The sequence below is a fragment of the Miscanthus floridulus genome, chromosome 14 (genome assembly GCF_019320115.1).
Source record: "Miscanthus floridulus cultivar M001 chromosome 14, ASM1932011v1, whole genome shotgun sequence".
Taxonomy (NCBI): domain Eukaryota; kingdom Viridiplantae; phylum Streptophyta; class Magnoliopsida; order Poales; family Poaceae; genus Miscanthus; species Miscanthus floridulus.
This window is the reverse complement of record NC_089593.1, coordinates 54,375,584-54,447,672: the sequence shown is the minus strand read 5'-3', so window position 1 is coordinate 54,447,672 and position 72,089 is coordinate 54,375,584. Positions and strand designations below refer to the sequence as shown.

General features: G+C 44.5%; 2 protein-coding genes and 1 long non-coding RNA gene across 3 annotated transcripts; 2 read left to right on the top strand and 1 right to left on the bottom strand.

Annotated features, from left to right (window-relative positions):
• Positions 1-17,736: 17,736 nt before the first annotated feature.
• Positions 17,737-27,617, top strand: LOC136503468 (uncharacterized). The gene is made up of 6 exons (XM_066498539.1): positions 17,737-18,045; positions 18,762-18,844; positions 20,530-22,017; positions 22,100-22,177; positions 25,481-25,634; positions 27,528-27,617. The coding sequence occupies exons 1-6, from the start codon at positions 17,737-17,739 to the stop codon at positions 27,615-27,617; spliced, it is 2,202 nt and encodes a 733-aa protein (XP_066354636.1).
• Positions 27,618-29,977: 2,360 nt separating this feature from the next.
• On the top strand, positions 29,978-31,780 carry LOC136505965 (uncharacterized). Its single transcript, XR_010771365.1, has 4 exons — positions 29,978-30,254; positions 30,332-30,419; positions 31,339-31,422; positions 31,577-31,780. It is a non-coding gene; the product is annotated as an uncharacterized lncRNA (long non-coding RNA).
• Positions 31,781-54,833: 23,053 nt separating this feature from the next.
• On the bottom strand, positions 54,834-58,368 carry LOC136503467 (uncharacterized protein YKL023W-like). Its single transcript, XM_066498538.1, has 3 exons — positions 58,341-58,368; positions 55,534-55,789; positions 54,834-55,191 (listed from the first exon to the last, which is right to left on the bottom strand). The coding sequence occupies exons 1-3, from the start codon at positions 58,366-58,368 to the stop codon at positions 54,834-54,836; spliced, it is 642 nt and encodes a 213-aa protein (XP_066354635.1).
• Positions 58,369-72,089: the final 13,721 nt, after the last annotated feature.

Genomic DNA, 72,089 nt, shown 5'->3' with positions numbered 1-72,089 from the left:
TCAACATGACCGAAGCGTCCGGTCACCCCGTAGAGGCACATAACGGTTCGTTTTTCAGTCGGTGTTATAAATACCACCTCCATTCATGTGTGGGGTACTTTTGCTCATTCCAACAGCTGAGAAACACCTTTGAGAGTGCCAAGAAGAGCAAGGTCCTAGTGAGGTGATTGAGATTTGAGAATCCCAAAGAGAGCCCTCATTAGTGAGATCAAGAGTAGCAAAGTGTGCATCCACCCTTCTCATTAGGCTTGTCGTGGTCAAGTGAGAGTTCGTGCTTGTTACTCTTGGTGATCGCCATCACCAAGATGGCTTGGTGGTGATTGGGAGCTTGGTGATTATCCGAAGAGCTTGTGGATGACCCAACTCAAGTTGTGAGCGGTTGTGGGTGATTCACTGCGATGGAGTATCGAAGAATCAACCCGTAGAGAGCACTTGATCCTTGCGCGGATCAAGGGGGAGGTACAACCTTGCGCGGGTGCTCCAACGAGGACTAGTGGGGAGTGGCGACTCTCCGATACCTTGGCAAAACATCGCCGCGTTCCTCCTTCTCTCTTTACTTTGAGCATTTACTTTGAACAATTCAATTCTTATCATTTATATTCCTAGAATTACCATGGTAGAGTAGGATTGGAACTTAGGGTGCTAAACTTTTGTGCGTTAGATCATTAGAAACACTTTCTAGGTACAAGAGGTTAATTGGGCTAACCGTAGAGTTTAATTATTGCAAAGAAATTTAGAATTAGCCCAATTCACCCCCCCCTCTTAGGCATCTTGATCCTTTCAATAACAAATCAAACCTTTAAAGTACACAGATCTATTCACGTTCAACAGAATCATGTAGGCACATTGTAGGCATTAAAGCAAAGGCAATCGGCTATTTAGCCGATGCAGGCATAGCAAACAATTAAGGTCGTGCCTGATTGAGAACAAATCTACCAACTAGCATACTCCAATCTAAAGTGCTATCAGTGGGGATCGATCGAATCGTTACAGCCATAATAGTGAACCATAGACCAGATTTAACTAGCCAGCAAACATCTTCAAGATCATACGTGCCTTAACCACATACTATGCACGATCAAGATCGAAGTAGAGCAGCCGATAAAACATAACCCGTCACTCAAAGTAAAAAACATCGTGTTGTAACAAAGCAAACGACGGACTAAAAGGATATGAGGCCGATCAAAATCGATCTCGACTAGGCAGATTGATGTTGCTGCAAACTAATAACAATAAGAACATCAGGAAGATCGGTAACTTAATGAATCTACCCAAAGGACATCACCCTTAGGTAGAGCCGATAACTTGACCTTAATCTAATTCGTGCAATGGAGGTCGACCAGATCGATGCAGCCGTACTTGAACTAGACAAGAGTCGATAACTAAATTATACTAGAGTTCACAGTGGAGGTCAAACTTAACCGATGCAGCCATGAAAAACAGAAGTATAAGCCATGACGGTACTTACAGACAAGTCGAAGGTCGGCCGGACCGATACAGCCCTACTTGTTGAAGAACTGGCCGAGATCTACACTACTCCTACTCCTAAGGGTTGGCACGGAGCCAAAAAAAAGTAAATTGTATTTGATTGATTGGATGTCCTTTTACAATAGCCGGGGTTCAATAATTATACCCGGAACCTAAACATGAATCCTACTTAAGCACAACTCATTACAATCTTTGGCATAAGAGAAAATATTTCTAATTTAAGATAACTTGGACCCTAATATTTTTCTTTTTGTAGATTTCGACATGTTTTTCCCGATGCCAACTGTAGCTTTTTGTTGTTATCTGCTGGCGTCATCTGAAGAGAGCCGATTCCAGTGCTGCATTTGAATCAGCTGATACCAACCTTTATGCAATCGATTTCTTGATGACACGATCTTGGGAGCTTCGAGTTCACGCATTCTTCTTCCCAAATTTTGGTGTAAACAGTTATTTTTCTAGGATCTTTTATAAGGTGCTTGTGAACATATATATAGAGGAGTGTAGTCAAGATAGACTGACTAGTTCCATTCCGCATTTATTTTGGTTAGCTGACATGATTAAGTTTTAGAAACAACTTTTCAAAACCCCCCCCCCCCCCTCTAGTCGACTTCCTATGACTTGATCAACTTGTGGGGGCAGCGACACTATCAAACTACAACGCCTCTACACGAGAATGTACTCATTGTAGTAAAGTGGTTGTATAATACCTACAAAACTAGTCAATTTATTATTGTTCTCCGAGCCTGCTTGGAAGAGGCCCGAACCACACATGGTGCATCGCTAACTTTGAAAGCAAGATATCGACAAGATAGCCTTTAGAACCAAGTTAATGACGCTGATCCCATAGGATCCAAAAGAATCTCCTTATAACAAACTAGAAAAAAGTAGATTGATATCATTTGGTATTCTATTCGCAACCCTATCCCTCATTGTGTATATAAGGGGAGGTAGGGGCATCTCATTCATAATTTTGTCATTCGTAGCTAGGAACACTAGACAAACTCATCAGCGTCCCTAAAAACTAATGAGCATATGATACAAGAAATCTAGTCTCCACTGGACGTATGGTAACCCGTACCTGAACCATTATGTATCTGTATCTAGTGTGCTACCCCTTTGATTTCTTGTGTACTCCTTCCGTTTCAAATTATAATTCGTTTGACTTTTTTGACCCCAAGTTTGACCGCTCGTCTTATTCAAAAAATTTGTGCAAACATAGTCAAATTTAAATTATTCTTGAAGAACTTTTGTTAATAAAGCAAGCCATAACAAAAGAAGTGATATTTGGCACCAATTTTTGAATAAGACGAGTGGTCAAACTTGGCGTCCAAAAAGTTAAACGAATTATAATTTGGAACGAATTTAGCATAAAATGTTGATCTACTAGTGGGACAATAAATTCTAAGACATGGCGATATATCATATTGGTTTGAGGTTTATAGCTAGCTAGGTTTATTGATCTGATGCCATGAATAGGCATACCTGTAGAGAAGACGATGCACGTATATCGTCCGTGCAAAGACTACAAAAAATGTGGTTCGATATGCTAACACGGAACAAATCAGTTCTCATTTAGATTACTGAGGTGTCATGAAAAATTACATAAAGTTACACTAAAAACGGTTCCGCATCTTAAACAATTAGCAACGACAACACTATAGTTGCCGGACCAAATATGGAGGGGCCGCGAGTAATTAGGGCCAGCGGGGGTGTCGTCCAAATAGTAAAGAGAAGGACGTACGTACGGATGGTTTACATCAACCACGAAGGGGTTAATAATCATCCGACATCGGTGCAGACCCTAGTGTCCAAGCTTGTCAACTTCTTACCGCGATTCCATACAACTAGTTAACAATCATGCATGCTACACGTATGATGTGCATGATTATATATACGTTATAGATGGTTTATGGGTGCACAGAGCGCGCTTTCGCATGGAAATGTCACAAAGATAGCTAGGGCCTCGTTTAGTTCGTGGCAAAGTTGGCGTTTGTACAGTGTTCGATGTGACGGCGAACACTGTAGCACTTTTGTTTGTATTTGTGAATTATTGTCCAAACATTGACTAATTAGGCTCAAAAGATTCGTCTCGTAAAGTTCAACCAAACTATACAATTAGTTTTTGATTTCATCTACATTTAGTACTCCATGCATATACCACAAGTTTGATGTGACGAGAAATCTTTTTTTTTTACATAATGTCAAAGTTGAGAGTTTTGGAGTAACTAAACATGGCTTAGACTAGTAGTGCAGTGTCACGTCACCACCATGAATACACGACGTCGATGCAAGCTGGCGCTTACTCCACCCATTCTCTGCATGCAGCCGGCCATGATGATACGATCCACTGTACTAGCAGTAGCAAGCACCAAGTTGGGGAGAGGGGAGACCCGGCCCGGAAGCCGAGTTGTACATTGGTCGGTTGTCGTCGCCTCGGACGTCAATCTAAGGAAGCAGCCAAGCTAGTTGGACCCAGTCGTCGTCATCGTCGTCTCCGTCTCGTCCCCTCGTCCGTTGTTAGTTTACAAGTAGGCTGATGTTAGTTTACAAGTAGGCTGACAAAGCTGCTGTCGTGGTAGTACAGTGCAGTGCGTGCTATCTGGTCGTGGCACATGGGATTGCTGGGAGGCTAGCTGTCAATAGTACAGCTCGCTGGCAACGTCCACACACCTCTTGCTCTTTTCTATTGTCGTACAGCCTCCCATAGTCCCATCCCTCAGGCGGTTGTAAACTCAGGCGGCCATCTAGTGCCATTTCGAAATAACTTGGTCTGATTCCACTTTTCCAAGGACGAACCTGAATTTTCTTTTCATTATCACTACTAAAAAAACGTTGTAGCAACGTGACAAATTTTTTTTTTTGCAGGGGTGACCAGTGATGGAGCCGCCCCTACAAATGAATTAGTAGAGACGGCTGGTGATACGAGTCAGCCCTACAAATGGGTCGATTTGTAGGGGCGGCTCACTCACCAGCCACTCCCGGTGTTGCTATTTGTAGGGACGGCTGGTGCCCCACGTATAAATACCTGCGATTTGTAGGGACGGCTCACTCACCAGCCGCCTCTACAAATGACACGTATAAAAACCTGCAGCCCCTTCTTCCTCCTCGGGTTATTCACTCCAACCCGTGAAAAAAAAGGTGGGGAGGCCTTGGGCACCTCTCATAAATTGCTCTACTAAGGGAGAAGGTTTGGTCTCAAATCCTTTGGTGGAGAGGTTGTAGAAGGTAAGAAAATGTTATTCCATATTTTTTTGAAGTTTTAATGGTTGGTTAGTTAGTAATTAGAGTTTTGCTTTTTCTCTCTCTTCCATGGTGCTCAAGCCAAACCGTACATTCTTTGGGTCATCGGTAAATTCTTTGTGCTTCTCATCGATCCTTTGCCACTGACTACAATTAGTCAGGTGTGCAATCTTATTATCATCCACCTTGCGCTCATCATCCCACCATGTCATGAGTGTGGCTTCTTTAGGGTTTAGGAAGATACGTCTCAAGCGATCGGTCACTGGCAGGTACCACATTATCAAGGCAGGAATTCTTCTCTGCTTTGCATCGTTGCCTAATGGAGTGTCCTCTGGGGGCTGAGATTCTTGTACCACCTTTTTTGTACCCTTCTTATTCCTCTTTTTCTCCGTGGAGGCTTCGTCCCCACCGTAAAAGTCATTGTTCTTGTACACACTGACCCCACATCGGGGACATTTATCCAGTGACTTGAATGTTTCACCATGAAAAGGATACAGCGGTTGGGGCATGCATGGATTTTTTTTCAACCCCTATTGTCAATGGACTTATGACCTTCTTCGCTTGGTATGTATTGGCGGGAACTGAGTTTGGTTGTGGCAGCACCCATGACAAGAGACGCAATAGATCATTGAAATTACAGTCTGACCAGCCGTACTTAGCCTTTAGGAAGAGTAGCTCAAGCACAAAACGTAGCAATGTCCAATGTGTCGGACAGCCCTTTTCAACACCATACACAGTCTCCTTCGATGCTTTTGTCACCCTTTCTAAATTTTCTATACCTTTTGGACTCTTTAGTAAAATCTCTGGTCCAAGGGCTCGAATCATGTCTTCCAAATCATCTTTATCCTCGATACGTGCTCCACCATCATTATTGGCACCACCTTCATTGTTACCATCCCAACCACCAGCATCACCACCTTGTTCATTGTCAAACTTGGGATCCATTCGTGCATCAAGCTCTGCTGAATATTGGGACAGGGATTCTAGGGTTTCGTCGTCGTATTCCTTCTCATCCTCGTCGTTAACAATAACCGTTTCACCATGATGAATCCACACTGTGTAGTTCTCAACAAATCTTTGCATAATCAAATATGATCTGATGATAGTCATATCTGTCCATGCCATACGATTCTTGCAATCTTTACAGGGACAAATAATTATATCCTTATTCTCTGTCAATGTCATTGCATGCTTCTCTGCGGCTTCAATAAATTTATCCACCTCTTCATGGAAACCTGCCTTGAACCTTAACGAACCATATATCCAAGAGTTCCTGTACTCCATCTTTTACAACAACAACAAAACAAACATTAAAGGATTACTTATATATATATATATATAAATCAAACTAGTAATTACTTGAGAATAATTATATATACTTCAGATATATATGAATATAAATCAAATATAATTACATGAAGCATACAAACACACCATGGTAGAGGGAAATTAATTAAAGGCCCATTTATCCATAAATAATTAAAATGCATATTTGTTGATTACAATAAACAATTTCAAAGACAACAATTAGCAATAATTATATTTTATCCAATATCTTTCATGCAAACCCTAGTCCAATTTCATCAAACATAAATTTACAAAAATAAAATTAATAAAAAAAACAAACCCTAGATCTAGATCTACATGCACATAAAACATCCATAAAACTAACTAATTGTTCACTAAAATCAAGAAACATGGATCAAATAAAGGGTATGATCTTGTTCCCCTACCTAATTTACCCTAGTGCATTCAAAACTTGGGTCTAATTTGCTTCATAAGTAGCTCGAGCACCATAGAAGAGAGAGAAAAGCAAAACTCTAATTACCCACTAACCAACCATTAAAACTTTAAAAAAGTGTGGAATAGTATTTTCTTACCTTCTACAACCTCTCCACCAAAGGATTTGAGACCAAAACATTTCCCCCTTAGTAGAGAAATTTTTGGGAGGTGGCCAAGGCCTCCCCACCTTTTTTTCACGGGTTGGAGTGAGTGATCCGAGGAGAAAGAAGGGGCTGCAGGTTTTTATACCTGGGTCATTTGTATGGGCGACTGGTGATTGAGCCGCCCCTACAAATCGCAGGTATTTATACGTGGGGCATTTGTAGAGGCGGCTCAATCATCAATCGTCCCTACAAATAGCAACACCGGGGGCGGCTGGTGAGTGAGCCGCCCCTACAAATCGACCCATTTGTAGGGGCGGCTCATATCATCAGCCGCCCCTGCTGTTCCATTTGTAGGGGCGGCTAGTCTCGTGGATTCTGAGCACGCCCACTGATGGCTCCATCACCAGCCGCTCCTACAAACAAAATTTATTCCGTTGCTATAAACATTTTTTTTGTAGTGTAGGTAGCACTCGTACTTGTAGCAGTACACCGCCTTCTGGAAAAGGACCTTATTCATGAACGATGAGGTGACCGTCACAAGGACATTGAACGTGCCGTTGGCGACCTCCTGTCGGAACATCTCGGTGGCAGCCAGGCCAAGGCGCACGTCCGTGCCCTGGAGAAGGGCTTGGATGACACGGGTCTCCTTGGGGTGCTGGATGAAGACGAGTAGAACATCGGAGCTGGCGCCGAGCCGTCACTACTACAGGAATCAATTTGCGCAGCGTGGCCAAAATACGCTCCGTGGCGGGCACCTCTTTTGCCCGCCACGGTTAACCGGTGGCCGGCCAGCGAGGCCGGCCACCGGGGCGCCCGCTGCGGGAAATTGGTTTACCGCGGCGGGCAACCTTACCTGCCCACCGCAGGAAATAGTTATTTACCACGGCAGGCGGTATGAATCGCCCGCCGCGGTTAATACGGTTTACCATGGCGGGCTCTTTAAACTGCCCGCCGTGGTAAAGAGTTGATTTACCGAGGCGGGCGTTTTATGTTGCCCGCCGCGGTAAAGCCTGTACAAATACAGAGCACAGACCCTCCATCTTCTCCACGGGTCTTCCTCTCTCAAAACTCATGGGGAGAGGCTTTGCCCTAAAATTTGAGGAAACTTTTGATTTGAGTTGAAGGGCTTGGATTTGAGGGAGGAGGACATCATAAGAGGTTCATAAAGGCTCTCCCTCTCTCCTTCCATCCTCTCTCTATTTCCATCACCTAGAGTTCTCTTTAGATCTAGATCAATTTTAATGGAAAAAATGATGTCATGTATTTCTTTAACTTTAGATTCATCATAGATACATGCTTCATCTTTCACATTGTCATTTCCTCTCTTTTTCATGATTTTGGACGTAAAAATATCAATTTCTCCTAATTCTTCTTTATTTAATGTTGATTGTGATGGATAATGTTCGCAGATATGATGGATAGATCGGAATGGATGTACCGGATCGATAGAGTGAATGATCCGCGGTACCTCTTTGAATTAAGGAAGTTTATTGTGGTTGGTAAAGCTCACTGTGAGAGACTGAAGCGAATGACAACCATATGTCCATGTTCTTGTTGCAAGAACCTGAAAGCCTACCGAGACAGCGAGGTGCAAACTCATTTGATCATGTATGGTTTCGTCGAGGGCTACACAGTCTAGACATTTCACGGCGAAAGAGTTGGTGCGAGTGGCGGTGCATCTGGAGTGAGCTCTTCGACGCCGACGACGACAGCACCACCGGTGAATAAAGATCCTTCCGTAGCAGCTGCGCCAGCCGACAGTGACAACAGTTGTCGTGATTACATCACGGTGGATGATCTAATGCAAGACATGGTCGACGAAGCCGGCGACGGTGGTGATGGTCAAGATACTATGAGCCAACCCAAGGATGTGCAGCTTGTTGAAGATCTAGTCAAACACTTCGATGAAGACGACGTTGTGTTGGGTTGCCCAAAGTGGTTGGAGAATTTCAGAGAGTTGAAACAGGCGGCAGTTGATCCTCTCTATAAGGACGGCGGCGATTGTCCAAAGGAGTGCACGGCGCTCTGTTTTAACCTCCATATGTTGATGTTGAAGGCTCATCATGGTTGGTCTGACACTAGCTTCAATGAGTTGTTAAGCTACCTTGCCACCACGTACCCAACGGCTAACAAGGTGCCCGCCAATACTTATCGGGCCAAGAAGCTGATCCGGCCAGTGACGATGAAGCTTAGAAAGTTTGATGCATGCCCTAACCACTGCATCCTATATCGGGGCAATGAGTATGAGAATTTGATGAGTTGTCCGCACTGCGGCTTTAGTCGGTACAAGAAAAATGCTGGTTGTCGCATGGATGCAGAAGACGAGGGAGGCTTGTGGGGTGGTCGGAAGAAGAACAAGAAGGGGGCAAAGAAGAGCAGTGTGGCCAAACAGATCTTGGCTTAGCAGGACGATGAAGAAGAGGGTTACACGCATAGGAAAAGTCCAGCACTGTCGGTGTGGTACCTGCCCGTGACCGATCGCCTGCGTGCAATATTCGGGAACCCGGACGATGCCAAGCTCATGTCCTGGCATGCATCAGCTGACCGCCTGAACGATGATGGCAAGCTACAACACCCATCCGATGGCAAGCAGTGGAAGGATTTCGATGAGGCCTACCCGGAGTTTGGCAGGGAGCCCAGGCATGTTAGGTTCGCGCTAAGTACCGACGGGATGAACCCGTTCGGTGAGCTTAGCAGCTCGCACAGCACTTTGCCCGTCGTGCTCACCATGTACAACCTACCTCCCCATCTATGTCAGAAGCGTAGGTACCTTATGCTGACCATGCTTATCTTCGGACCGAAGCAGCCCGGCAACGATATAGATGTGTTCCTGGAGCCGTTCATGGAGGAAATGAAGATACTATTTGATGTTGGGGTCCAGATGGTGGATGCATCCCGCAAGGAGAAGTTCACACTAAAGCAATCATCTTTGTCACCATCACCGATTACCCCGGTCTCTTCTCACTGTCGGGGCAGATCAAAGGGAAGACCGGCTGCGTAATTTGCATCGACGGGACCTGCTACACTTACCTTAAGGGATCCAATAAGATGGTGTACACGAGGCACAGACGGTTCCTCGCAAAAAATCATAGGTATAGAAGAAGTATTATGAACAAATACTTTGACAATCAGGACGAGCCGCAGCGTGATCAACCGACGCAGACTAGTTGGGGGACAAAGGTGTATGAGATTGTCAAGGACATGGATCAGGTGGAGTTTGGAAAGAAGAAGAAGAAGCCTGAAGAGGGGAGCAAGCAGACAAGGAAGCGAAAGCGGGACCAGACGGAGGAAGTCCCCGCCGCCGTTCCTTTCAAGAAGAAGTCAATTTTCTTCAAGTACCTGTCGTATTGGAAAACACTGAATACACCCCATGCCATCGACTGCATGCACCTGGAGAAAAATGTCTTCGAAAGCACGATCGGTGTCCTGCTGGACATCAAGGTCAAGACAAAGGATGGTATCAAGTCACGGACGGATCTTGTCAATCTGGGCATCAGGCCGGACCTTCACCTGGGACCGCCTCAGAACGATAAAGTCGATATCCTAGGTGTGGCCTGCAACCTAACGCAAGACGAGAGGACGGCTTTTCTTAAGTTGCTTAGGGGTATCAAGGTGCCGACTGGTTTCTCTTCCAACATCAAGAGCATGGTCTCCATGAAAGACCTCATAATGACCAGCTACAACTCACACGACTGCCACGTCATGCTGACGGTGTTCCTACCAATTGCGATTAGGGCTATCCGTCCAGAGTACATGAAGATGGTCATCACACGGATGTCATACTTCTTTAATCGCATCACCCAGAAGGTCATTGATAAGGCTGAGCTGCCTGCCCTGAAGGAGTTCATCGCGGAGACCCTTTGCCAGCTCGAGATGTGCTTTCCACCATCTTACTTTGATATTATGCCACACCTAATGATGCATATGGTCGATCAGATCCATCAACTAGGCCTCGTGTACCTACACTAGATGTGGACGTACGAGCGGTTCATGTCCACCCTCAACAGATACGTCCATAACCGCGCTTACCCGGAGGGCTCTATGATCGAGGCATACACAACGGAGGAGGCCATGAACTGGTGTATGAGGTACATAAGAGATGGGAGGGTGATTGGGCTGCCTGTCCATCACCACGAAGGCAAAACCTCAGGGATGGGGACACTCAGATCAACCGAAAGGTCGTAGCTGAGCAGCGCTATCAGGTCGAGGTAGTGGACACTAAGGTGCCCGTTCGGGTTGCGGACACTCAGATCAACCGAAAGGTCATAGCTGAGCAGCGTGGCGGCGGCGGCGGCCGTCTCGTTGCTGGTGTTTCTGCTGGTGGTGACACTGAGCTGGGTGAGCATGGCGGTGGCGACTTGCGGCAACACACGGTTGGGGCGGAGGAGGAGCCAGATGACGAGGAAGCTGACGCTGATCGGCAAGAAAAACTCGACGATGGGGTAGAAGAAGCCGACGACCGTCATAAGCGAACCAAACCTTGCCATGCAGCCGTCTTCCCGGATCGACTGGTGGCAGCGCCTGCAAAACATTTGCAATCTCACAGCGAGGGATTGGCTGCCGGCGCTACTACAACGACTGCCACAGGGCGCGTCGATTCTCGGGAGCTGCCAGATGCACAGGGTCAGCGGCGGATCCAGGAAATATTTCAGGGGTTGAACAACACTGCTGCTCGATCTTAAGTCTCAGCCCCCCTACACTATAGAACTTTGCCTAAGAATTCATGGGGGCTCCACAGGAGGTTCCACTGCTCCAGTATGGGTAGGGGGCTCGAGCCCCCCGCCCCACCGCCACTACTCACATAAAAAAGGAACCATAGCACAAAAAAATCATAGATAAGTGACGTGGCGGGGCTATGCCGCCGGCCGGCCGGCCTCCGTTCTTTATTTTTTAGTTTCTTTTTTCACACATATCGTTTAGTACAACTCGGTTTTAATAGTGGAGCAGTTTTTTTCTGTTTGCTTCGGCTCCACAAACAACTCCAAGAGCTGAAGCTATTTTGACAAAAATAAATTGGCTGAACAGCTTAACCGAGAATTCTAGTAGAAAGGATCTGATAGAAGCTAGTATTTTCGGCTCATCCAGCTCCAACGTGTCTCTCTTAGCGGGTTTTGTGGAACTTCTTTTCTGAAAGTGTTTGGGATTTAGGTTTTTGGCAACTGCAGCTCGTAAAGCTGTTGGCAGAACCTATGGGAAAGCTGCACCAAATAGGCCCACTGTTGCTCGAGTTTTGTCGGCGGCGGCCTCGGTGGCGGCGTCGCTACATTGTGGCCGGCGGCCGTTTCTACGCCTGGGTGGACGGATCTGCGTACTTGACGATCAGATCGAGCAGGGGTGGGCAGATCTGGTATTGGTTGGCTAGGGCTCCGGCGAGCTGCGGTGGTGGTCGTCCATGGCGCTTCCTCTTCCATCTGGGACGATTCCGCGTGGGGTCGTCCTGACGTGGTTGGCTGTTGCTGCCCCAGTCTGCGGCCTAGAGCGGGGACTTGGGCCGTGCCATTTGAGGGCAGGTCATGGCACGCCACGACATGAAATGCTTTGGGCCGTGCCGGCACGACACGCACACGAGGGCCGTGCCGTGCCTAGGATCTCAGCATGGTGGGCTACATGGCCCGGCCCGCATTTTAGGCCGTGCTTGGGCTGGCACGGTACAAAAATGGCACGTAGACACTTCTACAATTATACAATGCAATTTTCTAGTATTTACTATAATATCCCTCGTCTAATTCTTTAATAGATTATGAAAATAATTAAAACTATCATTAAAATAGTTAGGGATGAAAACGGTACGGATATTTTCCGACCGTATTCGAAACCGAATCCGTTTAGAGGGGTTGAGATCTGTCCGTATCCGAGTCCGGATATCCAACATCCGATACCGTATCCGTATCCGAATACTCAAATCGCATATTTATGATATCGATATCCAATCGTATCCTATCCGACATAGTTGACACTATCCGTATTCGAATCCGAATCCGAACAGAAATATGAAAACAAATGTAATATCGGTGATATCCGTCCGTATCCGATCCGTTTTCATCCCTAAAAATAGTACATACAAAATATATATATTTTATATCACGAGGGGAAAAAACTAGCAGATATATTTTGAGGGCTGTGCTTGAGCAGGCACGACCCGAAGACGTATCCGGGTGCCACGGGCCATGTTTGGCCGAAGAAAAGATTTACCATAGTACGGCCCGGCGTGCCTCCCGTGCTTGTGCTTAGAGGGCACTACCCGAAGCGGCACGAAGCACGTGAGGGCTGTGCCATGCCAGCCCATACCGGCCCAAGTCCCACCTCTGCTGCGGCCTTCGCGCTCGTTGTGGCATGCGGGCCTTCGCTGGTGAGGCGAATGGGCCTTGAAGGGCCGAAACTTGTATGTCAGCGTGACCCAGAACTTCACCAACATCTGGAACCGCCCCTGCGAGAATTCATCGCGGTAGCCGGTAGGCATCGATGACACCGACGCTGGCATTCCGCAGCCTTCCCACGACCACCTGGTCCAGTACGGTCCAATCGAGTGCCTCCTGTTTGAATGTCGGGAGCGTGTCATGGGACGGGCCGAGCTTTTCCCCCGCGTAGAACACCGCCATGGCAGGGTGGTTGTAGCGGATGCTATAGACGCGTGAGTGTTCTTGAAGAGCATGTGCGCGGTGAGGTTGAAGCGGAGCTGCGGGGCGAACGAGGCCCCTAATATGGTACCTGGCGGCTGCTCCTGCAGCTCGAACTCGTTGATGACGGAGGCGCCAAGCGTGGGACTGACGTCGAACGGCTGGAAGAAGACGAGCCACGCGATGAAGCACAGCAAGGCCGACGTCCAAAAGTTGGAGAGTTGCTTCACGAAGAAGGTGAAGACCTTCTGGGTGGTGTTCTCCGGTTCCAAGTCTTCGGGCGTTTGGATCAGATATTCAAAGCAACGGCAGCAGCAGATGTGGAGCAGCACCGTGTCCACGGCATGACAAAAGAAGTAGACGCCGGAGAAGAGGCAATTGATGTAGGTTTCCACTTGATGGAGGACGTGCACGCATTCTTCGAGATTCACCAGGACAGGGTTGCAGCGACAGTAGGATATGACACTACGCTGATCTGCATCAAGCTGGAACACTTCTCGTTGATGCGCGCGTTGGAGCTATGGTAATGTGGCTGTCGTCTGAAGCGGACATCTTGAGGATAACTCTTTACGGGATAATGGTTCTCTCGCTCCCGACTTTAAGATATGGTATGCTTAGCGCGAGCGTTGCTAATGGCCAGTGAGTCAGTGACGCGGGAGGGCAGCAAAGAACCGGCGAAGCACGTAACCGGCAAGGACTCGGTTCTTCCCCTGCTCAGTTTCCATCTAACTCCACCATCTAGCCTAACGGCCTAATGTTACATGGGATGTAGGAGTATTAAATCTTATCTTACTATTATTAATTAGAGGCTCCAACGGAACCTCCACATTTATCATCACCAGACGCACTAGAAAAAAAAAACTATAAATTCACGCGTTAATCAGAAACATCTAGCCAACAAATCTAAAGACTCTAACCATTCATAACTATTGGATCTATTTTTTCTAGAAAATTACCCACCATTATCATTATATAGATAAAATCTTATTATTCACGAGAAAAGAAAAGGTCGTGCCTACCAACGTTCGCAGTTGGTTAATAGAATATCTAAAATATCACATGAAGCCTACCAATCGTCAGCATCCATCACGTTAACAATTAGTTAATCTATATTAATAAAAAAATGAGATACAGCTACCGATGTCCACAGTTGTTGAATAAAAGTCTATAACTTTTGCTTAGCATTTAGGCTGTGCTTGTTTCCTCCTCTAAGCTTTAGTCCCTATCACATCAGATGTTTAGACACATATATAAAGTATTAAATATAGACTAATTACGAAACTAAATACATAGATTGAGATTAATTTGCGAGATAAATTTTTTAAACCTAATTAGTCCATGATTTGACAATATGTTGCTACAGTAACAAATTATCTATGATTTTTTAAGCCTAATTAGTCCATGATTTTTAACAACTCATATACTAATGATACTAACAAAATGTTTAAAACAATACTAGTAACTATGGCATATAATTTAATATAGGTTGTTACTTTATATTATAACTAAAATGTTTGACATGTCTATATTGATAGTATAACTATAACTATATGTATAATTCCTCGATAGAAAAGTTCAATCACATTGAGAAGTGTGGGAGATCACTGGTGGCTATATCTTTATGGCCCTTTAAGATTATTTTAGAGTAAAAAAATCGATCATTATAAGACAAGTATTAAAATTCTACTGAGGTTAGCACTGCTACGACCCCTATCCAAGATCTTCCGTCAAGCCCTATCTCCTATCTTAAGCGACATGGTGCATGTTTCAAATGATTGCTTATGATATTGTAGTATTTAAGATGATACTCTAAGACTTAAAATCCTTATTCTACAATTTTAAAAAAGAGAGTTAATAAAAGATACAATGAGCACATGAGTTTTAACTTAACTCGAGAACAAAAGTAATTTGCAGCACTCAATAAGAATAAAATTTGAATCAAAATTGACTAACCACTTCGCAGGATATATGATGCAACAAGAGCCATCATAGTTAGTGGTAAGATTTCAAACTAATTGCATATTTAAAGTATACAAAGGTGCTATACAAAACAAAAATAGGAATATTGTTAAAAAATGTATAGATTAGTCTCTTAAAAAATACTAATAAGTTTATGATAACAGGATATAGAATAAGAGTATCTATTTTGTCCATTATGCTAAAAAAATAAAAAAGAGAAAAATATATAATTTAATATAAGTAATTTTTTATTAATCATATGTATTAAGCAATAACTAATATTTATATCTTTTAAAGTTTTAGCCAGTGCAAGAACACAAGTTGATGGACTAGTATAGACTAATTACAAAACTAAATGCATAAGCAGTGAATAATTTGCTAGATGAATCTATTAAGCTTAAGTAATCCATGATTAACAAATGTGATGCTAAACATATGATAACCATGGATTAATTAGGCTTAATAAATTCATCTCACGAATTAGTAACGGCTTATGTAATTAGTTTTATAATTATCTTATATTTAGTTTTCCTAATTAACATCAAACATTCGATATGACATGGACTAATTTTTAGTCCCTGAATCCAAACAGCCGCTTAATCAGATAACCAGATATGGAGCCGCTAGCATCGTCATTGGCTCTTGTCGTGCACCGTGATCAAGACTCGCTGAGAGTATACGTCACAAATCAACTTGGTCCTATTTACTCACTCCGTCCCTTTTTAATTATCATTCTCGTTTTTCAAGAAATAACTTTGACTCTCTCTCTCTCTCTCTCTCTCTCTCTCTCTCTCTCTCTCTCTCTCTCTCTCTCTCTCTCTATATATATATATATATATATATATATATATATATATATATATATATATATATATATATATATATATATATATATATATATATATAATTAATATCATTGGATATGAATCTATTTTTATATAAATTTTCTTAACATAGCCAGGCTGAAAAGTATTGTTCGCTGATTTGTTGTAAGCGAAAAACATTGTATCATGGCTAATAAGTTCAAACAAACCAGGCCACAATTGTTACTAATATTTTCTATAATTCTAGGCAAACTACTAGCACGCAAATCAATAATGATAAATATTTAGGGACGACGAGTATATATTATAATCAATCATTGAACCCTTGGGTTAGGGGGAGAGTTGTCTGCTGCCAGTCTTGGAGGAAAGTAGCACAAGGTATTGAAAAGACCAACTGGCGACATAAAGTTGCGACTATCATGGAGTACTGTATTCTTCTTCTATCTACTTGGAATCTAGGATATAAAATCTACAACTGGACATACTCACTGGATGAGCTTGCTGAATGAGGATTAACTCAGCTTTTCCGATTGTGCATCCCTCGGAGATCACTAGAGACACTACCGGAATCGTTGTCGTTGCCGACGGCCAAATTCTTTGCCGACGACCAAGGAATAAGCCATCGGCAAAGAACATCTTTACCGACGGCCAGGGCCCGCCGTCGGCAAAGAATCCTTTGCCGAGTGCCGGGCCGTCGGCAAAGGCTCGCACTTGGCAAAGGTCTGCTTTGCCGACAGCCTGGCTCTCGGCAAAGAAAGGCCCTCGGCAAAGTGGGCCCAGGCCAAACGGTAGCCGACGCCGTCCCCTTTGCCGAGAGCCACGCCGTCAGGCCCTCGACAAAGGTGTAACATTTGCCGACGGCCCTGGCTGTCGACAAAGGCCTGCCACGTGGCGGCCTCACAGCCGGCCAGGGCCACCAGATTTGTCGACGGCCACGTGGTCTGGCCGTCGGCAAAGGTTCTTTACCGAGGGCCATCTGAGACCCTCGTTAAAGAAAGATTTTTTTGTTTTTTTCTTCCCAGTTTTTTTCTGGTGCCTTCCTACACCAAATACAACCCAATTTCAAAAGTTGGGACAATTTTGAGTTTTTTTTCTATATTTCGTTAATTATTTTTGTTTTTTTGAATTTTTCCGGTAACTCCAAATTTGAACTGCAGGTACATGAAATAATGGAACTTCATCAATTTCGGACTTCGTTTGGATTTTATATAATTTTAAAACACTTTTCGCGCACGTAACTCGCCATGTTACGACACCAACATGGTCGTAATTTCATGCGAGGTCCTGGATACGGCCTCAACGTACTCCAAACATTATGAATACCATTTTTTGAATAAAAAAATTCTATTATTTCATGTACCTGCAGTTCAAATTTGGAGTTGCCGGAAAAATTCAAAGAAACAAAAATAATTAACGAAATATAGCAAAAAAACTCAAAATTGTCCCAACTTTTGAAATTGGGTTGTATTTGGTGTAGGAAGGCACCAGAAAAAAACTGGGAAGAAAAAAACAAAAAAAAATTATACTTTGCTGAGGGCCTCAGATGGCCCTCGGTAAAGAGCATTTGCTGACGGCCAGATCATGTGGCCGTCGGCAAAGGGTTTTTAAAAAAAAATAAAAAAATTTCTTTGCCGAGGGCCGTGAATCTGGGCCCTCGGCAAAGCCCACTAACCTAAAAGGCCGAAACGGCCCAGCTAGCCCGCGCCCTGCCTTATCTCGCCCATGCGCCCCTCCCTTCCCAAGCTCGTCGCCGCCGCCAGGAGCCCTGCCCGCGCCTGCCGCCGCCTGCCGCCGCGCGCCACCTTCCTCGCCCAGAGCCGCGCTCACCCCTGCTCCCTACGCCGCACCGCGCTCGCCCCCGCTCCCTGCGTCGCGCCGCGCCGACCACCACCGCCGCCACCTGCCGTAGTGTGCTGCGCGGCGGCTGCCACCACTTCGGCCGCCGCCAGTGCCCAATGGCGACGATGGGCGATTGCGATCTGTGAGCCGCCGCCCTCGCGAATTCGGCCGTGGCGACTACCGACTCATCTGGTACACTCTCTCCCTCCCGCTCTATCTCCCCCCGCGCTAGGTTTCACCGTTTCACGCAGCGGCTGGCGATTTGCGCCGATGCCCCCAGCAAGGGTTTGTCCCTGTGGAAAGAACCACGGCTTCCGTGTTAACAAGAAGTCGTTCTAGTACGACCTTGATGTTCAGTATACTGCATTACAGCTGACTGACTTTGCTATGTTCCGTTCGTTTTGGATCTTATTAACCTACACCTGTTGTTGTTTTTTTAATAACAAAATGCCCTTTGTCTGTAAGCCTTTTTAGTAAAAAACGAAAGCCCCCAATCTATCAAAGTTCCTTTTGCAGCTTCGATTAGCAATGTGATGAAGTGGAATAAGCCTTAGCCTCGGTTAAGTTTTAGTAGTTATTTTGTATAGGATCTGTTATACTGTCAGAACTCAGAAGTCTGCATCTTCGAAAACCAGTTTTAAATACAAGTTTGTTATTATACCGAGAAAAAATGTTAGATGTTAAGTGCTAATATGTGTTGGTCCTTAGTTGTCTGTGCATCTAATACTTGTCCATCTGTTTTCTCGGTTTGAAATAAATAGAAGTTGGTGCATGCACTACTGTAAACAACTTGATGTCACATTATGTGTTGGTTCATCTTTAAAGTAGCCATTAGCAATTCAACTGTTTATGCAGTGGGTGGAAGAAAAGAAAGGTAGCATTCAAAAGAAAAGATGCCCACCTGATACAATCTTCGTGCCGCTGTGGTTATCGGCCTTCGCGCCGTTGTGGTTATCGGCCTTCGCGTTGTTGTTTTTTGTAGGTTTTGGAAACCTCCCCGTGCAGGGGAGGTGCTGCCGAAATTTTGAGTGGATACTAACCTTTTTTGCCCTTTTTGTAGGAGGAGGACCTGTGGGAGGTACTCGGTGACCCCGATCGTCTTCGTGGGCGCTGCGGGTCTTCCTGCACTGCGTCGACTCTCCACCGGCCCGCTACCCGCATCTGCGCCGCCATCCTAGGTATAAATCACCTCTATTCCTTATAGTTGTTGTAAGCACATCGCGTAACCGAGTTAGGCGTCTCCCGTCCGAAAGGGATACGCGGTCGTTGGTATGCGGATCAGTGCATATCTGTGACGGTATCTCTTTTGGATTGTCCACGTTTTTTGGACAGCCCGAGGATGCGTAGATGGGTTAGCTTCCATGTTCCACCCCCGTCCGAGTCGGAGTTTCGGCAGCACCTCCCCGTTGTTCTTCGGATACACACTCTCCCCGCCAGGACGTGTATCGGGAGAACAGCGGGGAGGTGCTGCCGAAATTCCGTCTCGGACGGGAGCGAAGCATGGAAGCTAACCTCATCTACGCATCCTCGGGTGGGATTAGGACCTATCCTTCACCTATTAGATGGTAGGAACGCCTTGTAGATGCAGATGGTGGTTTTATTACTCGCTTACATTGGCGCATGACAGAGGATGGCTGACCGTGAGTGGATGTACACGGGCTTCGCAAGTAAGAGCTTTGAATGGGTTAGGGGGACCAATGAGTTCCTGAAGGAAGCATTTGGCCGAGCCGCTAAAGGGTCAATTCGGATGTTGTGTCCCTGCAGCAAGTGTAAGAACCAGAAAAAGAAAGACTATAGTCACATGTACAGAGATATTTTCATGAACGGATACGTTCCAAACTATACCCGCTGGATCCACCATGGTGAACGCCATCGTATTAGGGAGGAGGTGGTGAGACCCCTCCTCGAGGAGTTTGATGCAGATGCTGGGATGGCAGACTTGATGGCAGACTATCACGAAGCACGGTTCGTTCAAGGAATGGAGGTGGAGGAAGAAGATCCAGAGGAAACCGCAAAGGTGTACTACACCATGATGGAGGCGGCAAAGAAGCCCCTTCACGAGAACACTATGGTTTCACAACTAGATGCCATTTCACGCCTAACAGCGTTGAAGTCGTCACTGGGCATTAGTCGAGAAGGTTTTGATCTCGTGTTGGTAGTTGTTGGCCAACTGCTTCTGGAGGTTCACTTCCTACCGAAGAACATGTAGGAGTCACAGAGGCTCCTTCGTGCACTCAAGATGCCGTATGACGTGATCCAAGCTTGTAAGAATGGGTGCATCCTGTTTAGGGGAGACCATGAGACAGCAACACACCGTCCAAAGTGCAAAGCCTCTAGGTTTGTGGAGGTAGAAGGCAGTGATGGCAGTAAGAAACAGTCTAAGATCCCCAAGATGGTCATACGGCACCTTCCTGTCCTACAGAGGCCCCAACGGCTGTACATGACAGAGGAGTCCGTGAAACAAATGACGTGGCACAAGAATGGCAAACGATACAGTGACAAGATGTAGCACCCAGCAGATGGTGATGCATGGAGGCACTTCGATGACATGAATCCTGACAAGGCTGCGGAGGCTCGGAATGTACGCGTAGCGCTGGCAACAGATGGGTTCAACTCATTTGGAATGATGGCGGCCCCATACACTTGTTGGCCCATGTTTGTGATCCCCCTCAATCTTCCCCCCGGCGTCATGTTTGAACCCAGGAACATGTTCTTGACGCTGATAATACCTGGACACCTAGGCAACAATATGGGTGTGTTCATGCAGCTAGTGTGGGATGAATTGCAACGTGCTTGGGAAGAGGGGGTACTGACGTACGACCGAGCTACAAAGAGGAACTTCACAATGCATGTGTGGTACCAGTACTCAATGCATGACTTCCTGGCATATGGCTTATTTAGCGTGTGGTGTGTTCACGGGAAGTTCCCTTACCCAACATGCAAGGCAGATGTGATGTTCACCTGGCTAGCCAAGGGTGGCAAGTATTCTTCTTTTGACAAACATCATCAATTCCTGCCTGAGGACCATGAACTGAGACGAGATGAAAAGCACTTCACGAAAGGTGTTCAAGTCACCGGCCCCATCCCTCAGGATAAGAGCCCTACCGACGTCCTTGCCCAGATAGAGGCTCTCCAAATTGATGAAGAGAAGGGTGGTTTTAAAGGATATGGTACCGACCACATGTGGACTCATATATCGGGCTTGACTAGGCTCCCCTACTACAAGGACCTTCTTCTTCCACACAACATCGATGTAATGCACATAGAAAAGAATGTCGCCGAGGCACTCTGGGCAACACTCATGGACATTGGCAAGAAGTCAAAGGACAACGTTAAGGCTAGACTGGATGTTGAAATGATTTGCGATAGACCAAATCTAGTGATGAAGACCCTCGCGCCAGGCAAGAGATGGAAAAAGGGCCTGGCCGATTACATCCTGAAAAGGGCAGATAGGAAGGAAGTACTACAGTGGATCAAGACGTTAAAGTTCCCTGATGGGTATGCGGCAAATTTGAGTAGGGGAGTGAACTTGCAGACTATGAAAGTCTTAGGGATGAAGAGTCATGACTTCCACATATGGATTGAGCGGATCCTTCCTGCGATGACCCGAGGATACCTCCCTGAGCCAGTGTGGCACGTCCTGGCAGAGTTGAGCTTTTTCTTCCACCAACTTTGTGCCAAGGAGTTATCTCGGGATGTTTGTCTTGACCTAGAGAAGGCTGCACCTCTGTTGCTCTGCAAGTTGGAGATGATATTTCCACCCGGCTTCTTCCTGTCTATGCAGCATCTGATTTTGCACCTACCGCGCGAGGCACGGTTGGGGGGGCCCGTGCAGCACCATTGGTGCTATCCAATCGAGAGGTGTCTAAAGCTTCTTCGGAAAAAGTGTAGAAATAAAGCCAAAATTGAGGCTTCCATGGCAGAGGCATTCATTCTGGAGGAGTTCTCGACATTCACACAGGCGTACTATACTGAGAAACTTCACAGACCGCAAAATCCAACCCCTCGTTACAACATCGACAAGAATTCATCGAACCTCAGCCTTTTCAAAGGGGATCTCGGAAGAGGAGGCGCAGGGAACAACAAGAACTTGCAGCATGATGAGTGGCACACTATCATGATCTACTTGTTGTTGAACCTTGAGGAATGCATTCCTTATCAGAAGTAAGTTCTCGATGAGCTTGTTACATACGCCGCCACTATCCTCCACCTATCGATCCGACCCCCTTGTCTCTTGTTGTTCCAGGGAATATATTAATGAACACTGGACATGCAATAGGGATCCTACTGAGCAAGAAGAAGACCATCTTCTCAGACATGGTGTGCCTAGTTTCGTCAACTGGTTCTGTACAAAGGTACCATCCAACTAACCTCGTTCCGACTTTGAGATTCCACTTTGCTCCTAGGAGCGAGTAATGTAACGATCTACCTGTCCTAACCTTGCAGGCCCTTTATGATGCAGAAATGAGTGATGAATTGAGATAGGTGGGCAGTGGCTTTGACCGAAGGGTCAAGTCATTCAGTGTTTATGATGTGAATGGCTATTGCTTTCGCACGAGAAGCTACGAAGAGAATCGAGGCAACCTAAAAACCACGTGCAGCGGAGTTCGTACGCCCGGCACAGATGGGAAGGACTATTACGGCATAGTTGAAGAGATACTCGAGCTCAACTTTGGCAAAGACCTAGGTTGTAAGGTAGTGGTATTCAAATGCCATTGGTTCGATCCTAATGTCACGAAAAAGGACCTTAAGATTGGGCAAGTCAAAATTCAACAGGATTCCAACTATGAAGGAGATGATGTCTATATTGTGGCTAACTGAGACGCCACACAAGTTTATTACCTCCCATGGGTGTGCCAAAAAGACAAGAATCTTGCGGGTTGGAGCCTTGTGTAGTTGGTATCGCCGCGCGGTAAAGCGGCTGTCCCAAATGATGATGATTACAACTTTGACCCAAGGACAGATGAGTTCTATCAACCTGAGGGGCTAGAAGGTAGTTTGGAGATAGACATTCTTTCGCTGATGGGTATGGAAGTAAACAATGACATCGATGAGGATGAGGGTGATGAGGTGCACGATGCTGAGGACTTACGAATCCTTGATGAATGGCAGATGCAGCGTGATAGAGTTGTTGAGGACGATGTAGAGCCTGATGACGATGGAGATGATGATGATGATGGAGATGATGTTGACGGTGCAGATGAAGCCTGACACTTAAGAGAGCTCGACAATATTGATAGTGATGACGCCAGTAGTGATGACGAGTACACGCCAGCCATATTGCCGTTCGTGGAGATAATTTCTAATTCATGTAATACTATATTGTTATTATTATTACCTTGCAATTATGTTTCTTTACAAGTACTTGTCCTTTATTTATGCTAATTGTTTTAATCTTTGTCATTACAGGCACTCAACAAAATGCCAGGCGGAAGGCGGCAGCGGCCACAGCGAGAGGTCCGCTCGCGGTACATGGTCCCCAACGCCAACGTGGAGCACGCGGCTACCGCCGCCGAGGACGAGGCGGGCTTCGACGAGGAGCTTGATGTGGAGCCATTGACCACTAGTGGTGGGAGGCCCCCTAGTGGACGTTGCACGTCGTCGAGGAGGCTGTTCTAGGAGGCCCAGCAGGGGGGGACGACGACGACGATGACCAGTGACGGTGACGGTGGCGGCGACGGCGACGGCGACAATGACCTCGGCGGCGATGACAGGGGCGAGCAGACACCAGACACCTCGACTTCCTCAGCTTCGAGCAAGCCCTACCAACGTGGGCCCTCGTCGCTCCCTAACCCACCGCTCCCATGCCACCGCCCGGTGATTCGACCCGTGGGCAAGTAAGTAACCATTGTTGATTTCACTACTTGTTCATATGACATGTTGAAATTCGAACTGCAGACTAACAATTGTTGTTAATGACTCGTGTAGGGGCTAGGCAAAGGTGACCGACAGGAATAGTGCATGCCATGTCAATGGCATCCAGGGCCTGCTAATTAGAAAGCACTACCCTGGCTTGGTCACCATCGGGGGTAAGGAGATCGTGCCCGACAAATGGGAACACTTCTACTAGGTCAAGGACATACACGACGAAATCCTTATGGTGAAGATCAAGAGGGAGTTCTGGGTGAGTCTTTGCATCGCACCGCATATCTCAATACTACGCATTCGTTGGACTTTCTTCAAACAATGAAATGATGTTTGATGTCTGTGTGCAGTTATACTACAAGTTGGAGGAGGGGCAGGACGAGGAGCGAGCAGCGCGAGTGCAGGAGGCGGTCTGCAAAGAGCGTCTCAAGGACATGTACCACGAGGCGCATCTCCAGGCCGTCATCAGCTACTACACCGACGTGTTTTGCCAGGTGGTGAAGAAGTCACGAGTCAGGGAGTTGATACTGGAGATTTAGACCGACCTCACCGAGGAACAGTACATGCAGGTAATTAAGTAGGAAACATTCATTGTGATTCCTTACGTGACACATTCAATTCATCTTCTGGAATATCAAATACTTGAATGTCATGCAGGAGTGTCCAAGCTGGTGCAGCAGGTACTCAGACTGCTGGCTTCAAATTGTGCATGGGTGGCGTACGGACGCGGCGTACAAGGAGCGTAGAGAACGTCGGGAGCGTCGCCTGGCGACGCCAGGGGTACCACACCACCAAGGGAACCAGAGCCTCCCAGTGTACATGGACAGATGGGTATGCTTCTGTTGATCCATTTATTATAGCGCTAAATTGTCACTTCTTGTAACCATGTTTGTGTTTTCCTCGAAGATGGAGACGCATGGTGGGCAGCAAATCAACGAGTTCATGGGGTTCACCCTTGCTCACAAGGGCAAAGCGACAGCGGAGTCCACCGTCTACGACCCGGCGGAAGGGCCCGAGGCGTACACCAACGCGAACGTCTACAACAAGCTCACCCGGTACACCGCCACAGGTCTCGAGCGCCATGGGCCGACGTTCGACCCCACCACCGACCCCCTGGACACTGACCTCATGATGAGGGTGGGAGGAGGGAAGTAGCATGGCCAGTACTTTATTGCCAACAGCGCCATCGAGCCGTCCTCTGTTCAGACGCTGAGCCAGATCCGAAGAGGCGGGACCAAGAGCGGGCCAGAAATCCCCATAGCGCCTCGGCAGCCGAGCAGCTCACAGATGATGACGGCACTTCAGGTAAGTGTAGTTTCATTCGTCGTTCACTCGTTTCACACATGATGTACCTTGCCTTCACATACCATCAACCTTGCGGGTGTAATATTGCAGGCCCAGGTCGCACAGCTGCAGGCTAACCAGGCGGCCCAGGAGGCGTTGCGTCAGCAGCAAGAGGCGGCCCATCAGCAGCAGATGGCAGCACTGACGCAGCACTACCAGCGTCAGTTGACGGACCTGACCGGCTACTTCCGGTCCTAGATCCCAGGAACGCAGGAGCCTCCTGCCTCGATCTTCGCTCCACCACCAGTTCCTGTGCCTGCTCCTGTACCTGTTCCGGTGAGTATATTGCCTGTTGCTTTAGCTTGTGCGGCCATCCTGCATGTACTAATTACATCACTTGGCCTTTGTGCAGGCACCATCGGCGGGTTCGAACCCAACTCTAGGTGCCAGCCCTCCACTGGGTCCTTCTCCACCGTAGGGCTGGCCAGCTCACTCGACCTTCCCCACGCAGCAGGGGTACATGTGGCCTCCTCCACCGTCGCAGTAGGGGTACTCCTCGTGGCCGCAGGCGCCGACGCAGCAGGGGCACTCTGGGCCTACAAGCGTCCCTGCGCCGCACTACTGGCACTATGGTATGGCCGCGCAGTCGGGTTGGTCTCTGTTCGAGCAAGGTGGGGGCTCTGGGACCCCTGGGGACGACGCACAGAGCTAGGTACCTTTTCTTCCCGCTTCTGGACATGTATCGATGAAGTTGTGGCACATTGGACATGTTATGTGTATGTTGGACATGTATGGATTCGTGTTGGACATGTTATCCGGCTTGTGGACATGTATCGATGAATTTGAGGATCTTCATGTATGGATTCATGTTGAAACTGAATTTGATGCTAAAATGTGGTTTATATGTGATATTGTTGTGAATATATGTGATGAAATGTGGTTTATATGGTATATATGTGATGAAATGTGGTTTAAATGCAAGAAAACAAAAAAACAAAAAAAAAATTACCCAGCTTTGCCGACGGCCAGCACTCGGCAAAGCTGGGCTTTTTTACCAGCACGGCCCAGCTTTGCCGAGGGCCGGCCTGGCACTCGGCAAAGTGACCAGACCTTTACCGAGTGCCGGCCGTCGGCAAAGTCTTTTTTTTATTTAAAAAAATAAAAAAAAAAGAAAAAAAAAATTCTTTGCCGACGGCCTTCCACGTCGGCCGCCGGCAAAGAATTTTTCAAAAAAAAAGGAAAAACTTTGCCGACGGCCTGACACGTCAGCCGTCGGCTAAGGCCTCCGTTAGGGTGACGGCGCGTGGCGTCTTTGCTGAGGGCTGGCGTGGTCATCGGCAAACGCTTTGCCGATGGTCTGCCATTGGCCGTCGACAAAGGTGCCTTTGCCGAGCAGTTCTTTGCCAACGGTGCTTTGCCGACGGCCAGAGTGGCAGGCCGTCGGCAAAGGCTTCGCCGACGACAGAACTGTCTTTGCCGACGGCTTCAGGCCGTCGGCAAAGGGGGCGGATCCGGTAGTGAGATGTTGGCATTTGAGCTTTGGGAATGAAATTATTCAGTGCAACTGATTGTTAGATCCTACAATCATATCCGTATCAGTATTACAGATCCTGCTGACATCTGAGGCTGGCCTGCTGAAATTACTGGACCAAGTATTCATGCCTCCAAGTGCAGTAGTACGGGTTGCTTATAAATTTGGTTGAACTTTAAAAGAAAAGTTGACTTAGGATAAATCTAGGAATTGATTGATTCAGTGATAGAATGAAGGAGTATATATGGTCAGGGGTGACGAGTCATGTCGAGCGCAATGAACAAGACATAGAACATACTCCACCTCCATCGGTAGAGTGGTAAAAAAAATCATAAATTCCCTTTATTTGTTAGGTGTAGGCTTGAGTGATGCCGCACTTTGTGCAGCAAAGGATCGTAAAAAAGAATGGAGGAACCGGACGCAAAGCTATTTGACAATTCAACTCGACCAATAGGCACAGAACACAGCGGGCGGGTAAATAATATTCCTGTACACACGCCGCGATCGTAAAATGCCAGATTGTCCACCAACGTATAAAATCTGAATCCTCCACCATAAACTCAGTACCCCGTAGCCGTTTTTCGATGTATATGGGAGTAAAACTTGCCAATAGAATTTGTTTTTTTTTTGCATGACTAGGCGCTCAAATACACGAGTACACACTCACCTCTATAAACGCACGCACGTACACCCAATCTCTATGAGCACCTCCGAAGAACTGAGTTGGATCCGGCAAATCTTGAGATTGACGAAGTCACCACGGACGCCTCGCTGTCGACGAGCATGTCGCCTACCACAGAAAGAATAGCGCCATTAATGCTGTAATAAATCCAGAAAAATATGAGCACTCATGTCAAGTCGGGGACTTGAACCCAGATGGACAAGTTCCACCACAAGGAACCCAACCAACTGAGCTATGCTCACATAGAATTTCTAGTCCACAAGAATCTTTTCTCTCTCCTCTCGCTCTCATTTCCTCACATTTGGATCTCAGGTAGGCAGTGGCTTCCCTCGCCATGGCGGCAGCGACCTCCCCAGGGGCGGATCCAGGGCCCGAGCTGCAGCCCGGGGCGAGTCCATGTAGCCCCTGTAACATATGTGGTGTTTAGCCTAAAAAACTATGATCTTAATTAGACAAAAGGAGGACTAGGAAGCAAGATCAGACTGTTTTGAATGTGAATCAGCAGCTCAGCCCGGGGCACAGCCCTGTTCTGGATCCGCCCCTAGACCTCCCCATGGGTCTCCTCCCCATCACAGCTGTAGCTGCTTTCTCTAGATTAGTAGCCTCTTTCGTACTCCGCAGCGCCAGCGGTAGCACTATTGCTTCTTTCTACGCCGTTATAGGTGGCTATAATCCTGGTTGGCATAGAGATTTAGTCCTGGTTACAGTTTCTCTTTCGCTAGTAGTATAGAGGAGTGGACTCTAGGGATACGACCAATTGATTGAGTAGTCGAATTGTATTATCAACATTTAACTTTAATTGATCGTTTTGCATTAATAATTTTGCCAAACTTTATTTTCTCTCTTTCTTTAGTTTTGTTTCACTCTTGTAAGAAACTTTATTAAGAGTTCTATTCTACTATGTTCTATTGCAGTATAATAGAATAGAAAGTGCAATTATAGTAATTCATAACTCCTATTCTACTAGAAATTATGAGTAAAAAGAAAGTCCTATACACAAGGATCCGGGATTAAAGGGCATGCTTGTTAGTCCCGGTTGCCTAAACTAGGACTAAAGGGTCTACGAGGCTAAAAAAATAATTGGCACAAGCCTCGTAGCTTCCCACCCCACCTAAGTAACACATGTGACTTTCAATATGATGCTTTCCTTTCGAACTAACCCGTGGTGGCCCTTTAGTCTAGGTTAGTGTTACCAATCGTGACTAAATGGTCCACTAGTCTTTGTTGGTGTTTATGCCTCACGGCTCCTCAGTCTAGGTTAGTAACACCAACCGGGACTAATGTGGACTCTTTAGTCTGAGTTGGTGTTACCAACCAGGACTAAAGTGTTGGCAACAATAGTGCCTCTAAACCATAGATCAGGGGGTAGACTTCTTTCTTAGATGGGAAAACCGTTGATGTACCTTGGTCTAGGTCACCATTCGGTCCATGGACGCTGGTGCTGAGGGAGCTCAGCGCGGTGGAGAGAAGGTGAGGTCCAGTGGCCCGGTGGTGACACTGTAGGGGCGATGCAGAGGTGACGGCGGAGTCAATGGGGCTTCCCGTCGCTGGCAGCACACACTTTAGATCGGATTAGGTTTCTCTATGGGTGGTTACAGTGGCTCCGGTTAACCTCGTAGTCCGAGCCGTGATCCCCACTTATTCTTTTATAGTGCTGTGCGACAGGGGCCCACCAACCATATTAGGGTTGGGCGTCCCCGATCAGGGCGCAGAGACAAGGGCCTAATAGGCCTGGGCCTATTGATGGAGATCAACTAACATAAAGGTCCTCCGACACCTATAAAACTTGGACCTACATTAGTCATGGGCCCAACTCTAATCGGGACTAATGTGCTGAACTGAAGGTCTGTTCTCTACAAGTAACCCTAGTGGCAGCACAGTGGTGCCTTCCTGCCTCCGTACGGTGGTGTTGGATCATTGGCGGTACCCCTACGGGAGTGCGTGGACTTTCATGCGTACGACACCTCTGAGTGATGACGCAGCAGCGTGGCAAGCCTGCGTAGAGTGGCGGCCACATCTCCCACCAGCGGCATGGTGCATCTTGGGAGAGGCCACCTCTCCACACCACCAACCCCATCGGTAGCACCTACCAGTCTGTTCACTTGGTCGTAATCGATCGTGGATTATAAGCTAGAACAGTATTTTCTCTCACACCAAACCAGCCAGCAGTAATAATCCACGATCGTTTTACGTCCACACCATCAACTACAGCAGTTATCCAGTCATCACCCTCAACCCCACCAGCGACAGTGCGGCCACCACACCAGTAGCAGCAGCGACGGCTTCCACACCACGAGCGGCAGCAGATGCCCTGCTGCTCCTGTCCACCTCGTTGTTCATATCTGGAGGTGCGGAGATCCACATGTCATTCACCTTTCAAAACAGAGGGTAGTTACAAATCAAGCCAACTATAGTTGTTTGCCAACACTAATATAAACATTTAATATAGACATGTAACCTAAACTAACTAACTACCTAAACTTAAACTAAATCTAAACATAATAACTAACATTCTAACCTAGTAATAAAACACATGCACCTACATGTACACGTACAAATCGAGGGAATAACCTAAACCCATGTTTGTAAACATAACCGATCTACCTAAATAACTTTGCATACACTATCAGAGAGCCGAAGGCTCCTGACGTTTTTTGGTCCGACAGAAACCCCATAAGCATAGCCCGCACGCAAAGCCCCCCCAGCCCAAATAAGAATCGACCGGAACAGCTGCCGTCCGCTTTCAGCCTTTCACCAAGGCCCCCAAACCCTATCTCCCATACAGCAGCACCCGCACGCATCCTCCCTCCGGAGACGACGGCGCCGCCGCCGCCGCGACCCCAACTCCGTCGCTCCTGCCCCCGACTCTCCTGCAGCCTGCTTCGCTCCAGGGCACCTCCTCCGCCGCCATCGCCCCCAGGCTCCTCCGCTCCCGTCCCCAGCTCCTCCGCCGCCGGTGTCGCTGCTGAGCACCTCCATCATCGCCTCCACTCCGGCCCAGGCTCCTTTGCGGCCAGCCTCGCTCGCCATCGGCCCAAGGTTCCTCCGCTCTCTACCACCCCCAATTTTTTTTTTCAATTAGCTGGCACATGAATAGATCTCGCCGTGGCCTACAGACTCCCAAAATCTAGTTCTAGAGACTGCAACATCCCAGATCTGGCATGGTACTGGAATCCTTTGATTGTCTCCATCCATTTCTGCAAGGTTTGTTCCTTTGATTTTTTTGATTTTTACAACATTGGAACTATCGTAGCTATGGCTGTGTGACAAGCAAGATACTTTTCAGATAGTTAGGCCTTAGGAGTCTTCTTGATACTGTGAATAGATTAGTGTAATAGATTTGAGTTAAATTTCTTTGTTAAGTTAGTACAGAACCTAATAGTTTTTTTACCATGTAGTCTTTGCAAAAAAAATATTAAAAAGAAGCCAGACTGCATATACTCCCTCCGTCCCAGAAAAAGAGTCGCTATGGGAATCGTGCTGGTCAAACTTTCTCAACTTTGACTAGGTTTGTAGAAAATGCGTGCAGCATTTATATATCCAAATAAGTTTATTATGAAAGTATATTCAACGATCTACCTAATGATGCTAATTATGTACCATAAATATTAATATTTTGTTAAATATATTTAGTCAAAGTTAAAAGTTGTTGACTTTTTGGGAGCGAGAATGACTCTTTTTTTGGGACAGAGGGAGTAAGATGTTGCATTAATTGCGCTATGCTTAGAATTGTGTTGTTCGCAACGAATCATGTTGGTGAGTAGGATGCCGGTCATTCATGTGATCATGTCAATAAATCCTTGTCACAGGAGAGCTCGCTGATATGTCCTGAATTGTTGTCAGTACATTGTTCTGAGGAACACAGTTTTTTTAGAAGCAAATAATGCATAATTAATTTGGCACAAGCATCTATTGAATAATACAAAAAGTTCAGATCTCTACTTGTATGATAACATTCTGATATATATTGTAAGACATTTCATTAACCAATGGACCACGTTTTCTCAGTTTATTTTGCTATAAGTTTGTGGTATATAGCTAACAAGTAACAACCATGTCTGTGAACTTACAATTTTGGAAGCCTTGCCCCTTTTACACATTTTGCATTTGTGTATGGTTGCAGGCATAGGGAGCATTACTAGAGCTTACCAGTAAGTTGTTCTATAGGAGAGCACAGCTAGAAGATGAACTCCGTTCATTCTGCAAGGTATGTTGCTTTGCTGCAAACAGCAACAGTTCTCCAATTTTGTGTAAAAGGGCTAGTAGTAATGGCTACCAGTAAGTTGTTCTATAGGAGAGCACAGCTAGTAGTAATGGCTACCATCTGATCCAATAAACCTTGTCATGTACTTATGCTGCAGGTACCAAACAGACTGCAATAGACTTGATAGATAATTTTCAATTTAGTTCTCCAATTATTTAGCTGTGAGTCATTTACATTGAAAAGATGTATATCAAATAGCCATCCATTTATTTCAGTGCAACCGCTTATGTATGGAAGTCCAATATGTATGTATATAATGACAACTTATGTATGGAAAGTCCAATATGTACGGACTAAATTTGATGCATATATTATTTTTTTTTACTGCTAAGAGCCAGTTTCCTAACTGCATAGCCGTCAGGAATTGCTTTACTGAAGGTTATTCCTGATGGCCAACCATCAGGAATGAGCCTGGAATGAGCCTGGACGTAGACGCACGGCAGCCGTCAGGAAAACATTCTTGTCGGCTGGTTGTCAGGAATAACCCATCTTTCCTGTCGAGCCGTTCCTGTCGGCCTTTTCCTGATGGCTGCCCGACAGGAACTCGATCCCTGACGGTTTTCCGGGATTTCCTGACGGTTCTTGGCCGTCAGGAAAAACCTCCAGTCTGGTAGTGATATCCATCAAAATCAAATTTGCTCAAAACCCTAGCTACCTGGCTAACTACAGTTTGCAAAATACACCAAACATAGATCAAATCAACACGTACAAATTGAGGGGAGGGATGATACTTTTCTCTCAAAGATCTAAGGATCAAGTCCAAGTTTCAAAGGTTTAATAAAGAGATTGGTGAAGGTAGGATGGATTGGGGAGAGGGGAGGCAACAAATGAAGTGTGCCTCGGCCAGGAAACTGACCAAGACCTTATGGTTCAAATCTTGGCGCCATGGTACCAAGCATCAGCCACATCATCGCCACGCAGGCATCCATGCCATCCCTAGCCTCCGATCTCAGCGCCATGGCCCACGGTGCCGAGGCGTGTTACCCTAGCGCCATAGGGCACGGCTCTATGCCCTAGGTCCAAACGTAGGATTTGGACGCCTAGGGATATAAATGTGAATTTTTGACAAAAAGGGTTAAATTAATATAAATCAGCATAAGAGGCATGAGCGCTAATGCATGCAATTGATGGTGCAATTTACGGTTAATGCTTTTGCCGATTCAAGTCTTGCACACCTCTGAATAAATAGGAACGGTGGGAGGCTAGAAAGATATGGACAAGAAGCCATCGCGGCCAATATACACACATGAAAAGATGACCATTCTCTAATCATCAAGAGAACGAGAAAGGTATGAAGGAAGAGAGGAGAGAAAAAACAATTCCAAAATGCAAGGAGCAAATATGGCGCAAGATGGGTTTGTGCTGTTTAGTGCATGAACAGTCTATTTGTGGCACATATGAAAGATGCTTATTTTGGTTAAATTAATTCATGCTAATACGATTCTTTAAGCTTCTGGGTACATTTTTCCTACTCATGGGAGTAGTTACTCCCTTTGTATTAGCGGGTCAGTGTGGATAGAAACGGATCCGCTAGTTAGTTAAGTGATTTAATTAATTATTAATAAATTAGCTTTTCTCTGTCCTTGCCTCACGGTGGTTAGTTTTTTTTTTTATCGTAACAACCAACTAAAAATGAAAGCACAACCAGAGGAGAGAGGGGGAATCCAGAGGATGAGCGGCTCGCGAGGCGAATACGGGAGCGCACCCTACTCGGCGAGTCCACTGCCAGGGGGCGAGGGGAAACCACCGGTGAGGAGTGTAGGCGATGGGACGTCAGCGAGGGACTCTGGCTCGGCGTTCTTAGGGGGAGCACCCGTTGTTGGGCGACAGACGCAGGGGCGCAGCCGCACACTGTGGTGACAACTCCTGGTGCCGCCCATGTCGGAACCTCTGGAGGGGGAGGCGAGCCACCGTCGAGAGCGGTGCTCTGCAGGGGAGCAGGGGCAGCTCATCCCGGCGGACCTACGCTGGGCAGGTATGTCCCCCTCTCCAATTCTAGGCTTACCTCCGGTGAGCTGATTGATTCGATAGTTCCGGAGAGGCCTCGTTGTGAGATTTGCAATTCGTTTGCGACAATTTTTTGCCAATCTGATCAGGCTTATCTCTGTGATAAATGTGATTTTGATGTTCATGGTGTGAATTTGCTAGCATTTCGACATTGTCGTACGAATATCTGTATTGGTTCCGAGCCTCATTCTGGATCATCAACCAAAGCGCATGGTGCGTGCACGCCTTCCCAGACTCCTCAAGGTGAGGGGAAATGAATTGATGCTGTTGGTTCGGGTTGGGGAGCTTTAGCTACCAGAGATTCTCCGGAGACAAGCTTGCGGGGGCCCGATTGGCCTCCTCTTCACCCGAGTCCGCCCAAAAAACAAGGATCAAACTCGGAGGTTGTCACCAATAAAGCCATGGGAGGCTCCAGGACAAATCCTCTGATTTCTACATGGGAGATATCTCGTATTAAGAAACAGAGGAATCGCTTGGAAGTGGAAATTGGGGAGCATTTGTTTGATCCGTTAGCTTCGGAGCATGAGAGAGAGGATAGAGAGTTAGATGAGGCTTGTGCGCGTCTGTCGGCGTCAATTGACGTGATAGAACTAGGTGATCGGTCCTAATACGGGTAAATAGTGTATTAAAAACTCTACGAGATCACTAGGGTAATTTGTTAGTACGCTAAACAGCGAAATGTAATTTTGTTCTAGCTCTATAAGGGTTGCAAGTCACCTATCCAATAATTCTAGTTGTTATAATCTTTAGGAACATAAGAGGCTAAGTCACTACTCACTAAGAGCCCTCAATAAGGCTACACTAAAGAGCTCCACTAGGTGAAACTAAGCTAGCAAACATGTTCTCAAAACTAGTTATACCAAAGAGCTTGTTACACAACTATTTTACAAGAAAGTAAGAGAGTGAGTAGAGTGATTATACCGCAGTGTAGAGGATTGAACCAATCACAAGATGAATACCAATTCAATCACCGGGAGAAAGCCAATCGCAAGATGACATAAATTTTTTTCTCCCGAGGTTCACGTGCTTGCCGACATGCTAGTCCCCATTGTGTCGACTAACACTTGTTGGTTTGGCGGCTAATAGGTATCACACACCTAGCTAACAAATGGCGCCGCAAAAACCTACCCACAAGTGAGGTAACTCAATGACACGAGCAATCCACTAGAGTTACTTTTCGGTGCTCTGTCGGGGAAGGCACAAGACCCCTCACAATCACCGGAAGATGGCCACGAACAATCACCAACTCATGCCAATCCTCCGCTGCTCTAAGCCATCTTGGTGGCGGCAACCACCAAGAGTAACAAGAAATCCACAGCCACAACGATCTCCAAGTGCCACTAGATGCAATCACTCAAGCAAATACACTAGGAATCACTCCCAATCTTACTACGATGATGAATCAATGATGGAGATGAGTGAAAGGTGTTTGTTTAGGCTCACAAGAATGTATCACAGGTGAAAATGCCCAAAAGAGTGAGCCCAAACCGAAGCACTTCTATTTATAGATGCCCCAAGACTTAGAGAGCCGTTGGAGCCTTGGGGGCTGACCGGATGCAACCCAACGTCCGGTCGGCCTGAATCCGATCGCCCTTGGCCATCCATGTGCCCTCCTTTGAATACCGCGTGTTGATCTTCAACGGTCGAAAAAGGTCAGTGCATTCAGTCAACCACTGACTGGACGCGACCCTCGAAATGACCGGACCCACGTACACGTCTCATCCGATCGAGTACAGAAAGGGTCCAGAGACGAAATTCTCTGACCGGACGCATCAGGTCCAAGGCAACCTGACGCGCCCCTACGTCCGGTCCGCCCTGTGCTCCTCTCCACACGCCCGCAAGGCTAACGCCAGTGTACGTCAGCGTTAACCTGATGCGGCTCCTGCGGGTCCGGTCGCTCGCCCTCGCCTGCGTCCGATCGTGTGCCCACGCGCCACCTTCTCTGGAACAGCTGATCGGATGTAGCCTCAGCGTTAGGTCGCTGCGTCCGGTCGCACTTCGGCCCTCTCGGCCAAGTGCCGCGCCTCCTGGGTCAACTGACCGAACGCGCCCGGGGTGAGTCCGGTCACCCTGGCACCAGAGTCCGGTCGAGTACCTTCACCTCCTTTTCTTTTTCTAAGACCTCAACCACAACACCCTTGCTTCCAAGTTGTTAACCACAAAGTGTAGAACTTGTGTGCTCGTGTGTTATCATTTTTAAAGCATCTTTCAAGGTTCAAACGTTAGCACACTTGGTCTCTAAATGCATATGCAATTGCAACTTTACCTAGTGGCACTCGATAACCGCTTAACCAAAGATTTCCCCTCTTTATAGTACGGCTATCGATCCTAAATACACTCACACCCTCTATGGTGTCTTAAGTGTCAAAATAAAAAACTATTTGATACATTTGCCTTGATCTCCTTGGTTTTTATTTTTCTCTTTCTTCTTTTCCAAGATGAAGCATTTGATCATCTCTTTTGTGTCCATCACCTTCACCATGACCATCATCTAGCTCCACCGCTTGGATTGGACTACCTTATTTAATTCACAAACTTAGATCAAAGGTTAGTCCTAGGGTTTCATCAATTATCCAAAACCAAACTAGGGCTTTCAATCTCTCCCTTGGTAATTGATGACAACCCTTCACAAAGATATTCAATGAAATCTTTTTGGATTCATATTGCTTGCCCAAGCATTTTACTATGTGTAAAGGATATGGACAAGTTTCATAAATCCGAATTGGTAGCATTAGCTCCCCCTACATATGTGCTAAGAGTTTAGATTTGAAAGCTTGCACATATGCATGGATTGAAAAGTATGAGGAAGTAATGTCTACCAAATGATGCTAAGGTGTAATGAATGGAGCTTTGAAGCGTGATACCAATCGAAGTTGTCATTTGAACACCATCCTTAGCACTATGATTTGCTAGATACCACTTGAAAACTAAAACCCCTAGATACCTCATGAGATCAACCTTATAAACAAGGCTCTAGTACCACTTGTAAGAACAATTCAAGTGTCTAGCTATCCTATGCATGCTAGTTTTCATTTCATCAATCATTTTCTACCATCTAGCATACACCACACAAGCATGGATATAGAATTTAAAAACTTGTGCTATGCAAGCAAAACATATGTAATGCATATTCACATGCAATATACAAGTTTATGAGCTTGCTCCCCCTACTTGTATGCTTTAAATTTTAATTGATCCCCTTATATTGTCAAACTCTCTCCCTCTTTGTCAAACCTATCATCTTTGTGAATTACTTCTCCCCCTTTGGCATCAAATACCACAAAAGGTGAGCTCAAGTTTTAGATAGGTTGAGGTGAAACCATGTTAAGTGAGAATCATTTGTCCATATTTGGTTAAATCTAGATCATTTGTAAAAGATATTTAACTCAGTTTGATCCAAGGACAAGCTTCTTCACACCTCATTGCAAGGGTTATCTTGACCATGTTGAGTTAAACACTTATAACTCATTTTCTGGATCAAATACTAGGTTCACAAGCCCACAAACATGTTATATGCTACCACTAGATCATATCAAGCACAGAAGCAATAGTGGTAGCATACACGCATCAAATTCATTTGATTTTCATGAATAAGCCTAAGACATGTGAGGAATGACTAGATGCACTAAACAAGTCCTTAGCAATGGATGAATGACATATCAATCAATTTTACCTTGCTTTGCTCGAAGGAGAGATATGTCATATAATGGGGGTGCATCAACACATATTTGAGAAATCCAATATGTTCAATTCATTCCTTAGCTTGCAAAAACCTTTTCTCATCAAGTGGCTTGGTGAATATGTCGGTAAGTTAATCTTCGGTGCCCACACTCTCAATGCAAATGTCTCCTTTTTGTTGATGATCTCTTATGAAATGGTGTCGGACATCAATGTGCTTTGTTCTTGCATGTTGAACCGGCTTGTTGGTGAGCTTCATGGCACTCTCATTGTCACATAGTAATGGCACTTATTTGAACTTGATTCCAAAATCACTCAAAGTAGCCTTCATCCAAAGTAATTGAGCACAACAACTATTGGCCGTAATGTACTCCGCTTCAGCGGTTGAAAGTGCTACACTATTTTGCTTTTTTGATGACCAAGACACAAGTGATCCTCCCAATAGTTGACATGTGCCCGATGTGCTCTTCCTCTCAACTTTGCATCCCGCATAATCAAAGTTCAAATATCCAATCAACTCAAATCTCGCTCCTCTAGGATACCACAATCCAACATTTTTTGTATGCTTCAAATACCTCAATATTCTCTTTGTTGCCTTCAAATGATTTTCTCTTGGTGAGGCTTGAAATCTAGCACACATGCATACACTAAACATCACATCCGGCCTTGATGCGGTCATATAGAATAGGCTTCCAATCATAGACCAATACATCTTTTGATTCACCATGTTGCCACTAGCATCACTATCCAAGTTTCCATTTGTCTCCATTGGTGTACTAATTGCCTTTGCATTCTCCATGCCAAACTTCTTGAGCATGTCTTTGATGTACTTGCCTTGACTCACAAATGTACCATTCTTCATTTATTTGATTTCAAGATCAAGGAAGTAACTAAGCTCTCCAATCAAGGACATCTCAAACTCATTAGCCATCATCTTTCCAAACTCTTCACAAAACTTTTAGTTGGTTGATCCAAATATGATATCATCAACATAGATTTGCAACACAAACAAGTCTTTGCCAATCTTCTTGGTGAAGAGAGTGGTCTCAACCTTGCCCATAATGAACCCTTTAGAGAGTAGGAAATCCCTCAACCTCTCATACCATGCTCTAGGTGCTTGCTTCAATCCATACAAAGCCTTCTTTAACTTGTAAACATGGTTGGGCTTCTTGTCATCTTCAAAACCGAGTGGTTGCTCAACATAAACTTCTTCGTTGATGTAGCCATTGAGAAATGTATTTTTCACATCCATTTGGTATAGCTTGATGTTGTGGGCACAAGCATAGGCTAACATGATCCTAATTGCTTCTAATCGTGCTACCAGGGCATATGTTTCTCCAAAGTCAAGACCTTTAACTTGAGTGTAACTTTGAGCCACTAATCTTGCTTTTTTCCTTAATACTATCCCATCTTGATCTTGCTTGTTTTGAAATACCCATTTGGTTTCCATCACATTGTGTTCCTTATGCCTCTCAACTAACTCCCATACTTGATTTCTTGTGAAGTTGTTTAGCTCTTCATGCATAGCATTGACCCAATCAACATCCTTCAATGCTTTATCTATCTTCTTTGGTTCAATGGATGACACAAATGAGAAATGTTCACAAATAATGCCAATCTTGATCTTGTTTACACACCTCTTGAAATATCACCAATTATAGAATCCAAAGGATGATCTCTTGCAATATTAGTTGGTTGGAGCACTTTGTGGCAAAACCACCTAATCTAACGTCTCCCAAGAGTACTTGTCTTCTATTAGACACTAAGTACTCAAGGGAGGACACCAAATTACATAGTTTTGTTGGGCACACCCCGAGGGAGAACCTAAAAATCCACATTTTTCCATCAGGATCACAAATAAGAGAATAAAACTTACATGATTATTAACCATTTCTTACATTACTTTCCATGCAGCATCAGAGTATAATATTTATTATTATAACAACGGAATGTAATCATGTTATCAGAGTTATGAACAATTTAATTTAACAGCGGAATATAAACATGTGAATAGAGTTACAGCGAAAATAAATATTTATTTATGACATGGTGAAGTATTGATATATAAACTAGGACAACAGATTATAAAACTTTCATTTATAAAAATATTTAGTAAGAGTTATAAATAAAGACTATAATTGCAGCGTAAAGGAATCCTCTCTGAGCCCACCAGGGGGAATCCACACACAAAGGTCAGCTCTAGCATCCACCTATCACCTGCAACAGGGGGAAATAAAACCCTGAGTACTAAATTATACTCAGCAAGACTAACCCGATAGGAGAAAATAAAAAGACTTCAAGGATATGCAATGCATATCTAGCTTGTGAGTTTATTGCATTTGTAGGAAGCATTACTAAGTGTGCGTCCTTATATTCAATTTTATTAGCAGTCATCATTAGTTCATTAACTAACCATTCTATGTAAGCACCTGTGCTACTTTCAAGCAGGTGATAAGCAATCAGATTTCCTTTTACCATCTTTCATCTTCTAGTTCTTACTACGTTGCTAGACTGTAGACAAGTCGTACCAGATCACTCGGTGATTCGCGAATCAATGTGTCCCAGCTGGGTACCTCAAAACACACGCCCCACTTGTACCCTAGGCACAAGCAGGACCAACCCACTACCTTCCTGTCATGGGGTCCAAGTCCCCATCCAAACTTAGACTCCAAGCCCCCGCCCCTGAGTCCCGGACTCAGTGCGGTGCAAGGACCTCCACCCAAAAGCCACCCTGAAAGTCGGTCCGAAAAGAGCTGGAACCCATGACAAGAGAGTAACAAGTCTTCCCTGCGCCCATACCCAAGTATGTGCTCGGGATAATAAATTTGTGACCTGCCTAGAACCCAATGCAACGGCCGGTCCTTAACCGACACAGATAGAGGAAAAAGTGTAACCAAGCTATACCCTGTTGGCGGCAGGACACAACCTCTTACACCCACCAATACCCATACCATATCCCTGCTCGGTCTCTATTTTTCCTTTCCACCATTTTATCATGAGTGATAATAATATAGCAACAACAATAATATATTTCCTATCTCTCACGAGTGACAGGCAATCACTCGACTTCTACCAGAGTCCTGTAGCATAGCAATCTACATGATCCTATCATACTAGTAAGACTCATAGGATAAGATATATATATATATGCAAGTGGGTTTCATTCAACTCCTTAAACTTAATGCACAAATATAATTTAAAGTGCGAAAAAGTAGGGATTATGTACCGAGGCTTGCCTGGGTAACAACCAAAAGTTAGTATTTATATCTTCAGATCATCCACCATTATCTGAATAGAAAGTTCATTACATCATCTCCTAGAGAGAATACCATTTCACCATCTTCAGATTCCCAATCATCCTTCAATTGATCCGTTGATCCATCATCGTACCTATATGATATGCATTGATGCAAATGATACAACAGATAATTAACAAGGCAACAACAACTCTTAAAACAGAGTACATACTATGAACTAATAAGCTAGCTCTAATGGCTAACGTACTAATCTATGCATCAACATTGTCGAGAAAGGTGTCAACTCCCAACAAGTATTTTTAGTTATACAATTCCACGATGTTACTTTATCCCGTTCTATCAATTTAATCTTTATTCAAAATAGGGCATCATTATCTATCTAGCAAACTAATTATTCTAGAGCAACAAAAATTATAGTGAGCAGCTAATAATATTAGTAATTTACTGTAAAAATTTTAGAGTCAACACTATCACCATTTTCTCACAAAAATTCCTACAAGTTTATGTCTTAGCAATGTTAAGCATGTTAAAATAATTAGAGCAATCCTAAAACATACAGAACCTATGTGAACAAAATACACTATCATGTAGATCATGATTTTAGGAACTTAACAAAATTGGTTTCATAATTTTTGGACAACTACACAAATTTATATTGATTTTACAAGTTTATTTCCAAAACTAAATTAGCTAAATGTTTTCTTGAACGAAAAGGGCCGACGGCCGCTAAGCAGCCCAGCAGCTCCAACGCGGCCCGCGTGGAGCGGCCACACTCGCAGCAGGCCGAACCAGCGAGCGTGCGGGCGGCCCAGGTGCGCAGGCAGCGGCCTAGGTGTGGGGACGGGGCACGAGTGGCCCAGGTGCAGCGGGCGCGGCCCAACATGGGGATGGGGCGTGAGCGGCCTAGCCAGCCGGCCCACGCGCGGCGTAGGCGCAACGGCAGCAGACTGACCCAGCGTGGACAAGCCCAAACCAACCTGGTGGTACTTTAGCGATGAGGCCCCTGAGTTTTCCTAGAATTAACTAAGCCCTTTTCTTGTAAAGTTATGAGTCAATCATTTTAGCAAAATGAACATGATAAAGAATTCTATTTGCGCTTGAGTCCCTCTTCTACCTCAAAACAGATCATCATAGGGGGGTACTCCGCTGGCGGGGGCTGTCGCGGCGGGGCGCGGCGGTGGAGATGGAGCGACACGGGGAGGTGAGTGGTCCACGACCGGGCTCGCCCTAGCCATGGCGCGGACCGAGGCGGACCTCGGCACGGCGGCCACACGTGGCCGCGGCAAGGGAGGCAGCGACGGGTAGCCACGGCGCATCGGGGTGGCTGCAGGGCACGACGGCCGGTGAGGCAAGCTCCTCGGCACCGGTGGATATGGCGCACCCCCGGCTAGGCCCCACGCGTGCTGAGGCAGGGCGCAACAGCCTAGTGTTAGGTCGAGATGGCGACTAGAGGGGGTGAATAGTCTTTTCTAAAACTTAATTGCATCAGCTATCCGACACAAATGCGGAATTAAAACTATCGGTCTAGCCAAGACTATACCCCACTATATATGTTCACTAGCACCTTGTAAAGATAATAATTATGCAACAAAGGTGCCGGGCTAGCTAGAGTTCTCTTAATCAATTCTAGGAGCAAGGTCACACAAACCTATGCCACTAGTACTTTAAGCAATGAGGGAGCTCCTACACATGCTAGTAAGCAAAAGCACAGAGCTAACTAAGCTCACTAGCAATGCTCAATAACAAGGCAACCAATGCCTAATTAGAGAGCGCAAATACTTAGCTACACAAACTAAGCAATGTGACTAACAAGGTTACTAAAACCAAATTAGCCACGCACGGGAGCTACTTCTATGCTACACAAGCAAGAAGGTAATTAGCAAGCTACACAAGCTATCTAATCATAAGAGCAACTACACAAGCTTAATATATATAAAGGTAATTGCAAGCTTGTGTAATGCGGATGCAAACCAACGGGAAGAACAAGGTTGACACGATGATTTTTCTCCCGAGGTTCATGTGTTTGCCAACACGCTAGTCCCCGTTGAGTCGACCGCTCACTTGGTGGTTTGGCGGCTAATTAGCATCACCCGCTAAGCCCACACGTCGGGCGCCGCAAGAACCCACCCCGATAGTGAGGGTAGCTCAATGACACGCTTTACTAAAGTTGCTCTTTGCGACTCCCGCGGGGCGAGCACAAGTACCCCTCACAAGCACTTCTTCGGAGTGCCGCACAAGCTTCTTGCGTGCTTCGACGGAGACCACCACCAAGCCATCTAGGAGGTGGCAACCTCCAAGAGTAACAAGCACCACCGGCTTGCAACTCGATCACCTAGTGTCACTCGATGCAATCTCACAATGCAATGTACTAGAATCACACTCACTCACAATCGATTCATACTCTTGTAAGCACAAGTGAGTTAGAGGGCATCCAAGCACTCCTACACAAGCCACATAGGCATGAGGGTGCTAAGCGAATAGCCCAAGGCCAGCCACCACTTCTATTTATAGCCCCATGGGCTAAACCCTTTTTCTCTTCTCTAAGTTGATTCACAACAACTCTAACTTCTTCTCCTTTACAAATGTGCCAACACCACCGAGTGTACACCACCATGTGTACGTGTGTTAACTTTTCACAAACATTTTCCAAAGGATTAGCCACTCAACTTGCCACGCCACTCGATCCTAGCAATGATGCAAAGTTAGATCACTCAAGTGGCACTAGATGACCGATATGCAAATAAGTTTGCTCCCTTTGATAGTACGGCCATCTATCCTAAACCTGGTCATAAACTTCTCTACACACCTATGACCGGTGAAATGAAATGCCCTAGGTTATACCTTTGCCTTGCGCATTCATTCCATCTCCTCCAATATTGATGCAACACATGCAATAACATGATCAACAATGATATGATCCACTTCATATCATCACGTGATCATATTGGTTCATCGATCTTGACTTCACTTGCTCTTCACCGTTGCCATCGTCCATTGGCGCCAAGTCTTGCTCAAGCTTCACCACCACGCGGTCCATCACTCCAAATCCTTTGACTTGCCCTTCACACTTGCAACCGGTCCATCAAGCCAAGTCTTGTCTTGATCTTCTCCACCTTGATCACATGACTCAATGTCATGTCTCATGTGCATTTAAGCTCCTCCATCATCACATGTTGTGAGCTTTGCAACATCTCCAAGCCATTTTCACCTTCATGGCATATGTTGCTCACACACATGTACCTGTGGACTAATCACCTGTGTATCTCACATAAATACAATTAGTCCACCTAGGTTGTCACTCAATTACCAAAACCAAACAAGGACCTTTCAATCTCCCCCTTTTTGGTAATTGATGACAACTCTACAAAGATATGGAAATTAAGCTCTTTTGGGTTCATGTTGCTTGCCCAAGCAATTTTACCATGTGAAAATGATTTTGGACAAGTACCACAAACACGAAATGGTAGTATTAGCTCCCCCTACATATGTGCTAGAGTATTTAATTTCAAGCTTGCACATATGCATAGATTAAAATTGTGGGAGAGTAATTACTATAAAATGATGCTAAGGTGTATAGAATAAACCTTTGAAGCGTGTACCAATCGGAGTTGCATCTTTAAGTTCATCCTTAGCACCATGGTTAGCTAGATATCACTTGGAAATAAAAGCACTAGATACCTTTGTAAGATCAACATTAAAAGCAAGGTACTAGCATTACTTGAGAAGCATGCCACGTGTCTAGCTATCATCCTATGCATGCTAGTTATCAAATCATCATTCAAGTTCTACAACTAGCATACACCACACAAGCATGCATATTGAATTTTAAAGCTTATGCAATGCAAGCAAGCACATGAAAAATGCAATCAATCAAAGTTCATGAGCTTGCTCCCCCTACTTGTGTGCTTCTCTTGTCCAAAAATTTTGATCTATCTCTTTTCTCCAATGTTGCTCACTCTTTATCCATGTCCATGTCCAACCTCTTAAGCTTTCATATCTTATCTCTCTCCTTATACAATTTATCCCTCCCCCTTATAAAGGCTTTTCATATCTTTGTACAATCTCTCCCCCTTTGTCATCAATTTCCATAAAAGGTATGCTTCTTATTGATGCAAAGGTATGCACTTTAGGGTAGATGGTTGAGACTTGAATTTTACATTTTTGAAGGACATTACTTGATTGTTGGAATGACACTACTTGTAGATACCATTTTGAACTTTTAACTTGTACTACTTGTATCTTATCATTCTATGTATGGGTCATCCTTTTTTTTACACTTAAGCTCTTGTAGGTGAGGGATGCATTCTTCATTTGATGATTACTTAAAGTTGAGGATCACTTGTGGAACCATCTTTTGCATGATTGATACCAATTGTAGGATACCAATTGAAGGTGTGATACCATTTTAAAGAATTTTCTAGTATAGAACCACTTGTTGGATTTGTCAATTTTGATCATTTCTTGAACATTTGCTATCTTTATGAGTACCACTTATAGGATATCACTTGTGGGTTTATCTAAACATCACTTGTGAATTCTTGATGAAATACTTGAGTCTGGATACCACTTGAAACATACAAACTAGATATCCATTTGTATTGTTGTCTTGTGCTTGTACTCTTATTATTTATCATGAGCTTTTATGTTGACTTGAATTAAATTGATTTGCCTAAGCTTCCAAGTCCGGTTTGAACCAATGACAAGCTTATTCACACCTCTTTTAAGAGTTATCTTATCAATGTTGTACTTGTTACTTGTTTAGCAATCCAAATTAAAATCAAGTACTTAGGTTCACTAGCTTATGAACAAATTCATATACTAACCACTAGATCAATTAATCATTCAAGCAATAGTGGTAGACTATGAATTTAAACATTTCATTTGTTATGCATGATCCTATGAAGCATGTACTATATGCACTAACCACATACTAGTAAGGGATGAAATGATCATGCACATTACAATGATACCTTTGCTATGTTGGAGTAGAGGATAGTCACATAGATTCCAAGTCATTACTCCAATTTGTAATGTGAAGTCCAATTATAAACTTGGTGAAGACCAATAGATACCAATTTGAATTCCCTTCTTCACCCATATGAAATGAATATCACTAATGATCAAGTGCACTTTCTTGTTGTGGTTGACTTGCTTCATCTTTTGATCTTTGCTTGCATGAGAGCATCAATGTGAGAATACTACTTGAAATACCATGATTAACTCTCTTTTGGGTGTTGCTTGCTTTTCTTGATCAATCCTTTTGATTGCTTCAACTAAGCATCTCAAATGTCCCTCGGATCACCACTTCCATGTTAGCCTTCCAAGTACCACACTTGGTTTACCTACGAATAGACGGCAAGCCCCTACACTAGGGAGAAGTGACCTCTCTTCAAGAACCATTCTTGATACTCACTTGAAATGACTTGATTGATTGATCAAAGTGATGGACTTAACTTGATGAGTAACCTTGATTCCTTCTTTAAGTCCTTTTCTTTCTACTTGTTTAAGTCCTTTTCTTTCTACCAAGTGATCTCCAATCATTTCTAGAACTTAAACTTCATCTTCATCTTGACTTTGATCTTGATCTTCCAATTTGAGTACCAAAAGTGTACAAAGTATACTCCTCAATCAAATGGCCTTGTACTCTTTGCTTGTCATGCTAAAAGATCATCTCAAAACCAAAATTAGATACCTCAAACATTTGTAAACATGTTTCCAACTTGAGGACCTTTCAATCAAAGTGACTCTAGATTAATCCAATATTTTTCACTTTTCTGGCAGATTTTGTACTCTCCAAAGACATAAGCATATCTCCCAAAGTACAAATCCAAATACCACAAAATTTGGTGGAGGTGTGCATTACTAAGTTATATAGCAGATGTAAAAATTTGAGCTTCATTTGACTTCTAGATTGCTACCATATTTCAATTCTTCCACCACTGCTATATGCTGAAAACTGCTGCACTATAGCTGACAAGATCCACTCCAAAACCGAAGCATTTCTTATCCAATTTTCATGAAATTTCTACAGCATCTCATACCATAAGTCTAGAGCATGTACACCAATTTTCATGCCAATTCAATAGGTTTTGATCATTCAAACATGGCTATGATCACAGCTAGCTCAGATTTTCAATATAGGACAGATTTCAAGCAATTGAGCTATACTTCATCAAATATGAATCAAACTTGAAACTAACTTGTTTGAATACTTTCACAAGACATATATCCATTCAAACCACTTACTAAATGTCATCTTATGAACTTATCCAATCACAAATCAATCCAAACTTGACTACTTATCAACTTATCCATTCAAACATCTTATAGCAAGCAACATAGCATATATATATATCCAATTCAATCAACTCATATGCACCCAAATGAAATGATCAACAAAAGATATACCTTGGTTAGCTCATGATCATCCAACTAGCAAGCTTTCACTTAAATATTTGCAAGCAATCAAATATATCCAAAGATTCACCAACAACTTGAATTTTACACTTGTATGTTGTAACACATTTGGACTTCATTCAATTTATCATGGCATTGGGTTTGGATGTGCACTAGGCTTCACAACTTGATTCAACATATGGTGATTAATATGAAATCAATTGAATCAAGCCTCCAATGCCAATGGTACCTACAAACAATCATCCACTTTTTGATGGTACCCAAACTAGTTTGGGTCCTCTCAAGTTAGGAGCAACATACTTAGGCATAGCCTTAGTATGAGTAGCGGAATGTTTTGCAATAGCAATCATAGAGGTACCATTTTCATCCTTCCTAAGCATAGAATCATCATTAATTGAAATAGGCTTAGGAGTGTTACCTTGGGGACATGAATGTGCCATGTGTCCCCTTTCTCGGCATGAGTAGCACTTTCTCTTTGATTGAGCCTTCTCTTCCTTTCTCATGTGGTGCTTCTCATTGCCTTGCCTCTCGTGAATTGCTTGAGCCTTCTTCTCAAGCTTGGTAGGACACTTAGAGGCAAAATATCACATACTTCCACACTTGAAGCACTTGATGTGAGCATAATCTTTCTTCTCATCTTCATTCTTGCTCATCATCTTGGCATCTTGAGTTTGCATTGGATGCCTTGCCTTTCCACCCCTTTTTGTTTTCTTCTTCTTCATCCTCAAATCACCACCATCTTCATGCTTGATCTTGATTTGCTCTTGGAGTGTCTTCTCTTGCTCAACTTGTGGCTTTGGTTGAGGCTCTTCTAGTTGCTTCACCAATTGCTTGGTTGGGCACATAGAGGTAAGATGACCCCAAGTGCAGCACTTGAAGCACTTGACATGCTTTAGCCTCTCTTTTTCTTTTATATTCTTGAGCTTCTCAATGTTTGGGCAACCATTTGCAAGGTGTCCCGCTTCATGACACCGGTAGCACATGGTATGAGAGAGCTTTCTTCGTTATAGCTTCTTCATCTTCCTTTCTCTCTTTCTTTCGCCCTTTGTCATCTTCTTCTTGAAGCCAAGGCCACACTTGTCACCATAGTTTCTTTGAGTCTTCAATATGTGCTCAAAGGTGACTTTTGAGTTGTAGCACCTCTCTAACTTATTGCTCAATTTCTTCACTTCACTTTTGAACTCATTGTTCTCCTTCAAAAGGTTAGTCTCACAAGACATAGAAGTAGAATAAGCATCTATATGTGAAGAGCATGGCATATCTAATAAATTATCACAAGAGGTGGATACATGCTTCTTGCCTACATCACAAGGGTTAGCAATAATATATGATTGATCAATTGACCCATGTGATGAACTCTCATTATTTTTAAGTTTCTTGGTAAACATTTTAATGAGAGAAGCATGTTGTTCTAATAATTCATCATGAGATGCAAGTAGTGTCTCATGATTCAATTTAAGCTCATCATGTGAAGATTTATAAGCATTAAGCAACTTCTTATGTTCTTCACAAGAGTTCTTTAGAAATGAGTTTCATTTTCTAATTTCAATGTTTTAGCTTTCTCATTTTCTAAAGACATGGTCATGCTAGCAAGTCTACTAACAAGCTCATTATGTGAATCAACATGATCAACCACATTACCATTTGATACCTTAGTGTCACCTTGTGACATGAAGCAATGTGGTGTAGTGGATGGGCTTGTAGTAGCATTATCATCCTGACTTGAGCATGAGCCATCATCACCATCAAGTGTGCATGGGGTAGCATCATCACTTGCAATGCGTCATCATCAACCTTGTCAAGTGAGCTTGTAGTGGATTGATCATCATCATCCTCACTTGACAACGAGGTGGAGCAACCTTCCACAATCACCAAATTGTGGTTATGCTCAACACACTCATGCACCTCCTTCTTGGGCTCATCCTCCTTCTTGAATTTACCATCATCCTATGTAGAGGAATCACCGAAGGTGTCCTTGATGGAGTCCCATATCTCATGAGCGGTCCCCATGTGGTTTACTTGCTTCATCAAATCAAAATTCAAAGCATCCAATAGAAAACAACAAGCATGTGCATCAAATTCATAGAGGACTCTTTGAGATTTGGTTAGAGTTCTATGATCCAAGACATGGGTGAGACCACTAGTGACAACCCACCAAAATTTAGGCCCCTTTGCATGAAAATGATTAAGCATGTGATTTTTCCAAAGTGCAAAGTTTGTGCCATCGAAAATATGATTCTCACAACCATCTAGCCCATTAGGCGCCATCCTCTCGGGTCGATAAAGACCACAAATGAGAGAACGGGCTCTGATACCACTTGTTAGGTCGAGATGGCGACTAGAGGGGGGTGAATAGTCTTTTCTAAAACTCAATCGTGTTGGCTAACTGATACAAATGCGGAATTAAAACTATCGGTCTAGCCAAGACTATACCCCACTATATATGTTCACTAGCACCTTGCAAAGATAACAATTATGCAACAAAGGTGCCGGGCTAGCTAGAGCTCTCTTAATCAATTCTAGGAGCAAGGTCACACAAACCTATGCCACTAGTACTTTAAGCAATGAGGGAGCTCCTACACATGCTAGTAAGCAAAAGCACAAAGCTAACTAAGCTCACTAGCAATGCTCAATAACAAGGCAACCAATGCCTAATTAGAGAGCGCAAATACTTAGCTACACAAACTAAGCAATGTGACTAACAAGGTTACTAAAACCAAATTAGCCACGCACGGGAGCTACTTCTATGCTACACAAGCAAGAAGGTAATTAGCAAGCTACACAAGCTATCTAATCATAAGAGCAACTACACAAGCTTAATATATATAAAGGTAATTGCAAGCTTGTGTAATGGGGATGCAAACTAATGGGAAGAACAAGGTTGACACGATGATTTTTCTCCCGAGGTTCACGTGTTTGCCAACACGCTAGTCCCCGTTGTGTCGACCGCTCACTTGGTGGTTCGGCGGCTAATTAGCATCACCCACTAAGCCCGCATGTTGGGCGCCGCAAGAACCCACCCCGATAGTGAGGGTAGCTCAATGACACGCTTTACTAAAGTTGCTCTTCGCAACTCCCGCGGGGCGAGCACAAGTACCCCTCACAAGCACTTCTCCGGAGCACCGCACAAGCTTCTTGCGCGCTTTGACAGAGACCACCACTAAGCCATCTAGGAGGTGGCAACCTCCAAGAGTAACAAGCACCACTGGCTTGCAACTCGATCACCTAGTACCACTCGATGCAATCTCACAATGCAACGCACTAGAATCACACTCACTCGCAATCAATTCGCACTCTTGCAAGCACCAGTGAGTTAGAGGGCATCCAAGCACTCCTACACAAGCCACGTAGGCGTGAGGGTGCTAAGCGAACAGCCCAAGGCCGGCCACCACTTCTATTTATAGCCACATGGGCTAAACTAGCCGTTACCCCTTCACTGGGCAAGATTCAGGACGACCGGACACGCAGGTCATAACGATCGGACGCTGAAACCCGGCGTCCGGTCACTAACAGAGAGGTTCCAGCGACGTTTTTCAGCGACCGGACTCTCCCAATGTCCGGTCACTTCTGGACACGCTAAACGCACTGACCGACTATAACTCTTAGCTCTGAACTCCGATTTCGATGATCTTGGACATTTTGGAAAGCTTACTCAGAGGGCTACACATCCCACATGCATACTTGATCCAAATCATAATGGATCAAAGCAGTATTTCAATCCAAGGACCATCCTATAGTTCGGAGTACACCGAAAAACCTTTTTCTCTTCTCTAGGTTGATTCACAACAACTCTAACTTCTTCTCTTTTGCAAATGTGCCAACACCACCAAGTGTACACCACCATATGTATGTGTGTTAGCTTTTCACAAATATTTTTCAAAGGATTAGCCACTCAACTTGCCACGCCACTCGATCCTAGCAATGATGCAAAGTTAGATCACTCAAGTGGCACTAGATGACCGATATGCAAACAAGTTTGCTCCCCTTGATAGTACGGCCATCTATCCTAAACCCGGTCATAAACTTCTCTACACACCTATGACCGGTGAAATGAAATGCCCTAGGTTATACCTTTGCCTTGCACATTCATTCCATCTCCTCCAATGTTGATGCAACACATGCACCAACATGATCAACAATGATATGATCCACTTCATATCATCACGTGATCATATTGGTTCATCGATCTTGACTTCACTTGCTCTTCACCGTTGCCATCATCCATCGGCACCAAGTCTTGCTCAAGCTTCACCGCCACGCGGTCCATCACTCCAAAGCCTTTGACTTGCCCTTCACGCTTGCAACCGGTCCATCAAGCCAAGTCTTGTCTTGATCTTCTCCACCTTGATCACATAACTCAATGTCATGTCTCATGTGCATTTAAGCTCCTTCATCATCACATGTTGTGAGCTTTGCAATATCTCCAAGCCATTTTTACCTTCATGGCATATGTTGCTCACACACATGTACCTGTGGACTAATCACCTGTGTATCTCACATAAACACAATTAGTCCACCTAGGTTGTCACTCAATTACCAAAACCAAACAAGGACCTTTCACCTGGCCACATGCGCACGGCGCGGCAATGATGGAGACACGGCGTGGGACCCGAGCGCACTTGCGCATGCGACGGCCAGCGATGGGAGCGACCGCAGGTGCCAACAGAAGGTTGCCCGGTGTAGCAGGTTCAGCGCGGGGTTGAGGGGTGCAGGCGCGCTCGTGCGCGGTGGTCGGGCGACGACGGAAGGCGCAGTGATGGAGACGCGTGACCATGGCGGCTACTCGGCAGAGAGAGGGGGAGCGGACGGAGGCAAGGAAGAGCAGGCGTGTGAGGGAGAGCGAGGAGTTATGCGTAGCTCGCCCCCAACTTCATAGGCGTGACGTGGGGCAGGGCAGCACGGCACAACACGGCCGACAGCGGTGCGCCTGTGCTCACATAGGAAGGTGAGAGGACACGGCGTGGGCAGGGGCAGAACCACGTGCTGGCGATAGGAGGTGACGCGGGCAGGGGCGCGGTAGGTGGATTGCATGGCAGGACGGGCGCCATGTCTATCCCATGATGTAGCCGATGCCACGGTTCAGCTCTGCGCGTGGCACAACGGTAGAACGATAGTGGCGCAACAAGCCAGCAATTGACGCAGCCAGGCCGGGCAGGCCCACGCGCGCGACGTCGCGAGTCTAGGTGCGGTGACCACGGCCAGAATGGGTCCCAACTGCGACTGAACACAACTTGGCTAACTAAGACATTTTAGTTAGTGCCTAAGATCAACACTAACCAAGCCGACCATTACACCATTGCAAAGTACTCACCATGGTGCAATCAACAGTGCCAAAACATGAAATTAAGATTTAGGAAATTTTGTTAGAATTCAAACGCCAAAATAGCATTGTCTAACGATCTTTTCTGACTTAGAACAAAAAGGGTTCAATTACAATTTTAAAATGTCTAACGTCATTACTTTTACCCCATGAGCATCTCACGCATTAGTCCGTTCTTCGTACTAACCCGTAGGGGTAAAACACTTACGCACCCTTTAACTATTTTTCTTAATATAAGTCGCAAAAATAGCATTTTTATCTACTAAACTTGCACTTCAAACTTTTATCTAAGTAAGAATTACAAGCTATATTTTATTTGGTTTATAAAAATTGTTTTTCACGCTTCATCCCATAGAACAAACCATTCGCCATTTACTTGCTAAAATCGTTATCAGACATTTTTAAATACTTTTACCCACTAAGTGAATTAACTCAGATATTTAGTTTAGTCCAACAAAGTGAACCACATAAGACTCGCTCGTCATTCCATGTGTGTTTTAAAAACTCAAAATGTGTTTTGCTAATTCCTCTTAGGTCTAACCTAGGTGCTAAGTGAGCTCGTAACACCAAAGGTGTTACACACTTGAACTTAATTGCTTACACTTTATTGATCATTTGGTTGAGATGATGAGCTAGCCAATTATTGTTGATCTTGCACTTGAACACCACTTGTACTAGCTTGATTTTGATCATGAGAACCACTAACTTGCACTTGTGAATTAGAGAGCACTTGATCTTTGCCATCTTCAACTTCAATCACTTCTCTAGGCCTTATGTCACTAACATCCATCTTCTTCATTGCATTGACCAACTGAGTGCCTCTCACATCATATAGATTCTCATCTTTCTCTTGGGAACCATTGGTTTCATCAAATTCCACATCATGAACCTCCTCAAGAGTACCACTAACTAAATTTCAAACTCTATAAGCCTTGCTAGTTGTAGAGTAACCAAGCAGGAAGCCTTCATAACACTTCTTCTCAAACTTACTCAATCTTGTGCCTTTCTTTAATATGTAGCATTTACAACCAAAAATCTAAAAATATGCAATGTTGGGCTTTGTACCATTCCAGAGCTCATATGGTGTCTTCTCCATCATGGAGTGACAATAGAGGCAGTTGCTATAGTAGCAAGCCGTGTTGATTGCTTCAGCCCAAAATGAATGACTCACATTGTACTCACTCAACATTGACCTTGCCATGTCAATCAAGGTTCTATTGTTCCTCTCAACAAGACCATTTGATTATAGAGTGTACTTGGTGGAGAATTGATGCCTAATTCTAAATTCCTCACACAACTCATCAATTCTTGTGTTCTTGAACTCACTACCATTGTCGCTTCTTACTTTTCTATTGGTTGTCTCAAACTCATTATGAATTCTCTTGATGAATGTCTTGAAGGTTGCAAACACATCACTCTTATCAACAAGAAAGAACACCCAAGTGTATCTAGTAAGATCATCCACTATCATAAATCCATATTTGTTTTCACCAATGCTAGTATATGTGGTTGGTCCAAATAAGTCCATGTGCAACAACTCAAATGCCTTAGATATACTCATCATGCTCTTCTTAGGATGTGTGTTACCAACTTGTTTTCTGGCTTGACATGCACTACATATCTTATCCTTCTCAAATGTGACATCTTTCAAACCTCTAACTAGATCATGCTTAATCAACATGTTCAATTATTTCATTCCAACATGACCAAGCCTTCTATGCCATAACCAACCCATGCTAGACTTAGTGAGCAAACATATTGACAATTGAGCTTCTCTAGCATTGAAATCAGCCAAGTATAGATTCTCATATCTAAATCCTTTGAATATCAAGTTAGAGCCATCTACACTTATGATCTCTACATCATCCACACCAAATATGCACTTGAAACCAAGATCACATAATTGAGTTACCGACAAAAGGTTGAAGTTCAAGCTCTCTACTAGTAGCACATTGGAAATGCTCAAGTTATTGGATATTGCAATCTTACCAAGCCCCTTGACCTTGCCTTTGCCGTTATCACCAAATGTTATACTATCAACCCCATTGCTATCACTTGTGTTGATTGAATTGAACATTTTTGAATCACCGGTCATGTGTTGTGTGCACCCACTATCAAGCACCCAATACCTTCCTTCAGCTTTATAATTGACCTATAAAAGAAGATCAATTCTTTTTAGATACCCTAACTTGCTTGGGTCCTTGAAGGTTAGTCACTAAAGTCTTTGGCACTCAAATGACTTTCTTCTTTTAGCCCACAGTTGGTGCACCAATGAACTAATCCTTCACACCATTGGCACCCTTAACAAGCATGTAGCAAAAATCAAATCTCATTGAGGATACATTAGGTTGCTTGTTCTTATTAGTCTTGTAATTTTGCTCTATATGTCCAACTTGCTTGCATCTATTCTAAAACCGACCGTTGCCCTTCACAAAACTAGCTTTGGGAGTGACAAATGCTGCCTTGCCTTTCTTGGGGGTATAGCCTAATCCCTCTTTGTTGAGAGAAAACATTTGGCTAATCAAGCACTTTAGCAAGCAGGCATCTCCACCATAGGCATTGCCTAAGATATGAGTGAGCTCATTCACCTCCTTCTTGGGGGTCTCATTTCCCACCATTAGTGAGGCATCACAAGTGAAACCATCACTCAAAGATAAAGTAGAAGTGGAAGTGCTCTAAGAAGGGTTAGTAGGAGCAACAACAATGGGCTTGTAAAATGATTCATCAAGAATATCACAACTTAGTCCCAAATCATATGACACAATCACTTGCTCCTTCTTGGCTTCCTCCTTCTTGACTTGTTCGTGGAGAGAGGAGTGAACTTTTTCAAGCTTAGTGTGAGGCTGGACAAGCTTCTCATGGTCTTCCCTTAGACTCTCATGAGAAGCATTGAGCTCATCAAAGAATTGCTCAAGAGATTTGACCTTCTTACGTAATTCTTTGCACTCCTTTCTCTTCATCTCAAAGCAAGTGTGGACTTGCTCCAACTTGTCCATGAGTTCCTCCTTGGTGTACTTCTCCTCCTCATCACTCCTACAAAAATCACTTTCACCAGCATCATTGTCACTCACATCATTTTTTACCTTGGTAGGCTTTGCCATGAGGCAACTTGATGGAGTGACAAAGATGGAGGGCTTGTTGTTGATGGTGATGCTTGCTAGTGCCTTCTTGAGAGATTTTTTGTCATCATCACTAGAATCATCACTATCTGAAGAGCCATCACTATCCCAAGTGACCACATAGCCTCCACCTTTCTTTTTCTTTTGGAAGGTCATCTTCTTGTCCTTCTTCTCCTTCTTCTTCGCATCCTCATCATTATCACTATTGTAGGGACAATCCGCTACAACGTGATCCTTGCTCTTACACTTGTAGCACCTTCTCACATAATCCTTGCTCTTGAAGTTGTCTCTTCTCTTTCTTGCACCATAGCCCTTCTTCTTCATGAATTTTCCCATCTTGTGCACAAACAGAGCCATGACCTCATCATCAATGTCACTAGCATCTTCATCATCACTTGATTCTTGTTTCTTGAACTTACCCTTGTTCTTGGATGATGAGCTAGTCTTGAATGCTACACTCTTCTTCTTCTTGTCTTCATCTTCCTTCTCATCCTTGTCAATCCCCTCCCTTTCTACACGGTATGTCTCTTATGTCATGACATCACCTAGTACTTGGTTAGTGGTTAGTTGCTTCAATCCTCCTCTAATGATGAGCATTCTCAACATCTCAAATCTTGGAGGTAAGCACATCAAGAACCGATGAGAGACATCATCATCAATGATCTTCTCACCCAAAACCTTCAAGTCATTGACAATCACTTGCAATCGATGGAACATCTCTAGAATGCTCTCATCATTCTTCATCTTGAAGCTTGTCAACTTGTCCTTGAGGATGTATAGCTTGGCACTTTTCATCACTAGTGTGCCCTCATATGTTTCTTCCAATCTCTTCCACACCTCACTAGCTCTTTCATAATCCTTGATTTGCTCAAACACCTTGAAATTAATGGCATTGTAGATGGTGTTGAGAGCCATTGTATTGCATTGCTTGTTGGCCTTGTCTTGGTTGGTGGGGTTGTCGGGATCAAGAATAACATAGTCACTTTCGGTCATATCCCACACTTGATCATTGATTGAACCAAGATACATCTTCATCTTTCTCTTCCAATAATCATAGCATGTGCCATCAAAGAACGGTGGTTTGCCCCCCACATGGTTGAACACAACTTGAACCATCTTTTGACACCGAGGTTGTGAAGACTTGACTAAATGGTGACCACGGCTCAGATACCACTTATAAGGTCCTAATATGGTTAGAGGGGGGTGAATAGCCTATTAAAAACTCTATAAGATCACTAGAGCAATTTGTTAGTACGCTAAACGGCGAAATGTAATTTTGCTCTAGCTCTATAAGGGTTGCAAGCCACCTACCTAACAATTCTAGTTGCTATAATCACTAGGCACACTAGAGGCTAAGTCACTACTCACTAAGAGCTCTCAACAAGGCTACACTAAAGAGCTCCACTAGGTGAAAGTAAGCTAGCAAGCAATCTCTCAAAACTAGCTACACTAAAGAGCTTGCTACACAACTAGTTTACAAGAAAGTAAGGGAGTGAGTAGGGTGATTATACGATCATATAGAGAAATGAACCAATCACAAGATGAATACCAATTCAATCACCGGGAGAGCCAATCGCAAGGTGACACATAATTTTTCTCCCGAGGTTCACATGCTTGCCAGCACGCTAGTTCTCATTGTATCGACCAACACTTGGTGGTTCAGTGGCTAATAGGTATCACATACCTAGCCAACAAATGACGCTGCAAGAACCTACCTACAAGTGAGGTAACTCAATGACACGAGCAATCTACTAGAGTTACCTTTCGGCGCTCCGTCGGGGAAGGCACAAGACCCCTCACAATCACCGGGAGATGGCCACGAACAATCACCAACTCGTGTCAATCCTCCTCCGCTGCTCCAAGCCGTCTAGGTAGAGGCAACCACCAAGAGTAACAAGAAATCCGCAGCCACAACGATCCCCAAGTTTCACTAGATGCAATCACTCAAGCAAATACACTAGGAATCACTCCCAATCTCACCATAATGATGAATCAATGATGGAGATGAGTGGAGGTGTTTGCTTAGGCTCACAAGAATGTATCACAGGTGAAAATGTCTAAGAGAGTGAGCCCAAACCAAAGCACTTCTATTTATAGAGGCCTCACGACTCAAAAAGCTGTTGGAGCCTAGGGGGTTGACCGGACGCACCCCAATGTCTGGTTGGTCTGAGTCCGATCGCCCTTGGCCGTTCACATGACCTCCTTTGAATACCGTGCGTTGATCTTCAATGGTCAAAAATGGTTAGCATCGTTAGTCAACCACTGACCGGACGTGACCCTCGAAATGACCGGACCCACGTACATGCTGCGCCAGATTGAGTACAAAAAGGGTCCAGAGACAAATTTCTCTAACCGGATGCGTCAGGTCCAAGGCGACCTTACGCACCCCCACGTCTGGTCCGCCCTGCGCTCCTCTCCGCGCGCCCATGAGGCTGACGCCAGCGTACGCCAGCGTTAGCCTGACGCTGCCCCTGCGCATCCGGTCTCTCTCCCTCGCCTGCGTCCGATCGCGTGCCCGCGCGCCACCTTCTCTAGAACAGCTGATCGGATGCGGCCTCAGCGTTAGGTCACTACGTACGGTCACACTTCGGCCCTCTCGGCCAAGTGCAGCGCCTCCTGGGTCAACTGACCGGAAGCGCCTGGGGTGAGTCCGGTCACCTTGGTGCCAGAGTCCGGTCGAGTACCTTCGTCTCCTTTTCTTTTTCTAAGTCCTCAATCACAACACTCTTGCTTCCAAGTTGCTAACCACAAAGTATAGAACTTGTGTGCTCATGTGTTAGCATTTTTTAAAGTAATTTTCATGGGTCAAACGTTAGCACACTAGGTCTCTAAATGCATATGCAATTGCAACTTCACCTAGTGGCACTCGATAACCGGTTAGCCAAAGATTTTCCCTCTTTATAGTACGACTATCGATTCTAAACACACTCACACTCTCTATGGTGTCTTGAGTGCCAAAATAAAAACTTATTTGATACATTTGCCTTGATTTCTTTGGTTTTTGTTTTTCTCTTTCTTCTTTTCGAAGATGGAGCACTTGATCATCTCTTTTGTGGCCATCACCTTCACCATGACCATTATCTAGCTCCATCGCTTGGAGTGGACTACCTTATCTAATTCACACACTTAGATCAAAGATTAGTCCTAAGGTTGCATTAATTATCCAAAACCAAACTAGGGCTTTCATCTGGTCCAGTTTGGTAGCAACGAGGGAAATGGGGAGAGTTCAAAGGTTGAAGACGGTTTGTCTGATGGGGATGGGCCAGTTTTGGGCCTATCTCATGCAAATATCTATGCCCACTCCTGGAAACCGATTGGGCCTAGGTGGGTTTAGATATCCAAAGCTAGTGGGCTTCAGGGACCTAGATATCTAGCTTCAAAAGAAGACGTCTGAAGATTTGGTCATACTACTCGCAAGATTAGGAAAAAGGATCCTCCTCCACCACTCGACAAATCATTTGTCAAGGCTGAGAGCTGAAGATATGGCGAGAAGGGAGGCGGAGCAGAGGCCCTGGAGGCATCGACAGCAAGATTGGATGGAGGAAGATGATCTTCTTGGGGAAGAGATACACCAGGAACAAGATCTGCGCCACAAATTGCAATGCACACTTGGTGACGAAGGCAGTGACCGCCAAGGCCGCATAGAGGGGAAATTTTGGGAATCGTGGATTTGACAGAGGAAATCATGGATTTAGAGGTCAGAAAGGGGATTACTAAGGGGGAAGAGACTTTGGTCGAGGTGGCTATGGAGATAGGGCTGTTGAGCCTAGTAATTGGAATCTGAATTTTGATGCGGGCAAGGGTGCCTAGAATTACAGAGGTAATACATAAAACAGAGGCCAAGGAGGTCCTGGGGGTTGGCGTGGAAATGATTTAGGGAAAGACAAGAAGCCACTTCAAATTGAAGCCAAGCCGGCTGAAATCAAGTGCTTTCGTTGCTTGGATTATGGTCATCACCAATCAACCTGTAACAAAGAGCCTGTGTGTTACAAGTGCAAACTTAAAGGCCACATGGCTGCTGACTGTGGGAATTTCAATAGAAAGAAGATCCAGCTGTTTGGTTTTAGGATCCCAAATAAGGGTTTCTATGCAATGGAGTTTCCTGAACAACAGTTGAGGCACGACTAGACAGTTGGTTTAGCTACGGTTCTAGAAGGTGTGACAAATGAGGAAAGGCTGAATGAAGAACTCAGAGTTGTGGTTAATGATAAATGGGACATCCAGCCTACGAAAATGGACATCAATTTGTTTCTGGTGGTTTTCCTAACAAAGGGGCCTTGGAAACCTTTTCCAGATTTTGTTACTTTGAATTACCAAAATACAAGCTGAAGGTGAAGATAACTATGTCTAGTCATGATCCAAAAACCACTTTAGTTTTGCAAACATGTTGGGTGAAGGTTGGGAATGTGCCCCCTATAGCAGGGGAAGTCTCTGCTGTTAAAGAATTGGCTTCTTTGGTTGGCCAACCTATAGTGGTGGATGAGCTTAGCTTGATTAGGGATGAGCCACTCAGAGTCAAAATCAACTGCAGAAATCCCTTGGCAATCAGGTGTGGTATAGAAGTTTTCTTCAACAAGGTGGGCCATGAGATTAGGTTTACAGTGGAGGATGCAACTGGTAGGGGGCCAGGCCCTAAAGGGGGTCCTCCTGGCCATGGGAGAAATGAGGATGGCCAAGACAAGAAGGATAAAAAAGGACCTGATGAGCCTAGTGGCAGTGGTAAGAAGAAGAATGATAAATTCAACAGAATGAGTAGACTTGACAGGAGTCCAGTCTTGGTGAGAGTCAGGATGCTACGGAAGAGGCCAATGCTACTAAGGAAGACTCTACACTGCATACTCCAAGGGCTGTGCCAATTGCTGCTTACCACCCTAAAGCTAGATTAGTGCAATTTTCTGATGACTTGGGTACTACTGAAGCAAATTCTATATGTGATGCTACTAGTCATTTTATGCTTAAGGGAACACATTCTGAAGGGAGTTTGAAAAGCAACCAAGACAGCCAAGTGGTTTTGTCATCTCAAGAGGTTATTGACATTGTGAAGCCTATTACTATTGAGATAGATACTGAAGCTCTGGATAGTGGAGGGATGCTATCTCAGCAGGATAAGATCCCTTAAGGGCAGATTGTGGTGCATGGGGCTTCAGGCCCTTACCTCATGGAGAGAGACAAGTGGCCTAACCTAAAATTACCTGAGAGTACTGACTCACAAAAATCTGATGAGGAGATATGCGAAGATATGGACATAGTCATTGATTAGAGTAAGAATGATTCTGACCCAGTTCATGGGGAGGGTCTGGGAGATGAAAGGAAGACAAAAGGACCTATGGCTACTCTCATTTATTCTGGTAATGAGGAAGAAGTACTTACCCAAGAACTTGAGCTTATGTAAGCTGCCTCAATCCAAAGCTTGGATGACAAGTCTGATGATGAGTCTCAGCAGCCATGGATCAAATCTCAAAGGAAGAGAAACCAGAGAAAAGGAAGGGAAAGAGTGTTAATTGCTACAAGAACTAGTAATAGGATACCCAAGGATGGGAGATCTATGCTGGAGAAGGCGACACAAAGGGCCATTGAAAAGGACGACTTAAACTCAGGTACACAATCTTCCAACCAATTCCTTATTTTGAGCAATTTAGATAATGAATATATATATATACAAGATGTTGTTTCCAAACTAGATTTAGATGTTACTAATATTGATGTTCAGTTAGAAACTTTTAGAGCTGAAGCGGTAGTTAGAGCTGCACTAGCTGAAGCTAACTATAGGGAGTACCTAGACAAATATAATAAGAAAACTGCCCCTCAAGGTGAGGAGGAGTTGCAAGAATATAACCAAAGTGTCTTTGATAACTCAGTCAGGGAGACTGAGGACTCAAAACACTTCTGTGCCTGTCATTGACCCCCAAAGGAGGAGGGGAAGACCAAAGAAAAAGTCAACATGAGGTTCCTTTTTCTGGAATGCTAGGGGGCTGGCTAAAGGGAGTAGAAGACGACAAATTTTAGAGTTTGTAGAGGAACATAGTTTGGATATCTTAGGGATACAAGAAACTATTTAATAGGATTTTACAGATAAGGAGCTATTAGACTTAGTTGGGGGAAGAGATTTCACTTGGAAATGGTCTCCTGCTAAAGGAAAATCTAGGGGCATACTCATGGGAGTTAACCTCAATAAGTTGGAACAGGAGGACTATGAGGTTTTGGAGTTCTGTATTTCCATGTCTGTAAGGGGCAGACTTTCAAATTTCAGATGGACTATTGTGACTGTATATGGGCCAGCCCAGCATGATAAATCTGGGGACTTCTTAGATGAATTGAGTCAGGTTTGTGAGAAGGCTGTTTTACCCATTATATTTGGAGGAGATTTTAATCTAATCAGGGAGATTTCTGACAAGAATTCAGATAACTATAATCAAAATTTGATGGACAAATTTAATAGCTTCATTGGAGATCAACTTAGGGAATTGAAGAGGTTTGGACAGAAGTACACCTGGACCAACAAGCAGGAGAGACCAGTGATGGTAAATTTGGATAGGGTTTTTTCTCCATGAGCTGGAGGAAAGATTCCCTCTATCTATCTCTTGGTGCCTCACCAGAGTTGGTTCAGACCATGCTCCTGTCATAGTCAAGGTTTTTTTTACCGGTACGAAAAAAATTCGTTCCCCCCAGCGATAAATATGAAATTTCAGAAATATCGAATCAAATTTAAATAAATTCAAATTGGTTTTTAAAAAAATTTGGCTACATTTCACTAGAAAACCCTCTAATCCATCATCCATCATAGATTTATATAACATCGACGAAATAACACAATATATCACCGCGGTAATACAGCGGGCTGACGGTGGGCGAGCTGCATATGCTAGTGGCATCGAATGTGTGAGTGAGAAAATTAAATAAATTTGAAGAAACTTAGGGCTTTGATAAGACTAGAGGATATGGAGGGTCGTTCTAGTGTGGTTTGGTGTAATTTTGGAGCGGAAGATGAATTTAACCCGAAAATTTTGACTGAAATAAAATTTTTTCGGGCCTCAGCAAAAATGGCGATATTTCAGAAATTTTGGCGATATTTCACCAAAATTGTAAACCCTGGTCATAGTGGACAATGGAGAAAGCGTGCCTTCAAGACACAGATATTTCTGCTTTGATCAACAGTGGTTGATGAGGGAGGATTTCAAACAGCTAGTTTCTAACACATGGGTGGAAGCTGAGGCAAGATGTCCCGAGATGGGTTACTCCTTGGACTGTTGGCATGGATGCTCTGTCCTGCTCAGGACTAAACTGAAGAGCTGGAACATCAGAAGAATGGGAGACCAGAAAAGAGAGAAAGCCTTACTCAGGGGCGAGTTACAGCAGATTGATGAAGAAGCCGAACACAGAGAGTTATCTCCTATGGAATGGAACCATAGATATGAAATAGAAAAACAACCGGAAAGCCTTTACTTGGAGGAGGAAATTTATTTGAGACAGAGAACTGGAAAACAATGGTTAGTCATGGGAGACTCCAATACAAGATTCTTTCATCAATTTGCCAATGGTAGGAGAAGAAAAAGTACTATCATTCAACTAGAAACTGACAATGGGCTGATCACAGAGCAACAAGAGATTATGGATCATGTTGTGCATTTCTACAAATCCCTTTTTGGTCCAGTGGAGCCAAGAACCATTTTCCTTTCAGATCATTTTTGGGATAACCGTAGAAAAGTTAGTGAGGATCAGTTTGATAACCTGGTGAAACCTTTTGCTCAAGAAGAAATCAAACAAGCTATGATGGATATGAAGAAAGATTCAGCCCCGGGGCCAAATGGGTTTGGTCCTAACTTCTTCCACAACTTTTGGAGCCTAATAAAGTCTAGATATTGTGCCATATTTGAAGATTTTTATAAGGGTCAGCTGGATATTAGAAGGCTCAACTATGGAGTTATAACTTTAGTGCCCAAAGTTCAGGAAGCTAACACAATAAAACAGTATAGGACGATTTGCTTATTAAATGTGGACTACAAAGGTTTTACCAAAGTCCTAACTGAGAGACTCACTCCAGTGGCCAAGGAGGTCATAGGAGAAAACCAGACAGGGTTCATTAAGGGTAGAAACATTCTAGAGGGAGTAGTTATCCTTCATCATGAAGTAATTCATGAGTTGAACAAAGGGAAAAAGCAAGGCATGATCTTTAAAATTGAGAAGGCCTACGATAGGGTCAGATAGGATTTCTTGGAAGAAGTGTTTATAGGGAAAGGGTTCCCTCCCATATGGGTTAATTGGGTAATGCAAATAGTTGGCCAAGTTTGTGTGAACGTTAATGGTACTAGGGGGCCTTATTTCAGAACTTTGAGGGGTCTGAGGCAAGGTGATCCTCTGTCCCCCCTTTTGTTCAACTTGGTGGCTGATGGTCTTAGCATGATGATGGAAAAAGCTGTAGATAGGGAGCTAATTGTGGGTGTTCTAGGTTCTTTGATTGAGAAAGGATTTCACACATCCAATATGCTGATGACACCATTCTTATGACTGATGGTTCTGATAAGCCAATTACAAATCTCAAGATTCTGCAGTATTGCTTTGAGTGGTTATCAGGACTAAAAATCAATTACCATAAAAGTGAAGTTATCTTGTTTGGCTTTAGTCAAGAAGAGAAGGAGAGGAAGGCTAATATGTTTAACTGTAGATTGGGGGCTTTACCCATAAAGTACTTAGGGATCCCTGTTTCAGACAGATTCCTAGGTATTCCTGCTTTTCAAAGCCTAACAGAGAAAATGCTAAAAAGACTAGACCCATGGAAGGGGAAATTCATGACTTCAGGGGGGAAGTTAATTCTTTCTAACACCTATCTCAGTAACCTTCCAATGTATGTGATGGGCTTTTATATGTTACCTAAAGGGGTGCACTCCAAAATGGACTCTATCAGGTCTAAATTTTTTTGGCAAGGTGCTGATGGTTCTTTTAAATATCATATGGCTAAATGGGTGTCTATTAGCAAACCTAAGATCCATGGTGGTCTAGGTATCTTAAATACTTTATGGATGAGTCAATGTTTGTAACCAAATGAATTTGGAAAATAGAGAAAGGCCCAAATGAACTCTGGTATAAAATTCTTCAACCTAAATACATGAGGAAAAAAGGTTTTTTCAACTCTAAAAATCAGGGCCCTTCCCAGTTCTGGTGAGGGTTACATAAAGTCAAGCATTTGTCTCAGTGGGAGGCTGAATATAATGTTAATAAGGGAGATAGGGTTAGATTCTGGCATGACTCATGGTTGGGTAATATGCCTCTTAGGATTCAGTTCAACAACATCTTTGTAATCTGCCAAAAGCAAGATGCTCTAGTCTGTGATATGCGGTCTGGGGGGGAATGGGATATCCCTCTCAGGAGATATCTATATAGAAACTTAATTTTGGAATGGGAAGAGCTACAGGAGATGCTCAGTTCTGTCCAGTTAGATGAGTCTATCGAAGACCAAGTGAAATGGTCTATTGATAAATCTTACAATTTCACCACAAGATCCCTATATTTGTGCTTGACTGATGGTGGTGTTAAAGATAAACTCAATGATCTCATCTGGAAAAGTAAAATTCCCTTGAAAGTTAAGATTTTCATGTGGCAAGTTTTTCACAACAAGCTGCAAACTGCTACTGCTATTAACTTATTAAGAGAAGGGGTTGGGAAGGTAGCCCCCTCTGTTGTGTGTGTGGCAAGCCTGAAACAGTTAACCACATTCTTTTTTCAGTGTGCTTTTGCTCAATACATTTGGTGCTGTGTGAGGGATGCTTTTGGATTAAAGGGGTTTCCAACTTCTGTTCAGGATATCTTAGTCAACTGGCTGCCAAGGAGGCATGGTATACCTAGAAATTTAAGCTTTATCTTCTTTGCTGGGCTGGCGTGGTCAATTTGGAAGAATAGGAACAAAATGGCTATCGAAAAGAATTTTCCATCTAACTCTGATGCAGTCATTCATGCGGCTATCCATTACCTGCAGGTGTGGGCAGACTTTCTGAAGGAGCGAGACAAGCTCAAGCTGGAGCAGATGGCGTCGATCAGTGATTGGATGAAGAACAAGCCAACCTTTGATGGCCCCAGTTCTGATATATGTGTGATGTAATGGGCTAGGCTTGGTTAGAAGACACTCTGTTGCCTTCCTTTACAAACTGTGATAGGTGGCATGGTTTAGCTGAACGTTTTGCTTTGCTTTTCTGGCGAACTGGTAAACCCAGTATGTATCGTACCTTTTATTGGCTTTCTTAAAAGCTGAGTAAATCTCCTTTCAAAAAAAAAAAAAAAACAATCAACTAAAAATTAGTAGATCCATCCAAACTAAAAGTGAGTATATAGGCATACTAAACTAATTAGTATGCATGCATAGAGTCACGTATCACTAGATTAATTAGAGTATGTATTTATACTATTAGAGGCACGTATGCATTTACTCAGAGTATATGCATATACTTTTCTTCACAAGAGAGTATGCGTACATGCTAGTGAGTATATACGTATACCTACCAAAGGAGTATGAGCGCACACGTGTAATGAGAGTATGAGTACATACATTTTTTATAAGGAATACGAGTACAAAATTACTTTTATGGAGTATGAATACGTACATGCTTTTATGGAGTATGTAGTCATATACTGGATCAAATCTGGAAAAAGTATCCAAAGATACTCTTCTGGTCTAAAAAGTATAGATGATACTCTCATCTAAAAAAACATGGAATTGCAGGCGCCATTGCTCCTGTCTCGCGCTCGATCTGCTATTGAACACAGATGGGTAAAAGTTTGTAGCTTCAGATGGAGTATTTACCAATGAAAGAAGTATCTAGCGATACACTTATACGAAAAACACTATTCTAATCAAAGAATGTATCAGGTGATAGTATAATCCGTGAAAGAAGTATCCAACGATACACTTATATGAAAAAAGTATGCAGAGATACTATTTTATGAAAATAACATAAATAAAAAACAACTAAGAGCTTTCTGCAGGTTCTTCTTCATGCAGATTTGCGCATGGCTGCGTGTGGTCTTGAATCTTCTCCCCGTTGTCGGCTTGAGAAGGCACATAGAGTAGTTCCTGCTCGGAATCAATGGAAAGACTATCGTCGTCTCTAGCCACGGGACCAAGGGGCACCGTTCGCTGGTGCGCATGTTGGGGAGTGCGCCGGGCACTCTGCCGCACTCATCAAGATAAAGCGGTGGCACAGCTCTTCTCGGGGGAGAACGCCATGGTGCCCCACTACCTCCAGGAGCTTGCCGCCGCGGTGCCGCCGCCATGCCTCGATTTGGATCACGGCGTCGCTCAGCGGAGAGGAGAGAGAGACGCATGCAGCACAACCTGCGCGGTCACCCACTCACCCTGCTTCCGCTCCATGCAGCGCCGTAGGCCGGCGGCGGCGCGCCCTACCTCCCTGCCATGCGGCAGTGACGACGAACTAGATGAGAACGAAGCAGATATCGTGGAATATGAATGAATTTGAATGGAAGTCGATCGCATCTATCTCATCTAGCGAGTCCAGCAGAGGGATAAATAATGATTAAAAATTATTTACTCGGTGGATGATTGGATATGCTTTATCGGGTTTAATTGTTTGTGACCCACTAGGGATAGTAACGCATGGACAGAACAAGAGTACAGGGTTAGAAGGAGGGAGTAACTAATCCTAGGGAGTTGGAAAAATTTTCCATATATATATCCAAATCCAACCCAAAGAACACATAAGAAATTAAAGTTAAAGGACACTGCACTCTTTAAAAGGACACTACTCGCCGCTAAAGGACACTAATTACTAATCATTAAAAGGATTGGAATCATTCATGCATTCGACGCCGTAGAACATGTTCGGAGCACCTCCAGGCCAGGCCGTTGGCGCCGGGTAGTAGAGGGCGCAGACGAAGTACTCGGTTACGACGTTCTGATCCACCTGCACCCTCCCATCTACCCTGAAGTAGCCTCGGTCGACCTCCTCCAGGTAGGCCGTGGCGACCGCCGTGGTGTGCTTGTCGCCGACGACCTGCTGGCCTTGCGCGTCCATCCGAACTTGCATCGTCCACCCCTTGCGCATCGTGAAGGACGGCGACTTAGCACCATCCCCCAGTTTCTGGCCATGGTACATCGGGGTCGCGACGAGCTTGCTGAAGCGCCTACGAATCAGGTTGGGGTAGAAGAAGCTGTACACGGCCGAAATGTTGTAGGTGAGTGTGGAGGTGCTGGCATCGAAGTCCTTGGAGTATAGCGTGCTGTTCTCCACGAGAGGGATGATGGTCTTCAATGGATTGGTGAGATAAACGGGCAATAAGACTAGGGAATATCCCAGGCACCACATTCCGACGATATACCAGAAGCCGCGATGGCGCACGAGTGTGAGTACAAGCATTGTTAGTTGCTGGGATCCCGGAAGTTCTTGTTCTGCGGCCTATATCTCTCAAGAATGAGTTGTTACAAAAACACTTCTCCGCTCCCCGTTAATAAATAGTTTGTGAGATAGAAGGGATTGGGTCCTATAACAAGGTCATGTTTGGCACAGCTTCACATAAGCTGTTGTGAGCCGTTTTTTTTTTTTTGCCAAACGGTCTTTTTTATTCGTTTGGTGTCCCATTTAAGTTATTTTGCTAAACGGGGTTACAAAAACAGCCCAGCTTCATAAAAAAACTGCTCATGAAGCTAAACAAAAAAAAAAAAAACTTTGCTAAACAGGGCAAGTCAAATTACTTGTATACCTTATATTTCAGGACTTTAGGAGTAATTCTTTCCCGACAATAATCCATGAAAGAAGTATCCAACGATACACTTAAGGGTAGAAGCGCTCTGTGGAGGAGGCGGCCAGCTGCGCAGGATAGCACGGAGGAGGCAACCGCGGCCATCGCGTGCGGTGTGGCGAGGAGAAGGCGGATGAGGTGGAGTGGAGGCGGTGGCCGAGGTGGAGGTGGCGGCGAGCCACTAGCTCTAGGGCGAGGTGGAGGCGGAGCTCTCCAACCGCACTACACGGGGAGTGGCCGAGTGGGGTGGGGATTCTGATTAGGGTTTGGGGTGAGGAGAGGGGCGCCCGCGGCGCCTGCTTATATATGGAGCGGGAGGGGGTGCGACGGGGAGCTGGGCTGGGCCGGATTTAGCCTGTGGGGGGGGGGGGGGGGGGCGGGGAGCCGCTGGGGCACCAGGCTGCCACCGGGCCTACCGTTGAGGAGCGGGCCATGCCGTGCTGGCCCACGCGCCTGGGGTGAGGCCCAAGCATGGCCTGCTCCTCCAGGGATTGCTAGCCCGGGCCCGTTGGCCACCGGGCTGGGCCCTGCTTAGGCCGAGCCAATAATACGGGCCTCGTGCCGGGCTTACGGGCTTGGTCTGCATGCCCATATATAGGCATCTTCACGCTTTGTTTCTGTTATTAATTGGGCTCATGCTGGGTCCTCGTTGGACTCTGTTTTGTTAATTGGCTTCTTCATCAATGAACTAGACGTTTGACTGCATTGCTAACAGAACACATCTTTGAAATTCGCACCATATCAAATTCTGAAGCATCTGGGTTAGGGGCTCCATGCTGGAGACTTTCTAGGTCGTCGTTGCATTTTATTGATGTATCAGCCTCTAGTGATACTATGGCGCTGTTTGTTAGACGGGATTAGAGACTAGTGAGCCCAATTTAGTCCCAATTAATCCTTAATTTGTCAAACAAGGAAACTACTAGAGCACTAAAGTCCTATACCTAATAGCAAAATTTAATGCTACTAGCCAGGACTACCCCGCATGCTAGACTTTGCCTCTGTTAATTAATTATTAGATGAGTGTTGGCGCATGGTCAACAAGACGTATTGGTAAGGGGGTGTTTGGATGTATGGATTAAAGTTTAGCAGTTATCACATCGGATGTCACATGGGGTGTCACTGGGGTGTTTGAATACTAATAAAAAAGCAAATTACAGAAGTCATCAGTAATCCACGAGACGAATTTATTAAGCCTAATTAGTCCATCATTAGCACATGTTTACTGTAGCACAACATTGTCAAATCATGGACTAATTAGGCTTCATAAATTCGTCTCGTAAATTAGTCTCAATCTGTGTAATTAGTTATTTTTTAGCTTATATTCAATATTCCATGCATGTGTCCAAACATACATGTGATAGGGACTAAACTTTAGCCGGTGTAACCAAACACCCCTAACACTACTCTAATAGTAACGTCCACTTGGCAGAGCAAATCATCTTGGTTAATTAGGTATGTATTACTTAGGTGTAGACTTGCGAGGTCAAAAAGATCGACTAGTAATTTTTTTATTTTGATTTTAAAATAAAGGATGCACTTGAAGTTTTGAAAACATAAGGGACAGTCCCCGTTTCGGGGTTACCAACATACATGGGCACTTCCGGAGGAAAAGAAAGCAAACACAGATAACAAGGTAATGAATGGAGAGGCCTTACATGGGCCGTAAAAAATTGGCCTAGTCCTAGATACGGCTGTGTCACTTCACATTTTTTTTTTTTGTCACCTCTCATCTGGATACAGCTGTAGTATCTGTTCGTATACAGACACACACCTACACCACACACACTCACACCACTAGTACACAAGTAGACCTACAACTATACACAGATATGAAGACGCGTCTTAGAGAGATCACCAGAAACCAGCAGGCTCTGTAGGCGACGGGAACGTCGCAGTCCCTTTGTGGCACCACGCGTTGAGAGGCTTCACTGAAAATTATTATGGGAATAAATCCCGGTGAGAACACCAGCACCGAACCCGGGGTTCGAACGCTGGTGGGCAGCGTGCTCACCTGCACCGTGTGCCAACCGAGCCAGAGCTCGTGCTCCACTTCTCATTTCTAGGTCCGCTCAAAAAACCTTCTCATTTTTGGGGCTAACGGGTCTTCCTGCCAACAAGTATCATTGCACTCAACAAAACAATACCGTTAGTAAAACATAAGCCAAAGGAGTGTGTTGACACCAAAAAATGTCTAAAGTAAAGGACTACGCCATCATGTTTGTATCGTCAAGATGGCCAGAAAGCATACTTGGATCAGTGTATTTGGAGTCCGGGCGAAGAAAACGGCTTTTCGAAGGGCTGATCCAGTCGGAGACGGCTTAGCTGACTACCTAAGCCGACTTTTCCTACTTTCTCAAATGCAACAATGGACCACGTCGTTGCGTTCCTTTCATCGAGCTGATCGAAAAACATACGTGGATTGCTTCGTTTGGAGTCCGGATGCATTAATTATGAATTTCGAAAGCTTTTTGCACGAAACTCGTAGAAGTCAGCTTAGCCGACTTTGATCGGTCCAGAACGGATGAAACATGTTTGGACGCAAGTTGGCTGAGCATCTTCACGCTTTTGTTTATGTTAATTGGGCTCAAGTTGGGTTCTCGTTTGACTCTGTGTTCTGTCAACTGGCCTCTCTTCATCAGTGAAGTAGAGTTTTAGCCACATGCATGGCTAACAATAGACATCTTGAAATTGGCACCATATCAAATTCTGAAGCATCTTGGTTTGGTGCTCTAAGCTGGAGAGTCTCTAGGTCGTCGTTGCATTTTATTGATGCATCAACTTCTAGTGATGCAAGAACGTGTTATGTCGTCGACGTTCTTCATCAACATGGCAAAATTTAATGCTATTAGCTAGTACCCGTCATGCTAGACTTTGCCTCTGTTAATTACTGGATGAGTGTTGGCTCGCACAGCCAACAAGATTTATTGGTAACACTACTCTAATAACATCCATTTGGCAGAGCAAAGCACCTTGGTTAATTAGCTACATATTACTAGTTGTAGACTTGCGAGGTCAAGATCGACGAGTATTTTTTTTATTTTTATTTCAAAATAAAGGATGAACTTGAAGTTTTGAAAACAAAAGGACAGTCCCTGTTTTTTTTAATGCAGGCACAGTCCCCGTTTTGGGGGGCAGTTGTGGAGGAAAAGAAAGCAAACACAGATAACTAGGTAATAAAAGGAGAGGGCTTACTTGGGCCTTAAAAAATTGGCCTGGTCCTAGACACGGCTGTGTCACTTCTCATTTCTGGGGCTCAAGGGTCTTGCTGCCAACCAGCATCGTTGCACTGAACAAATCAATACCGTTAGTAAAACGCAGGCCAAAGCAGTGCGTTGACACCTAAAATTGTGTAAAGTGTATAATGGACTCATCCATCATGTTTATATTGTCAAGATGGCCAGAAATCATACTTGGAACATCGTATTTTGAGTCCGCGCGAAGAAAACGACTTTTCAAAGGGCTGTTTCAGCCGGAGTCGGCTTAGCTGACTTTCTCAAATGCAAGAATGGTCTGCGCCGTTGCGTTCCTCTTTCGTTGAGCTAATCGAAAAACATATATGGATCGGTTCGTTTAGAGTGCGGATGAATTAGTTATGAATTTTGGAAGCTTTTTGCCCAAAACTTGCAAAAGTCAGCTTAGCCGACTTTGGTACGTCTCTGAAATGCGTTTGAACGCGAGTTGGCTAGGTATCTTCACGCTTTTGTTTATGTTAATTGGGCTCCAGTTGGGTTCTCTTTTGTTTGACTCTCTGTTCTGTTAACTGGCCTCTCTTCATCAGTGAAGTAGAGGTTTGGCCACATGGATGGCTAACAACAGACATCTTGAAATTGGCACCATATGGAATTTTGAAGCATCTTGGTTAGGTGCTCTAAGCTCGAGAGTCTCTGGGTCGTCGTTGCATTTTATTGATGCATGAACCTCTAGGGATGCAAGAACGTGTTAAGTCGTCGACGTTATTAGCGCTACTAGTTCCCCGGCCGGTTTGCTATGAGTATATAGTAGATTGGAGGAGTGTTGGCTCGCACAATACTCTAACGTCCATTTGGCAGAGGAAAGAATCTTGGTTAA

Bases quoted from the DNA above. Each gene is read 5' to 3' on its own strand.
- LOC136503468 (XM_066498539.1), top strand. From the start codon at position 17,737: ATGCGCCCCTCCCTTCCCAAGCTCGTCGCCGCCGCCAGGAGCCCTGCC. The intron at 18,845-20,529 runs ACCTCCCCGTGC...CCCCCTCAATCT, and splicing joins GTTTTTTGTAGGTTTTGGAA to TCCCCCCGGCGTCATGTTTG. The intron at 22,018-22,099 runs GTAAGTTCTCGA...TTGTTGTTCCAG, and splicing joins GAATGCATTCCTTATCAGAA to GGAATATATTAATGAACACT.
- LOC136503467 (XM_066498538.1), bottom strand. From the start codon at position 58,368: ATGGAGCTAGATAATGGTCATGGTGAAG. The intron at 55,790-58,340 runs GTGATGGCCACA...CATACCGTGTAG, and splicing joins AGATAATGGTCATGGTGAAG to AAAGGGAGGGGATTGACAAG. The intron at 55,192-55,533 runs GTGCTACAAGTG...TGATTTTTGTAG, and splicing joins AGCAAGGATTATGTGAGAAG to GAGTGATGAGGAGGAGAAGT.